Source organism: Pinus tabuliformis, chromosome 9 (genome assembly GCF_031772625.1).
Source record: "Pinus tabuliformis cultivar Carrire ecotype Pingquan chromosome 9, CPIR1, whole genome shotgun sequence".
Taxonomy (NCBI): Eukaryota; Viridiplantae; Streptophyta; class Pinopsida; order Pinales; family Pinaceae; genus Pinus; species Pinus tabuliformis.
Window position 1 is genome coordinate 1,959,107,637 of NC_142307.1, and position 72,089 is coordinate 1,959,179,725.

Sequence of the window (72,089 nt, forward strand, 5' to 3'; positions counted from 1 at the left end):
ATAATTTTGAAACCTTTTTCCAATACAGTGTTTAACTATCCAACTTATGATAAAGAGTTGTATGCTTTGATACAAAGTGTGAAGAAATTGAAGCATTATTTGATGGGTAAAGAAACTATTATTCATATTGACCATCAACCTTTGCAATATTTACAATTGCAAACCAAGCAACAACAAGATAGACATTTCAAATGGATGGGATTCCTGCAGCAATTTCATTTGGTAATCAATTATAAGAAAGGTATATAAAACAAAGTTGCATCTATGTTATCAAGGCCTATTATTAATGCATCTATCATTCTTAAGCTTAACTCAATCATGCATGAAATTTATATTGAACAGTGTGCTCAAGATGAATATTTTAAAGATGTTTATGCAACTTTGATTCAAGGAAACCATGTTGAAGAGTTGGATTATCATGCTCATAACAAGTTGTTGTATCATCTTGGAAAGTTATGTGTTCCACAGGGTGAAAGATTCAATGTCATAAGGGAAGCCCATACTTCTGTTATTGTTGATCACTTTGGTGTAGGAAAAATAGTTGTTCAATTATAGAGGTATTGTTATTGGCCTCGCATGAATGAAATTGTATCAAGATATGTAAAATGATGTTCTATGTGTGCTACTAGAAAGCCAAGCAATAGGAAACTGGGTTTGTACACTCCACTTCGTATCCATTCTCCTCCTTGGGAAAATATTTCTATGGATTTTTTTGGTTGGCTACCAATGTCTAGGAAAGGTCATGATTATTTATATATTGTAGTGGATCATTTTCAGAAAAATGTGTGTTTTGATGCCTTGTAAGAAACAAGTTACAGCTAAAAAAACCACAAAGATGTTCTTCCAAAATGTATGGGTTCATTTTGGGTTACCTACTTCGATTATTTCTGATCGAGATTCTCGATTTATCGGGAAGTTTTGGTCAAGTTTATGGGAACTCATGGACACAAAGTTGAAGAAGAGCACAAAATTTCATCCACAAAATAATGGCCAGACAAAAGTAGTGAAAAAAATAGTAGTGCATCTCCTTCGAGTATATTGTGGTAAGCATCCTAAAATTTGGGATGAGCATTTGCATTACATCCAGCATGCCTACAATTGTGTCAAGCATTCATCTACACAAGTATCTCCATTTGAAGCATGTTTGGGTTATTTTCCAAAGTCTCCTTTGGATTTCATATTTGGTAAAGATATTGCAGTAGATGGACATAGTGATGTGGACAAAGCCAAACATTTCATTGAACAAATCCAATTAGTGCATCAAAGGGTACAAGAATAGTTGGAGAAAATCCAAGCCAAGTACAAAGCAAGACATGATAAGCATCTCATTCATCATGATTTCTAAGTGGAAGATCAAGTTTGGTTGTACATCAGCAAGAAAAGATTACAAGGTGAAGGTAAAAATATCAAGCCAATCAGATATGGTCCTTTCAAAATTTTGGAGAAGATTGGTAATAATGCTTTCCGATTAGATTTACCACCTTACATTTAAATTTATTCTATTGTAAATGTGGAAAACTTGGGATTGTATGAGCCTCCTATGATCGTTGATCAAGAAGAGAATGTTCAGATTCCATATATAGAATATTTTTCTCTTGAATATTTAAATGAGTTGCAGGAAGACTCTATTCTTGACAGGAGGATAAGAACTTCACGCAGAGGCAATGTGGAGTATCTTCGTGTGGGGTTCAAAGGTACCAATCCAAGCAAAGCAAGGTGGATAGAGATCAAGAAAGTGAGGGACTTGTACCCTCACTTACTTGCTAAGTAAAAGAAAACTTTTGGTGTTCCAAAAGCTTACAGTGGGGAGGAGTGATCCAAGGGATAAAAAATATGCTTAAAAATTAAAGTGCTCAAAATTTCCTGAAACTAGTTCCAAATCATAGATCGTGTCGTTCTAATTCCAACTATGCTTGAAACACCTCAATCCGACATCGTATGAGGAAGTTATTGTGTTCTGAATTTTTTTGCAACCAGTAAAAAAGTCAACTTGCAGGGTTGACTGTGCAGGGTACGGATGCCACGCGCCAGTCTGAACATTGATGTGGTGCTGATGTTAGCAGGTTGACTAGACTGTACGACTAGTAGATAGGCTAATCCCATGAGGACATGTGGCGCGCTAGTATTGGTTTATAGGTTTGTGAGATGGGCCAATCTTGTAGGTTTTAACCCCGTACAGAAATTACCTGCATACGAATGCTTAAAAAAAACAATGGTGACAGCATAAAACATAAAATAAATATACACAGATATTTTCCCCTGGATCTCAAAACTGGGACTACCATATTGATTTTCCATTATATTCCTTTCAATGTTACAATACATATATATACATGTCGAAGCATCCATAAACCCTAATCCATTAACCCTGGATTAGAACATAACCGTATTTCCCTCGATTGGATCTACAAAATATCATGGACAGAAAACCATCATGCCCAAAACCATGTGTGAAATCCACGCACAAAACCATAGGTAGGTTTGCCCACCTAATATAGGGTCCAAAAAAAAATTCCTGGGGCGCTTCCCCAGACCCCATGCAGGGGGGCTACCCCCCCCCCCCCCCGCTCATGGGGTAGTCATGGAAAGAATATAACACAACCCAACAAATCCCGAGCCAATCAAAGGCCACCACATGGCCTCAAGAATGGCACCAATTTTGTTTTATGTTGTTAACCAACCAACAAATTGGGCTACGATACTGCTCATTATACCATGCTCTACAGTTTATATTTAAGTTGTAACATTCAAGAGGTTAGGGGGAAGGGTGGGTCGGCGGGCACGCTTGACTGGCCCGGCGGTAACACCCTCCTCCCACACTTACCCAATCTTACTAGTCCACCGAGGTAAATATGTGATGAAGAGTTACTATGACATGACTGAACCTCCTAGATCACCTTAAGGAAGTGGAATCGACAAAACCAAAACCTTACTAACCTCCCTCAGGTGCTACAGGACCCCCAAGGGTTAAACCACCCTTCTAGGTGCCCAGACCCTGAGTTAAACCTTTGTTTTTGTGTCCTTGGCTCTCATACGTGGACACAACATTATTGGAATTCGACTGTAACCCTCCAGTTGCATGCACAAGCCTGCAAGGGAGCAATTACAGTATTTTTCACCCATTTCTATGTATGCGACCACAAGATCTGAGGCACTTTTTCAAGGCTAGTCTCCAAACCACTGCCCAGAACTTAATAATACTTTTCAAAACAATAAATGACACAAAGACAAAGCCTCTAATGCAAAACTTGATCAAAAAATTGACCTAAACATGCCTAACCATGACAGACATTTCATCAAACATATGATGAACATGTAATCTACAAGTCATAAATACACATGTGAACATAGGCATCTCATACTTATCTGAGAATCGTAAGGAAGGTCTGATGTCTTCTCACAATAGTTTCATTATCATATATTAGGTCATACGTTCATTAACCATTCATTTACTAATCAAAACATGATGAGAGCCATAACTAACATTTTTCATAAAACCATGCTTATAACCAGCATATAACCATAATAATAACAATGCTAGAACAACCATTAAATCCACATCATAATAAGCACACTTACTCATAAAATACAAGAGGAAAAGAGCTCTTATTAACATATGCAAAATCCAACCAAGTCAGGGACTTCCACGTACCACCCGACCATAGATTAGGTTGAACCAAATCTTTCTTTCAGCCAATCACCCCCGTGCCATATTCAAAGCATGAATGTGGGACTCACAACAAAACGACCATGCTTCTCAGTGTTCACCGCATATCTCGTTGAAACCAGTCCAGGATTTCTAGGCCCAAAGCAAGCACCTATACAACTAGGCTTTACCGTATATCCCACCATTACCAGTCAAGGGATTCCTAGGCCCAAACAAGAAACATACACTACTAGGCTTTACTGCAATCCCACCATTACCAGTTTCGGGATCACTAGGCCCTAAGCAAGCATGGGTGCCTCTAGATCTCTCCACCTAAACCATGAGGATTTTTCTCATATCCACCCTCAAGCTTTATTGCATATCCCACCTCTACCAATCCAGGGGTTTCTAGGCCTTTAGGAATTTTCTTGAGACCACCTCACTTAGTTTCGAAACCATTCGGCAATCTAACTCAACCAAGTAAAAGAACCCCATCACATGATGGCTATTTGGAAATGGAAAGGCAAGGATGAAACCACTGTCACACCTAGAAAAACCCATGCCAATGACAGTAAGAGAACCAAATACACACATGCATATACCATGCATGCCAAAACTAGCGAGGAGATCATATATGCAACTCGATACTTGCAAGTAATCTCATTGTATTCACCTGATCCAGCTCTTCCTTTCTTGATCTTTGTTTCTCTTTGATTTCTTGTCCTTCCTTTTGTCTTCCTTTCTCCAATGCCAGAGTGCTCCAAGAATGCCCTAAGTGTACAAGAGTATGAGAGAGAAATAGCCATAAGTGAACTGACAAAATTTTGTGAACTGATCCTCATAAGTCTTCTTAGTATTGAGGCCTCTATTTTTTTCAATTTCCTCTCATATGCAACCTGTGACTTTTCACCTTCCTTTTCTCATATTTTCCATTATTTTCATAAATAAATGTCAATTAATGCATCTTTGCATTTTCAATGCCTTTGTCATTGCCTTTGCCAATTTCCCCTAGCCATAATAAACCAAATGAACACCCATTTTGATGTTTTTTCCGACATTCATCTTAGAATACATGTCCCATAGCCTTGGTATTATTTTGCCTTTATTAACTTTATTACGTGGATTTTTAACTGAGGTTGTTACATGACCCACGGTTCTCAGCACGTAATGGAACCATCGACAAGAGATATGGGGGCAAGCGCATAGCACCATGCCTGCACCCAGGGCACAACGATCAGGTCTTATGTGCGCCTATGGCCCGAGGCCATGTGGTATCGCGGGAACCCAGGGGTGTAAGGCTCGGTGGGGCCGAAGGTCCTATTAAGAAATTTGTTTTAATATTTAATATAAAAAATAAACCACCGCCAATAATGGAGGATCTAACTCGTGACCTATAGGATACTAACCAACGTGCCCACCAATTGGGCTATTACTGTTTTGTTGTCCAATTTGCAGAGCCAAACATTTTTGTAGAGAAATTTACAAGCAGTTTTGGAAAAAGCAGCCTATCTTGGTCATATATCAACATTTTTGAGCTCAAGAAGAGTCTAGATAGGGGGTTTTAGGCATTATGGGCACACATTTGAAGTGTTATTTTTGCATATTGAGACTTGTATGTTGATATATTTGAGCATTTAAGCATATAATAAAAAATCCACCTTTGGAAGCTGGACCCAAAGACGTAGCCCAAGAGGGGTGAACTCCCTTATCAATTTATTGTGTTTGATGTTGCATGCTTGTCTATTTTTAATTGTTTAAATTCTTCAAAATCTACTTAAGTTTGTATGCTTTTGCAATCACAATACATTGCCTAAAAGACATAAACTAGCTTGCAAATCATTTCAATAAGCCTTCATTTTTTATTTTTGGATCAATAATACATCTTATATTCCCCAAATTATATCAAAAAAAAAAAAAAAAACCATAAAAATTAACTAAATTATAATTTTATTTTAAATTACTATTATTATCAATTACAAAACTAATTAATATAATGAGTTAAACATATATACATTTTAAAAAACATGTAACAATATTCTTAAATATGGAAATGCACTCCCACTTTACTCTAGGAAATCTTAATTTGTAAATACATTTTGTTACAATAACATGGGTTAATATCATGGCATATCAATACCACATGTCCACTATGACATGTGTTGATATGACATTTTCTTTAATTAATCAATTTGAGACAAATTAATTAAAATGGCATAATTAACTTGAAGATGAATCTTAACCCTTGATTCATGAATATCCTGGCATATTCCATGGAGATTAAATCTCTACCATCCACCTAATAATTGTTGATAATTAAATTAAAATTGTGTAAGGCTTATTTTGAAATACAAACACACATATCATTTAGTACAATATTCAAATAATAGTTTAATATTTACATAAAAAATTATAAGTTCAACTTAAGTATTTTAGAAATTTTCAAAAGAAGAAGAAAATATATATATATATATAACTTTATCAAGATGAATTTAAAATGGAAATTGAATTTCCCAATGAGGTATTATTATGAGCAAAGCATCTCATGCACATTTGGGAAATGATATAACCATGGGAAACATTATCCATCACTCACATAATCTAGAGAGGCTTGTTGGAGAGACAAGGGAATAGAGTCTACATGGCTCAAGAAGGGCAGTGGAAGATGGTTGTTATGTGCCATAATGCTTCAACTTGGGAGAAAAATTGTCCTTGAGGGCCTAGTAACTTCAAGGTTGTTGTAGACTTCACCATTGTTATGTCGTATCAAAAAATCGCTGATAAGGGTTATGCATAATTTTGTTATGATGGAGCATCGCTTCAAATTGTACAAGGTCAATCCACAAATCCAGAGCTTTGTCATCAGGTTAAATAGAGAGTGATTTATCACCTATCGATACGTTGATTCCATGGTTCTATGTCTTTTAATCTCGATTTAAACTTCTCCTTAGTAGTTATTTATGAGGGTAGTAGGCTTGTTAATTTTTTTCATGTTTTCATTGCTCCATCCCCCATGTGGAGTCTCTTATTTACGCTTTTGCGCACCATCCTTATACTTTAGCTCATTTCCTGACCTCGTCCATTCCTTTGTCTTTTCTGTTTCTTTAATTTCTTTAATTTTTGTCACCATACCCCTTCTAGCTTTGGTCTTATCTCTCGAGGTTACTCTGCCTAGAATCCTCCACCCTGAGACTATATGGTATCTATGTAAGTTGTTTCCTCTACACAAACCTCGTAATTGCATTCTTGAATCCCCTTTTACCTAGATTGTTGTCTCCATTTTAGTCAAAGCTACACTTTCAAGTCTATATATAGTGTCGTCTAGGGGAAAGGTTATCTTTATAGGGCTTCGACTCAACATGTAAAGAGGTAGAGGAAGTCGTAGAAGGTAGAGAGGGAGAAAAGCCTACCCTTATGGCTTGAGGGTGCAAGACATTGCACATGAGGTAGCGAATGAGTATTGGGAGCAAACTACCCCTCAAACCAGAGAACGAACGTCCATTCATGAAGGGGAAATAAGACTTGACCACATTGTCATGCATGATTTTGAGTTCAATGTTGCCAATCGGTGATTAGGTGCAAGACATAGGCCATTCCAGGGCTCATGACACAAAGCACTGGAAGACAAATGAACTATATTAACATATTAAAACTTTGGTTGGCAAGATTCTTCCAGACTAAGATGAAGCCCATGAAAAAATCCTTCTCCAATTAAATGAGATTATACTTCAGTGGAAGGAGATTAAAAGCATACTTCATGCTCTCTCTCCTCACGATCCAAAACCCTTAATTACAATCAATGAATATACTAACCAAATCATGATCATAACTTTCAAGTTTCAAATTAATTGGTTTTGTTTTTCTTTAGTAGAGGATATCAAGTCATACGAGAATAAACATGGCAAATTATTCAAATTTTTATAATACTCTGTATTTATTTTCCTAACTAAATCAACTTAAATTAATATAATAAAATTATTATATTGACAATATTGTCATTAACATTTCTACATCGTTATATTATATTTTTCACACGTTGATATATTTTCTCCTGCATTATTTGTTAGGTGTAAATGACAAAACCATAGTGCCAGAGCTTTGAACTCAAACACCCCATTCTAAAGTGACTTTCTTTTGAAGAAAGAAGTTACACCCATCTAAAAAGCAAAAGGCAAGAGAAGTTACGCTCAGTCAAAAGCGAAAGGTTATACGACGAGAATTTGGTGCAGAAAAGCAAAGTAGTTTTAGTCTCCGAGGTGGACTGCACATTCCATGGTGCCCACGGGAATGGCCCTTGTCACCATTAAAGACAGAATTAACCTTGTGCTTTATTTCTTTATTATTAATTAAATAAAAATATATCTTAAATTGCTGATACTGCCCAGAATCCCCTGAATTTCTAGCCTCGATGTTGGGTGACCATATAGCTGGTTTAGCTGAAACACTGCAACAACTGGAGCTCATATACTACTCATGAATTTTTGGTTCTATGGCCATTTTCTTCAATCTTCGTTCTTTACTAGCTATCTCTAGTATTTAATTTCAGAGAAGACTCATGAGTTGCACCTGCAATTCCCGTAGCCGAAGGATTCTTCACCACCCAATTGGTTTATTTTCATAAAATTCTTCATACAGCTCGTGGGTTGATATTCAAAGACAGATCAAGGTAAGGAGCAATCAGAGAATTTCTATTGTGTTTTGCAGTTTGTTTGGTAGTAAAGTGCATAGTGTAGCAGAAAGACTTATTTAACGAAGATGGTGGCAAGGATTTGTTTGGCTCCCAACTGAATATTTTTCATTAAATCCTGCAGACAGCTCTTGGGTTGATATCCTAATCACAAAAATATCACAAAATTTGTAGAGACATGCTTAATGTATCTTTTGAGTTTGGCAGTTTGCCTGCAAGTGAAGTGCGTGGTGTGAATCAGAGAATGATTAGAGTAATGAAGATGGTATCTGATCAGCACTCAACTGGATTTTTTTCATAGATTCCTGCATACAACTGGTGGGTTGACATTCAAACACAAAGCCAGGTGCTGAGAATGGGCAAAGTCACGAAAATGGTAGTGGAAGTAGTGGACGCCCACGATTTGATGCCGAAGGATGGTCAGGGGTCCTCCAGTCCCTTTGTAGAAGTAGATTATGACAACCAGATGCGCAGAACTCTTACAAAAGAGAAGAACCTTAACCCTGTTTGGAACGAGAAGCTGGTGTTTGATGTGGCTGACCCTGCAAAACTATCCAAACAGGTCATTGATGTCTATGTGTACAGTGAGGAGAAGTCTTTACACCGTAGGACCTTCTTGGGTAAGGTCAGGATTCGTGGAAGTAATATTGTGGATAAAGGTGACGAGCTTGTGCAACCATTTCCATTGCAGAGTAAGATATTTTTTTATTTTGTTAAGGGGGAGATTAGATTGAAGACTTATACTTGTCTTGTGGATAAAGAACCTGATGTTAGTAAAGGAGGAGGAGGAGGAGGTAGTAATGGTTTAGAGGTTGGTACTGGTGGTGGCAGTGGCAGTGGTGGTGGTGCTGATGCTGCTGCTGCTGCAGGTGGTGGTGCGGCTGGTGCTGCTGCAGGTGATGGTAGTGGTGGTGCTGCTGCTTCTGGCAAGGCAGAGGCAGGTGGAAAAACCTTGGCTGTTGAGGACAAGGGGAAGGAGGAAAAAGAGACGAATGAAGAGAAGCAAGAGAAGAAGGAAAAGCCAGTGTTGGAGATGAAAAGTGAATCCAAGCAGCATATCCATAAACAACAGACCACACAACAACCAGGAAAGTTTATTGTCGAGGAGAAGAGGCCTGAACCAAGGCCAGTGATAATGCATAATGTTTCTTCCCAGCCTTTAGATTATGCATTGAAGGAAACCTCCCCACATCTGGGAGACGGGAGAGTCAGGAGTGTTGGTGGATGGGTCAGCAGTTCTGAGCGAGCCAGCACCTATGATTTGGTGGAACAGATGCAGCATCTCTATGTTAGAGTGGTGAGAGCAAAGGGTCTGCCAGCCATGGATATCACTGGAAGCTGTAACCCTTATGTGGAAGTCAGGCTTGGGAACTACAAGGGCACTACCAAACATTTTGAGAAAAATCCAAATCCAGAATGGAATCAGGTGTTTGCTTTCTCCAAGGATAGGGTGCAGTCTTCATTTGTTGAGGTAGTAGTGAAGGACAAGGAATTTGTCAAGGACGATTTCATTGGACGTGTCATTTTTGACCTCAATGACATACCTACCCGAGTGCCTCCTGATAGTCCCCTGGCACCTCAGTGGTATAAGCTGGAGGACAGGAAATCGGATTCTAAGATCAGGGGCGAACTCATGTTGGCAGTATGGATGGGTACACAGGCTGATGAGGCATTTACAGAAGCATGGCATTCGGATGCAGCTGCAATGCACAGCGATGGATTGGTAAACATTCGATCCAAGGTATATGTCTCTCCCAAGTTGTGGTATGTGAGGGTTAATGTTATTGAAGCTCAAGATTTGCTGCCAAGTGACAAGGGGCGTTTCCCTGAGTTCTGTGTCAAGGTGCAGCTTGGAAACCAGATGCTGAAGACGAGGACACTCAAAATTCAAAGCACAAACCCACTGTGGAATGAGGATCTAGTTTTTGTGGCAGCAGAGCCCTTTGAGGAGCATTTAGTCCTGACAGTGGAGGACCATATAGGTCAAAACAAAGATGAAGTTATGGGGAGGACAATTATTCCTATGACAGCAGTTGAGAAACGTTTAGACCATAGACCCATCAATTCCAGATGGTTCAACCTGGAAAAACACAATATCATAGAGGGGGAGCAGAGGAAGAAGGAATTCAGATTTGCCAGTAGAATCCACCTGAGGGTGTCTCTTGATGGTGGATATCATGTCCTTGATGAGTCTACACACTATAGCAGTGATTTGAGGCCTACTGCCAAGCAGTTGTGGAAGCCTCCTATTGGTACCTTGGAAGTTGGTATACTGAACGCAAACACCTTGCTTCCAATGAAGACAAAAGATGGACGGGGTTCTACTGATGCCTACTGTGTTGCAAAATATGGCCAGAAGTGGGTTAGAACCAGGACAATTATAGACAATTTCAACCCAAAGTGGAACGAGCAGTACACCTGGCAAGTTTATGACCCATGCACTGTCATAACAATGGGAGTTTTCGATAACTGTCATCTTCAGGGTGGAACCAATGACAAGGCATCAGGAACTAAGGATTCAAGGATCGGGAAGGTACGCATTCGTCTCTCAACGCTTGAGACTGACCGTGTCTACACGCATTCTTATCCTCTGCTGGCGCTGCATCCCTCTGGGGTTAAAAAGATGGGGGAGCTTCACTTAGCTGTTCGTTTCAGCTGCTCCTCTCTGGTGAATATGATGCATATGTATACAGTTCCTCTGCTGCCCAAGATGCATTACTTACACCCTTTCTCTGTAGGTCAGCTGGAAAGTCTTAGGTACCAAGCTATGAACATAGTGTCCATGAGGCTGAGCAGGGCTGAGCCTCCTTTAAGAAAAGAGGTAGTGGAGTATATGCTGGATCTGAACTCCCAAATGTGGAGTATGCGACGCAGTAAAGCTAACTTTTTCCGCATAATGACTGTGCTATCTGGAGTGATAGCAGTTGGAAAATGGTTTGATCAAATATGTCACTGGAAGAATCCTATGACGACCGTGTTACTGCATGTGCTATTCCTCATTCTGGTATGGTATCCGGAGCTTATACTGCCCACAGTTTTCCTGTATATGTTCTTAATTGGGATATGGTATTTCCGATTCCGGCCCAGACATCCACCTCATATGGATACTCGTCTCTCTCACGCAGAGGCAGTGTTTCCAGAAGAGCTTGATGAAGAATTTGATACTTTTCCTACTTCCAGGTCACCTGATCTTGTGAGGAGTAGATATGATAGGTTAAGAAGTGTTGCGGGGCGTATACAGACTGTAGTCGGAGACATAGCTACTCAAGGAGAAAGGTTCCAGAGTCTCTTGAGCTGGAGGGACCCCCGTGCTACTACTATATATATCATATTTTGCTTGTTTGCTGCAATAGTTCTTTATGTCACACCCTTTCGAGTGGTGGCAGTGCTTTCAGGTCTATATGTGTTGCGCCATCCGAGATTTCGGCACAAGATTCCCTCGGTGCCCATCAATTTCTTCAGACGGTTACCTGCACGAACCGATAGTCTGTTGTGAGCGGTTAGTTAAGGGCAATAACCATCGGGAGCTTGAATTCTGGTGTTACTGCTTTATCCATTTTCTCCACAAATAAGAACTAATGTTCCTTCTCTATTTAGTCAGTTATTCAAGTTGCTGCTCAATTGTGGGAATAGCAAGTTGGCTTGAGAAAATCTGTGATTGTAACATGTCTGATGGCAAAGTGGATGTTTGTAGGAATAATCTGTATTTACAGATAATGGCAGATGGAACCTGTCTCCCCAGGCTAGTGTGACTAAAATTTTAGAATACATGTAGGGTAGTCTGTGATTTGTTTGTGGGTTTTGTGTATTATGCCTTTCTGTTCTCTCCTGGAACTTTTTTAAGGATATTTTGTCCAGGGAAGCAAACCCTTTCTGGCTGCACATTGGCATTCAGTAAGATGAATTTGTTCGAGTTGTGAAAACATGATACTGAATGTAAAATTTATGTGAGCAGCTTTATTTTGCACATAGGTTCCATCATGGTATATGATGGCATTTTGCTTGCTATTGTTACTGTCTAATTTACTCCGTTGGAAAATAGAACCATTTCGTATCTGATGAGTGGTTGAAGTAATAGCGTGAGTCCTGTCAGTGTCGCATGAATAGTTGAAGCAATTTGTTTGGTAGGTTATTTCAGGGTGTTATCTGCAGTTATAGGGTGGCGTATTGAAGAATTTTCCTCTATTATCAGCTGGAAGTTGGAAGGAATAGTGTTAGTGACTTGTCATTAGTTTCGCTTCATTATGGTGCTTGGGGTTTCACAGTTGCAATCTATAAAGAGCCCAAGGAAAATTTATGTTTATTATCAATCTATGTCATATCAAACTTGAAGGGTCAGGTGGGGCCAAGTCTTCTAAAGATATCCCCCTAATTGCAGGGGAGAACATACCATAAAACACAAAATAATAGTAAAAATACATTCATAAAGTTAAGAGGTACATAACTCAGTGATTACAAAACACTTAGCATGTAATTCATGTAAGAAGTTTGGTTTACCCTTGCAAGATCATTTCTTGTTGAGCTGATTGCAGAGTTGGTTTTGCTTTGCTATTCCTGCCTATAGCTGTTTATAAAGTCTCCATGTGAGCTTTATTTTTCCTTAGGCTTCGTGCAGTGTAAGAATCAGGCTTGGGATTTGATGGTCTGCTATGACTGTCAAGCTAATTTTTGTTGGCAGACTTAGTTTTGACAATCCTCGTTAACATTTTTCTTAATAAATATGAGCTTCCATCCTAAATTTGTTTAGCATTGAAGATGGGTAGGATTTTAGTCCTCAGGGATACTGTGAGTTATGGAGGCATGCTTTGACTCTAGGTCATAGTCTGAAGGGTGACCAGCCACACTGAAATGCATCTAATTAAAGAGTTTAGAATTTCTGACCATTGCTTCCTAAGCATCCAGTAGAAACAAAAAGTTTATCGATAATTTAACAATATAAAGAAACTAATCCTTATTGCATTTACAATATCTTTATGAGCTTCAACAAACACCTTATAGAAAACTTCCTTCTCTGTATTGCATATTCTAAAGGAATAATATACATATTATTTATGGTCTGTTTTAGATGTGTCTTTCTAAGTCCTGCATCAATTTTAAATCATATTTCCTTGTTAAGTTTTCAGAACAAAGTGAATTACAAAAAGTTTCAAAGAAGAAAAATTGTTCTATGGAGGTTCAAACTTATCTTGACCCATTATCTGAAGGGAAGTTGTGCAAGGGTTATGAATCAGAAATCATGCATACACAGATTTGTTCCAATATCCTTATGGTTTCTGGGCTTTTGGCTGTGTTCATTAATGTTTGCTTCCACATTGTGCAATGGTGCATTAACATTACGAGGTTGTGATGACATCAGCAAATCAATTAGATGCAAGAGTTCAAGTTTAGATATTATATAGGCATGAATGTGTTGTAGAGGCCGCTCCTACGTTATTCATGCGGAGGCTGCTCCTACGTTATTCATGCAGAGGCTGCTCCTACATCAATGGATCAACATCTTTTAAATTCAAGTTTTCATTTTTGGAATGAAATTCTAACATGTATTGGAATATTGTTGGCATATTAATAGATGAAGTAGCAGCAATTTCTAGTATCCTTGAATAAGATTGCTTGGTGGAAGTATCAACTTTCAAAAATTTATTTGATGACCATGATGATTATGTTTATTAAAATTAATTTTGTTTTATTAGGTTTTTAAGAAAAGATGTTGAGGACATAGTTGAAGTGTTTTTGACTTTTATTTTTCTGTTTGAAAAAATTGGAGAAAAGCTTTCTCATATCTTCATGGTTTTCATTAGGAAGGTTGGTTTGTTACAAATATTTTGAAATTAAGATATAATGTGGATGTACATAAGACATTCTAAGAGAAAGCGTTTTTCATCATCAAATCTTTAGTATCACAAAGATGATAGATTCTTTCATCTCATGACATTTTATGAATGGTCCAATGTCTTGTTTCGTTATGGAGCTTGTGAGCGATGTTGATATTCTTCTTTATGCTAGAGATAGCAAAAAGATATTTTGATTTTTTTAATTAAGATTAATGACCTTTGAAGTATCTTATTTTCCTATTATCCTCTAAGTCTTTATCACACCACAATTTCTCCTCGAATTTTGCTGCAATGTTATTTTAATGATGTCAATATTAAGTAGAGTGTCATTCTTCTTTATTTCCCAATGATTTAGCCAAGACTTGGAAATTTTATGCCAAACACTTAAGGAAAGGGGACAACCTTGATTAACTCCTTTATTACAAATAATTAGCCAATAAACCTTCAATATTCTTGAACTTAGCAATAACATTCTTTTACAACCTTATTGTAGCAGCCCTCAACTCAAATGAAATATTTAACTATTGTAATCTATTCCAAAGGTTAATTATGTGCACTATGTCAAATGCTTTCCTAAATACAAGGAAACAACACAAGAGCTTGGATTTCTTATTACAACATTCCTTTATGATGATTCTAAGCATAGCCAAGCAATCCACTATTGTCTAATAAGTTCTAAAACTAGCCTAGTCTTTAGCCCTTTCATCTAGACTTTGTAACCATATGCTAATCTTGTTTCGAAAATAATTCCATATAACTTGGTTACGAGAGGGTTAATCATATTAGTACTATAATAAGAGGGGTTTTTATCCCCGCATTTAAAATAGGAACAATGAAGCTCTAAATCCATGATTAGGGGAAATCCTACTTGACCACTAGATTAAAGAGCTTGTGAATGTGAGGGATGAGGCTACATCTTCTAATTTTTAGGATTTCTATTTGATAGCCTTTGATGTTCTTAGTTTTCCCTTGGCAAGTTGTTTAACCCAAAACTATAGGCCTTCCAAAGAATAAGTAAAAGAAAATGCACTCTTGCTTTGTGATAAGAGTTTGAAAGTTGTCCATGGCATTAGGTGATTCATAGAGCTTCTTATTATAAGAATCTCAATACCTTGACAAAATCATATCATTACTTTTTTTTGTTTTATGGGTTAGGATTTTCCCCCAAAATATTTTATGATCAAATTTAGAAAGATGTAAAAGCTTCTTGTTTTATGTTTATATAATATGTTTTTCCCTCTTTTAATCAACGTTTTGTAATTATATAATGACATTGTTTGTATATCCTTAAAGTAATAGTTATATTTTTATGAGAAATCAAATCTAGTGGACATGGAAGATTCATCACTCTAACATCGAATTGAATGACACACTTGGCTCATCATTGGTGCTAATGGACTTAGATCAATGGCATGCTAAGTTGTTGTAGTTGTTATGTTGGGAATGTGTTGATTGAGCTAGGCTAAGCTTGGCATTTGTGCAAACTTTGAGCAAAAATGTGCTAGAGATATTTGTGCATGGATCATCTCCCACCCTACTCAAGAATAATGCAATTGATGAAAAGCAACTGTGTTATGATAACAAAGTGTCGTTTTAGGAAACAACTAAAGCTGATTGGATGAAACCAACAAAGCATAACTAAACAATGAACCGAGCAAAGTCTAGTCTCTGATAGCCTCGAAGTAGTGAAGGATGTAAAGGGAGGTCATGCTTAGGTGAGCAATAGCCCTGGGCCTAAGCTCTATATTTCTATTTTCAATTGTGAAATATATGGTAAAGTTATCTTAGAGCACAAAAAATTATGTTAATCGTAACCTAAGTTTGAGGCACCATATTTGAGTGAAACTAGTTACTCATATGAAACTCTAGTTTCTAGTACTCATTTTTGGTTTTTCATGAGTAAGTTATTTCCTTAGAAACACCTTTATTTCGAAAGAACCCTAGTAATTTATTCAAGAAACCATTAGCTTTTCCGGTAAGTCATGTATAAAGAAACAATGACATAAATGAAAAAATGAGAAAAACAATTAAGAAAAAATGAAGCATTATGGCAAGTTTGTTACCCTTAACTTGACTTTTGGTTGGTTGAGTATAGCTTAGCTTAATTTGGTCTATCAATGGCTATGTTTGAAAAAATGGCTAGTCATCAAGCCATTTGGTAGGAGTGAAATTCTGTGAGAATGCAATGCATAGTGATGTTGTTATGACATTGTGAACAGATTTTGGGGAAAGGATTTAAGTTGCTTGCTTTGGGACAACCCAACGTCACAATTTGAAACCTTTAGTATGAATGATTTGTTGTTCTTGTGCTAGTTTTGTCAAAGTGGTCGAATAATAATGACTATTTTTTCATTTTTACTTGCTTCATTTTTTCTCAATTGTAACCCTAAAACCTAATTGCTAAAATAATTTTATAACCTCATGAAATATCATTGTTATCACACATTTTTATGAAAGCATACAAAAGATTGTGTAATTACCACCAAAGTTTGAGAGCATTTGCAAATACTTATGTGTGACTATGTCTAAGTCATTGTTTATTATATTGTATTGTTTGAGAATTTTGAGGTTTGAGAGGTTAGAAGTGAACATTAGACTCTTGGAGTTTGGCGAGTTGAGTTTAAATGTTGGAGACTCGAGGAAAACATCAACCCAATATCACATTTCAACGATAATTTATCTAGCTTCACTTTACACTACATAATAGAGTCGCACACGGTTGATATTTATTTCCAATTTTATATGTTATTTTTTTATTTTTATTTTAAATATTTAATTTTTCTTCTATAATATTATGATTGTTTTTTATCATTATTCTTTAGTTTTCATGTCTTATTATTTTTTAAAATTTTGTTGTTGAAAAAAAATATTAAAAATTTATGTGCACTCTACTTCTACTTTCCATGATAAAAAATATAATGATTTTCTAATTATTTCTCGAGAACTTAATTGCTCCCAAAAATTAAAAAACTCTTACATCCTCGTAGACACCCTCCTCTTTATATAGTAAAGGGGATAATAGCCTTCCCAATTACTTATCGGGATATCAAGATTTTTGAGTTTAGTTACTCAAAAAATAGTATTAAAACAGTGTGGCCACTTTTCCTTTCGTCGTAAATGGAATAGACATGCATGAATTTTTAGATAACTAAGAGCATGAAAATGATTGCGTTGTTAGTTATAAATTTGGATGGAAACAAAGTTATTAATTTAATGAGAATTTTACTGGTTATTTTTATTTTTGAATTTAAAAAAATGATATTATTTTAATGATTTTTTTATCTTGAATCAAAAAATAGTATTATTGGTAACAATTTTTTTTGGGATACTTAAAATTTTGACATATAAAAGTTCAGTCTTAATAACCAATATTATTGCAAGACAAACTTTTAGATTGATTTTCAAATCCCAAAATGATATTACCAATAGCAATAATGTTTTTTTAATGTTAAAATTGCAACTTAAGTAAGTCAAAGGATCTTAGCTCAGGTTGTTCAATGAACAATTTGTTTCCATCCTATGAGGGTTCAAGTCTAGACATGTTGTCACTGGTCCATTCTCGTTTTTGAAGATTCTCTAGAAATACTTAATTAAAATAATGGTTTTGGCCACTTAACACTAATACAAATTTAAAAAATTCAAAAACAACTCCTAAATCTTTCCATGAAAATTATCATAAATTGAAAAAAAAAAAAAAAAACTGCAGATAAACTTTTTTATTTAAAAAAAAAATTCCATGTGTAATGCTAAGAGGGTGGGGGTATGATGAGATGGGGAGGGAAAGGAGACAGCATCAGTAATGAGGTGAAGACAGTTTTTAGTGGGGACGAGAGTTGGTAATGAGGGGAGTACAATTTCTAGTTTCTAGTGCGGATGGGGTGCAGTGGAAGGGGATGGGGTAGGTAACTAAGGAAGAAACAATTACTTGTCTTCTACTGAAACTGATATTTTTTAATTGGTTTTTTTTAATATTGTATTTTTTTATTTTTTTAATTATTTAAAAAAAATAAAGTTTTTTTTTGGTTTTTTTTTAAACATGGCTTTTCAGAAGAAAAAAAAATTCTAGATTTATATTTGATTTATTTATTTATTTTTAGAAATAATTAATAAATAAATTTCCAAGTCATGATTAAAGAGTTGATTTGAGTTTTTCATTAATGATTATATTAACTATTAACGCAATTAAGTTGTAATTTTAATTGAAAAAAAAAAACCATAATATCACTTTTTTATTTGAGCATCAATTTTAACTTTTTTGTTTAGAATAATAGCAATTCTCAAAATCAAAATTTTAGACAAATTAGATTGATGATAGTAATAGTAATATTATTTTCTAATTCAAACATTAGTTTTGATATGTATGTGTACTTTTTGGTTTAGAATAATATCAATTCTCAAGATCAAAATTTTAAACAAATTAGATTGTTAATAGTAATAGTAATATTATTTTCTAATTCAAACATTAATTTTGATATTTTTACTTTTATGTGTTTTCACTAGGATAGTGTTTTTCATTAGTTTAGCTAATATGATGAAATTTTTTCCCATTTCTAAAGTGTTCTCTTAGTTTTCATTTTTTCATAACGGATAACATATTCCTTGCCACATGCAACAACTTTCGAGGATGGAAGTCAGCCCAATGTAAGAGCAAGCTCCAATTTTCAAAAATGAAATGTTCATGAGAATGGAGTAGTCTTTAACGCGACTTTTTGAAAGCCTTTCCGGCGATTTTTTCCGGTGAAAATCCGGCAGTAATTTATTGGAATCCAAATTTGATAGCTAATTTTTGCACAATGAAACCGTCCCAGGGGTTTTTCAGGGTGCTGAATCCGAATATGCAGTTAAAAAACCATTTTAACTGCAACAAATCATGATTTCATCTCAATTTCTTCCCCCGGATTCCGTCATCGGAATCTCAAAAAGTCGCATTATAGACAACTCCCATGAGAATTTGGTGTATAGAGTCAAATAAAGCTAGGTCACGGGTAGCAATCCCAAAATCCAATATATTACCCCACTTATTAATAGAATTAAACATTTGTATTGTTTGTAAATGGATTTCTATCTAGGTCTTAAATAATTTATTTTATATTTTAATATATTATCAATTTTATTGACAAAATTAAAAATTTATTATTATAAAATTTATTAACAAAATTAAAAAGATATTATTTTGTTTATAAAATTTTATTTTATTTTTATAATTATAAAATTTAGTAAGCAAATTAATTTAATATTTTTAGTTATATTAAATGCCAATAAAGTTGAAGTTTTTGTTTTTTTTTTTCAAAAAAATAATTATGAATTATTAGTTTGTAGTTATGTCACAGTGCAATTTTGAATGAATTTAGTATTATTTTTGTTAATAGTGTTTTTTTAAAGCCTCATAAAAATTTTATCTTTCAAAAATTTAAATAACAATTGCATATTATTTTCCCTTCTAATCTTGAAGTACCAAAAAAAATTTGTACAAAATGAGAATTACAGTTTTGCAAGAGGCAAAAATGAAGAATTCTATGCATTTAACTCTCGTTCATGATGATGATGGTTAACGTCCGCTGAGACCAAACATTGGTCTATCGGACCTAAAGAAACAAAATATTTATTTTGATTTAAGATTTTATTCCTATGCTCAAAAAGCTTGGAGAGAAGTCTCCCAAGCTCGCTATAATTTTGACATTGTAAAAGGCTAGGAAGGTCAGTATTGTAACAAAGATTGTGAAATTGAGATCTAATGTGGTTGTACGCGGGGCACTGTAAGAGGAAGTGGTTTTCATCCTCGATGTTCCTATTCTCACATATATGGCAGATCCTTTCCATCCATGGCGTTTTAGGAACTACCCAACGACCTGTTTCACTATGGAGCTCATGAGAATTCGTTCTAATCTTTGCTATATTAATTTTCTTCCTTGAGCTAGTTAAAATAGAGAGATACTTTTGATCTTCTAGAGTGGGGTTGATGACCTTCTTATAATAACTTAATTTTCTTTTAGCCGCTAAATCTTTCTCACACCGCATTTTTCTTTGAACTTAGAAGTAACAATATCTTTAATGTTATTTATGTTTTGCAATGCATCATTCTCGTTGATCTCCCAATAGTTTAACCAAGCCCTTGTGTCTTTATGCCACCCCCATTGAGCCTTAGGTGGTTTTGGCTGGAATTTAAAGCTAGCTTAGGAAGTCTATGATCGTCTATGTTATTGAGTTTGTGTTTGTACAGCAGAAACCTAATCATAGCTAGGCTCTCAATAGGGGAAAGACTTGCTTCTATAAGGAGAATAGGATAGGGTGTATTACTTTTAATTTTCAGGTTATAAGTTATAAAAAACTTTTGGATTTGCTCAATATTTCTCCATGATTCTCTGGGGATGCTGCAACCCCAAACCTCACAGCCAAATAAGATAACAGGAGTGACTAAAGTTTCAAAGAGGAACTTCTTTTTATCCCACATTACGAGGTTTGTTGTTTTACAATTATTTTCAAGACCAAAAGAAGCTTTCCACCCCCCATTAATCCTTTTCTCAATGCTATGGTTCCAGTTGAGCTTGTGATGAATATCAATTCCTCGGTACTTGTAAGAATACACTTCCTCCAAGTTATTATTGTCATACATAAAATTAGCGTAAGTGTCCTTCTTGGATTTGATAATCATAACTTTTGTTTTCTCAGTGTTAACAGTATACCCATGGTAGAGCAGAAATCCTTAAGAAGCCTGAGTTGCTTATCAAGATCAGATGAGCACCTTGCCAAAAGAACAATATCATCAGCATAGAGAAGAAGGATGACGACTATCCCAGCTAAGATCGTGCCATCACATCCTGCTTCCTCTAAATAGCCTTCAAGCTTATCGATGTAAATGCCATGGTAATTCACAAGGCCCCCATTTTCGTACTACATGGCCATTTAAGGATCCATTGGGAAGGAACATTTGAAGTCAAATTCAAGGTTTGATTGAAGTTAGATTCAAGGCTGGAATTAAAACACTTTCATATTTAGGGTTGGAACTAAACATTTCAATGAAAATTTTCAATCAATGGACAAATTTGATCATTTTTAATGAGCAAAGTCGAATTGCAGCACTGCTTTGATCTATTAAATTATGGGTGTCTTAAACTGTTAAGTAGTGTTAATTGACACGACATTCACTTAGAAACAATGTAGCTTGCAAGTAATGTTGCAACCAACTAGTAACCTGTAAATAATGTTGCAATTCTATTACATTATAAAATAAGTCCCTCACCAGTGAAAAATGATTCCAATCCAATGAATAATGTTATGACTGACTAGTAACCTATATGTCGACATCTAATAAATCTAAATAATTTGAACTCAAATCTATTATATTGTACATTGGGTTCTCAAGCAGAGAAAAATAGCAAAGAGAGCAATAGGGTAAAGTAAGTGACATGTTTGCTTTCAGCGTTGAAGAGGAGCCTTGAACAATACACTAGGGTTTGTGTTACTTATTTAGTGTCTTATTTGTTTATCTGTACCCTTGAAAAGGAATGAAATGAATCTTTCACTAAAATTTCAAACTTATATTCCTTGACTATAAAGTACAGAACTTTCAAAAGATATAAAACGATTATATAGCCCTAAAGCTAGATTAAGCCACATAAATTCAACTCAGTAGAAGATGTAGAAGTGATATTCATTCCATGTTGTCCTTTATTTAAATTGACATTCTTTAAGGCACAAACTAAAAAAGGGAAAGTTATCGATGAAAGTGAAGTGCTTTTTCAATGGTTTTTAAATAGATATTAAATGGTCTAAAATATAAATATGTTATCTTTTTTAAGTGGATAATAATATAATTTTCAAGGTATCTTTCAAATAAAATTTGCTTACTTGAAGTTTGCATAAAAATATTTAATTAGGCCGATAAGCCTTTCTTTTGAATCAGTTCGCCTAGGATATTTGTCTACCTTTTTTGTTTAAGTGTGACATCTATTCACCATATGACCTTAGATTTTACGGCTGACATATGTGCACATATGACCCACATTTTACAGCTAGCCTCACATTTTTTCATACTCTGCCGTGGGGAAAAATATAAATTCCAATAAAGTAAAAGTGTCCTGAGATTTATTATACAAGGCCAATCATAAAATTCAAAGGCAACAATTCAACAGCTAGGGTGTATTGCCCTGATGCTCTGTAGAATGAAAAATAAATGCAGGTGGTAGCAATTCGAAGGTAAGAGACGGTGGAATTAGATTTACATTGTGAGAACAAGCGGGAATAGAACTCCTAACCTACAGATCTCACAGAATTATTCAGTTAATTAAGATCAAAATAACATGGGAATAAAAAAAAATAAGTTATTTATAAACATATACTTGCTTTCCAATAGATTCAACTCAGCCACGTTTGTCTATAAACAAAGTAGTATAATTGATTTGAATTTTTTTGGTAATATTTTCATTAACATTGACATTTGATAGCATAATATTGAATTTTGCTTTAAATATTGAATTTTGCTTTAAATGTATAAATAGACTTAGTATCTAAAAATTCTCAAAAAAAAATTAGTGGATTACATATTCAAAATTAATAATTTCAAAAAAATACCTACCAAAAAAACTTGTAACTATTAAATTATTGATTATAAAACTACTAAATTGTAAATCAAGTTTAAATGACAATAAGAAATTATTATACATTTACAAAAACATATAATAAGATTTTTAACCATGCAGATACACTCCCACTTTACTATGTTTGCAAATAGGCTTTGTTACAATACCATGGCTTATGAATACCATATGTGCCAAAAAAACCATAACACTTGTTAATGTGACATTTTCTTTGATTAATCAATTTAACTTAAATGAAAAAAGAACATATCTATTTTGGAGTTGAATCTCAACTTTTTATTTATGCATACTACTAATAATAGTGTACATTATTCTATCTCGATCGGGATGCGGGCCGACAGCTGGGAGCGCAAGGGTGTAGTAATGAAGAGTACCTGGGCACTTAATACCATTGTCCCCACGTGCTCAAGGCAGGGGGTGCGGTGACCCTTGGCATGATTGCATGCTGGGGAGGTGGGCAAGGTGGCGGGACTGGAGGCAAGGCAGGGTATAACGGACGGAGAGGCATTTCAACATGCAGTGTTAGCATGATAGATTGCAGAGAAGGGTGGTGGCTCAGAGCTGGTGGTGATCGTCAGAACGTGAAGAACCAAGGTTGTCGTCGAACAACTACGGACTTCGGGTATGTTATTCAACTCCACCTCAAACCTGTAATTATGGTCTTGCTGGGGTTTAGCTGGAATGCAAGAGGTTATGTCTAGGGGATAGGAAATTGTTGGTGGCAATGGGGCAGGTAATTGCTCGCCATGGCCTAGTTCTGCATTTTTACCTTATGTCAAATGGGTGATACCCATGATAGTTGGGGGGACAATTGCCTTCTGTTAGGATGGGAAGTTTCGCGCTCTAGCAACAAGGGGGGATAAGCTTGTCTGTCGCAGGGTAATGCAAGAGGGGAAATGTCGCAGTGATGGGGGCAGGGGAAAGCAACTGGTAGGTAGCCTAGGATGTAGTGATACCTGAGAATCACATAGTAAGCATTGGGCTACCTGGAACCCATACCGGAGTGAGGGTAAGACCAGACATTATGGGTGGAGACCCAATTGGGGGGGACAGAGAGGCAAGAGCTCTAAGGCTGAGGCAAAGGAGGAAAGGTACCTGATACATAGCTGGCATGTAATAGAACACAAGGGGGGACTGCGAGCTTGGCATGGGCATGGGAGGGTAGACCTGCATACGACCGAGCGAAATGGAGAGGGGGGAAAGGGCGCTTCAAGGGGCTGGGTTCAGGGCCTTTCCCATTGGGGGTTGCAGGCTCTGACCCACCCCAACATGACTGTGGGGAGAACTGGCAGAGAAGAGAAGCATGGCAAGAAATACCCTGCTACAAGCAATAAGGAATGGGTGAGGTGGTGTATAATTTCAATTCTGTGTTTAAAACTAACTTACTGTGGATGTCATCAGTGCTCAGGACAACAGGTGATGGCTCGTGTTGCACGAGGCCGTGGGCATGGTAGGAGAGGCCCAACACCCAAGAAAGATAAGGGGCCAAGCACATCGGAGCCACGCAAGGGCAGAAAATCAGTAGAACATCTCATAACAGAGGCGGCAGAAGCTTACCAAGAGGGGACGGATGTGGGCATCCGAAAGCTGCTGGAAGAATGGGAAGAGGAAGTGAAACAAGGCAGTGAGATAGAGGAGGAGATGGACAACTGGAGGACCTTAGTCTCGGATCCGGGAAACACCCGCAGAAGAATCACTCAGTTCAAGCAAACTCTGTACTTGTATTGGCTAATGAAGAGTTTATTAGGCAAGGCTATGGAACATATCTCAGTGGGGATGGTGGTGACACTACAAGGATTGCCGAACTACAAGAAGGATATGGAGAAAATCCTCTTTCAACTGCATAAGTAGGATATTCAGCTAGATAGAATTGACCGCCATATACCTTGCATCCTGGAGTTGTATGGTATGCCTGGAGCATCCGCCCAGGACCCAACACCTGTTGCATCTGTCTTAGAGGAAAAGAAGGACTAGAACAACATCCATGCAAAATTTTGTCTTATACTGATAGATTTTAATTTCCATGTTGCAAATATCAGTTTAAATAGTTATGTAGTGTTTGGTCATGAAGTAGAGACATATCTAGCCTGGCTGGAAAGTCTAAGACAATATTGTTTTTGAATGGCTTATACTGCGAACTGCTGGCCAACAGACTTGGTTTCCCTATGGGGCAAGTTGAGGCCACTCGGTTTATCTGTGTGGTTAAACTTGTTTTTATTTAATAGAAAATGGAATGGTCCTACCAAGCTTAACAAAAAAAAATATTCTACATTATTCTATGGAGTTTAAATCCCTACCATCCACCTAATAATTCTTGATAATTCTGAAAGCCCTATTAAAAATATAACGTCTATTAATATAATTATTAATAATTTTGAGTTTATTTAATGATTTATTTTCAAATAATTAATTGACTTAATTTGATTTACAGAGTAACAGTTCTATCTATTATATTATTGTATGGTTTTCTTGTCTAGCCATCAAAGTGATATCAAAACTCTAGATAACCACCATGATTACACCATAAATTAAAATTTGAAAAATATAAATAATATTTTTCTTTTAATATTTTCAGCAACTCTTTTTTCCTTTTTCCACAAGCCGAAAATGCTCAGACTTGCTCAAGGGCTACCAGACATATGAATAAGTATCACATTTAGAAAGTTCAATGGTTGTTGTTGTATGTACCAACAACATAGTAAGTTCATGCATTGGCATTACTGATAAAATCAATCATTTCATTCAATGTTGTTTATTTAGAAAGCTCAATGGTTGTTGTTGTATGTACCAACAACATAGCAAGCTCACACATTGGCATTATTGATAAAATCAATCATTTCATTAAATGTTGATAAAACAACGTTGTCATAACATTGACCAATGCAATTTATAATATTTAACATTGCAAAAGTAAATATTTCAATATGGATAACTGCCTCATATATTTTATGTCATTATTTCTAGATATTGTTGCTATATTCGTGCATGATTTTTAAATAGGTATAGTGATTTTTTATTCTTAAGCTCTGCAAGAAAATCATTCAAAATTAAAATCTTTAAAAATATTTGATACTTAGTAAATAATATATTTTTCATTAGTTACTTCTCATCATAATTTAAATCTTTGCATAAGGGAAAAAACAAGAATAAGAGGTAAATAAAATAATGTTGTCAGGGTCTCAATCCTGAGACCTGGGGAGAAAAGTAATAGTGTGAATCATGAACACAAGCATCATCTTCATAAAGGGAAAAAAATCAAAAGTTTTGTGTCCATGGATAATGGACATATTACCAAACCTATGAGATCTGTAGAGGGATGTCATAGTGGGGAAGCGAACGTGAAGGACAAGCCACAAGAAAACCAAGTCAACCATGGCTAACAATGTTAGAGTGGGGAAGCGAACTTGATGGAAAAGCCATCAAGGTACTGGTGTTGTTAGTTTAATGGGGGGCACTAATATTGGTGAAGGGTTTACTCACATGTTTTTATGGTAGAATATAATTGCCTAAAAATTGTAAGGAAAAATGTTTGTAATGAGATACTCTATTTTTACATTTGATTTTAATTAAATTGTAAAAATTATCATTATAATATTAATTATATTTCTAATGAATTAATGTTTTTCAAATCTCAACTCCAATAAAAAAACACTCTTTGATTTGTGGTAAGGATCTTTCAAAAGTATTTAATTTGGATTAAAAAAATGGGTTACGGGCCAAATTTTTTTGGTTGAATACTAAAAATATTTTTTTTGTTTTTTGTTTTTGGGTCATGATTTCCAAATGATACCCATCAATGTTGCCTATCCATAATTGTAAAGAATAAGGGTGTCTTTGCTTATGAATGGAAATATGTTCAACTTACCTTTGAAGTGACAAATTATTTGTTGATAGTGTAAAACATTAGGTGAATATCATACTAGAGAGTTCATGCAAAAACTTCATGCATCTACCCATCCATTAGATGATGTAGAATTATAAAAAATTATATTGTTGACAATATAAGAACCATCCTTTGAATAGTTGTTACATCTTCTATTGTAGGTGACAAGAAGATCTCATTTCTCATTGTTAAGAAAAGTGTGCATGTGGCACCACTGCCTGTTTTATATGTATAGACAAACTTTGAGACTTTCATCATCTCAATATTTCAATTATTATTTTGATTGTTTATTACCAACTTAACACAAACACACTAAACAACCTAAATCTAATACAACAATTATTATTTCAAACCAAAGTACAATTTTTTCAATTCAACATTTCCGATTTACCAATCTTTTCGGCCTCTCTTTGCACCTTTCGGGACAATTGCTAATTATAAAATTGATCATTTTCATTGGAATTATTATTATTTATGAAATTGCTTAGTCAATTTTATTTATTGACTTCTTTCAATAACAAGTTATGATATTGATATGATTAGCGATTTTATATCATTTCAACTAAACAAAAAAATACATATACAAAATTCTATAACAAAGAAAATACTAATACACTATCAAAAATACATATACAAAATTCTATAAAAAAGAAAATACTAATACACTATCAAAAATGATCAAATTCTCAGAATATGACAAACCCTTCTTAAAACACTGTGTTCCTCATAAGTGGGCTTACATGTGTTTTCAAATGGGTATCTTTTACTCCTCATTGAAGTGATTAATTGCAGATGTAAAGTGCTTAGTTGCAAGTAGTTATGTAGCTCTTACTTGAAAGAAAGGAGTAATATTTGTAATAATGAGTATATGTTAAAAGGGAGTAGTAAGAGTACAATTGTTTTAGAAATATATTTTATATAATAATGTCTGGACTAGACTAGACTACATAGCTGTGGAGACCAGACAATGTGCAGAAAACGACCCAAGTCCTATTCCTGCTAGTTTCGATGTTTGCATTCAATTCTTTCCACCTTAAAATGTCCAAAGAAAATTGACCGCGCCCCAGTAAAACAAAACAAAAAAGGAGTTTTGATCGCCCACAAAAAAAATTGTTATTATTACTTACATAGAAAGCATCACATGAAAGTCACTTTCATGGGAAAAATGTTTTGATTATTAACATAGAAAGCATTACTTACATAGAAAGCATCACATGAAAGTCACTTTCATGGGAAAAATGTTTTGATTATTAACATAGAAAGCATCACAGGTTACAGACTGGTTTAAGCTGTGGTGGTTAAGTATATTAATTTTTTAATGTTAAGTATTTTGTTTATTGGGAGGTTATTAGGTTAAATTTTTCCAATGTTTTTGGGGTTAGATCGGATAAACGTTATTTTTTGGTGGATTTGTGTAGATTATATCCGTCAAATTCTTAAGAAAAAAATAGTCTAGATTTCAAATTTGTTTAGAAAATAATGGAAATTGTAATATGATTTTGTTAAATATGACCAAAATTTTTGAAAATCTAAATTATAATTGTCAAACTTTAAAATTTTGAGGGCCTAAAAATTTTTGATAGTGATAAATCCATTTCCATTATCAAACAAAATTCAATTGCTCTATCAAATTCTAATATAAAAAAAAACAAACAAACAGACAAATTCTAGCCATAAAAAAACCAAACAAACAGACAGATTCTAGCCATTTTTTTTTCTGACAAATTTAACGGCTCGCCAAAAAAGTTGAGGAGTTTCTGTGAGGCTCGCTTCCCAGCGAGAACGTGTGCTTATTCAAAGGAGCATGAGCTGTAAAGATGGAAGCCATGAAGTGCCAAGACCAATGAGGAAAATAGGAGTTGTCTGTCGGAATCCGGCGGAAGAATTGAGGTCAAATCTTGATTTCTTGCAGTTAAAATGGTTTTTTAACTGCATATTTGGATTCAGCACCTTGAAAAACCTTGGGACGCTTTCATTGTGCAAAAACTAGCTATCAAACTTGCTATTCCAATAATTCCTGCCAGATTTCGACCGGAAAAATCCGCCAGAAAGACTTTCAAAAAATCGCGTTATAGACAACTGCGGGAAAATATCCGTCTTCCACGGCTCGCCAGAAAAGTTGAGGAGTTTCTGTGAGGCTCGCTTCCCAGCGAGAACGTGTGCTTATTCAAAGCAGCATGAGCTGTAAAGATGGAAGCCATGAAGTCCCAAGACCAATGATTTACCTGTGAATTGGGGAAAATATCCGTCTTCCAGATCCCATAAAATTCATATATAAGTTCCTGTCCGGATTCGAACGCAGGTTGGTAGGTGCATGTTGTTCTACCTGAGAATTGGGGAAAATACCCGTCGTCGCAGATTTTATACTATCCCCATAAAATTTAAATATAAAGGTCCTACCGGGAGTCGAACGCAGGTTGGTAGGTGCATGTTGTTTTCATAAACAGGTTCCGCCTGTGAACTGGGGTGGCAGTTGTACCAAATTTTATAAAACTCAAATCTGAAGGTCCTACCGGGAGTCGAACCCAGGTCGCTGGATTCAAAGTCCAGAGTGCTAACCACTACACCATAGAACCTCGACGAAATGGCCTCCTGATTTATATATGAAACTAAATGTAAAGCCTCTACCGAGAATGAATTGAAATATTGGCAACTGCAAAATGAATCATAAGACGAGATTGCAACGTCACCTTGCAAAAACAGTTGCCTCTATGGAACATATTGGAAAACAAATAATAAGTATATGGTAAACGCTCTACATTTTCCCCGTGGATCAATTTTGCTTGAGATAAATTTAATTGGTATAATTAGGGTTTTGTAAGGCATTAAATTTATTTATGTATTCAAATTTTATGGAAATGTTAGACTAGATAGCATTTAGCATTTTCATATAAATTATGAAAGCTAGAGTGACATGTGGTTGGGGATAGAATGCAATTAATAGTCAAATCCTTTTTTATTTCCAACTGTTATAATCATTTTCTAATAGTCATGTTCTTACATTATTTATTTATGGTTTGGCACTTTCCGTATCATCAATTAAGTGGTTTGTCCCTAAAGATGAGTGAAATGTTCTCCTGAAACGTCAGACATCTCATTGAGAATACAGAGTTGTCCAAAAATCTTCGACATCATCAAATTATGAATTGTGGAAATCTACATACTAGAATGCGACTATGCTAACACCCTTTGTTTTAAAGAAGAATTCAATACCAAAAATATGCGTAGGCTTTATATTGCATACAATTTTGTTTATGTTTGGAGATTTCGTCTAATAATGGGAAAAACTATTCAGGTAGTGGAACAAGTGCTTAAAACTTGAATCTTTTTTGGTGCAACAATGTTTGGATATTTTACTTTGTGAGGAAAATTGGATAGGCTTGAGGCAAGTGTTGTTGCAACTGATAGGCTTGTGTAGTTTGAATGTTTTAAAGAGTAATGACTGTGAAATATTGTTGTGATGGTCTAATTTGTAAATGTGATTGTTTTCGTGTTGGTGTAAATGGCTCTCTTGGTTTTGCCTTATTGCATTATTGGTGAAGCTTGATGCCTTGGTGGTTGTACTCTTTATATGGAACTTGAAAAATCATGGTTTGATAAAGAATTTCGGGGGTGGTGGGTTTGCCACTTAAATAATGATGTACCATTGAAACTTGACTAATCATGGTTTAATAAATTTTCTCCCAAAGAAGTGGATTTGCCACATAAATATTAGTGTACTATCGTGTCATTATTAGTGTGTTATATATTTTGTTTCCTTATGTTTATAACTCATGTTTAAGTTACATCAAAGAATGAATTAATGAATGGAAAATTGTTATGTTATGGAATGATTAATATAATATTGAATAAGTAGATCGAGTGTTTGGAAATTATTAGAGTTTCTCATTGAAGGCATGCTCTGACGGCATGAGTCACTATTGAGCCTCTTTGATAGACTCAACTAGCTAGTGTCGCATGAGATTAGACAACAATAAGAAGAAAATTATTAAGTGTTGTTTAGACACATGATAGGTGGGATTGAAGTTTATTTAAAAGTTTTGGTGATGCCCTTCACCACTATCATTTTCATGATAGGTGGAATTAGAAAATAAAAGGATTTGGATATAGTATTTTCATTATTATCACCTCAATGACAAGTGGGTTCAGAGTGTAAATGGAGATAGTTACAAGCTCTTCACAATTGTCACCGCCATAACAAGTTGATTTAAGGCATGGATTCAATTGGAGAAGGTTATCTTTGTGATATGTTAGGGTAGTGCAAACCTTTATGATGATATCTTGAGGTTGTTTTAGTGAAAATGTCGGTCATGGAAACATGCCTTGTGAGAGGTTCATGTTGGAGTAGCTTGGGCATGGAGGCCACAAAAGAAGACAAAATTGGTGGTTTGTTTCAACCTAAGTGATCTGAATTGGAGCAAATTAGTAATGTTGTGCTAATTCCCCATTCAGAAATAAACCCAAGATGCTTATCATTTGCTTTTCAATTTCTTAAGAATTCAAAAACTTTTGCAATTAACAGATTCCCATGAGAGTTTCTTATGTAAATGTTATAAACAATTTAACATAAAAACATATGCTGAACAACAACGATGAACATCAAAATATAACACACAACAAGCATATGATAAAGGAATTCACCCCTCCTGGCCTACGTCTCCTTGGTCCAGCTTCCAATGGCTTGGGCCTCTCTATTATGCTCAAATTACATCAAAAATTTGTTTACAATGCTCAGATGTCTCTGAATCCTGAGTTCAGAATACAAAAAACTGCTAGAATTGATTATTTTTGCACAAATGTTGGATAAGAACTAAAGAAGTTATGACTTCTCCCAGTTCTCCCACTATTCGTTCCACAAAATGCTCCAAAAACTAGCAGAAAACTACAAATTAGCCCCAAAATCCGCTAACCGGGCAATAATTTCACCGCATCACTGGCCATAACCTATTGGCCTTATCGCAGATCGCAATCGGCGAGTTCAGGCGAGTAGAAGGTCTTGTTTTGTGATAGAACACTATGATGCGATATAGGCGGATCTGACAAAATATTACATTGTGGCATAAAGAACCATCGCGTTTGTGGTCTTATCGCTCATAACATTCGGTAATTGGCTATGGTCCCTTTAACACAGTGAAACATTTGCGATGTGATATTACAGACCCATTGAAACATAAAATTGCAATACAATAATGTATCATGTCCGAAACTCAAACTGCACTAGTGACGATTCTTGTTGCCGCTTCTTTCCTGCGATTGCGATATGCGATCTCATTGCATCGCAACCCTGAACCTATTAGAGGTCGATCTGTAACACCGAAACACTTTCCGATGTGATATGCGGTTTGCAAGGGTCAACGGTGAGCTGCCACTTGGTGCCTCCTTATTCATTGAAGGCTTGCCACATCATCTTAATCTTGACATGTAGGGAATTCAAACCTGAACTTTGAATTGCTCTAACTTCTTCATACGAACTCAGTTTTGAGTGTCGTTTGCACTGTTGGATTCAGAATGACGAGATCTTCAATCTGAAGCTGAGTCTAACAAGATTATGACACTTTGATATTTGAGCATAATTCTGAGCACCTAATCACTCTTCCCCACTATAAGCCTTTTGGACCCCAAAAAGATCACTTTCAGTTATTGAACAAATGAGGGTATTCTTCCCTCACCTTCCCCACTTAAATCCATTTGGCCTTTGATGGATGTGTACCTTTGAGACCCACCCGAAGATAATCAGTATTTTCTCTTTTAGTTGTCCTTGTCCTTTTGTCAAGTATAGTGTCTTCTTGAAGCATATCAAGGTACTCTGGATAAAAGTCTTCAATAGATGAAATTTGAACATTCTCTCCTTGATCTTCAATCAAAGGAGGTTCATACAATCTCAAATTTTCAACATTAACAACAGAATATATTTGCATATATGAAGGCAAATCAAGCCTGAAAGCATTATTACCAATCTTTTCCAGAATTTTAAATGGACCATAACGAATTGGTTTCATATTTTTACCTTCACCTTGAAGCCTTTCCTTGCTAATGTGTATCCAAACTTCATCACCTACTTGAAATTGATGATCCACACGATGCTTATCATGCCTTGCCTTATACTTTCCTTGACTCTTTTCTAGTTGTTCTTGAATTGTTTGGTGAATCAACTGAATTTGCTCAATGAATTGCTTTGCCCTACCTATATCATTATGTTCATCTACAGCTACATCTTTCTCAAATATGAAATGCAAAGGCGATTTAGGAAAATACGCACGACATGCCTCAAAAGGTGAAGTTAGAGTAGAAGAGTGTTTTGCTCGGTTGTAAGCATGTTGAATATAATGAAATTTTTCATCCACAACTTAGAATGTTTGCTGCAATATCCTCTTAGCAAATGAATGATTGTCTTGTTAACCACTTCAATTTGACCATTTGTTTGTGGATGAAAGGTTGTACTTTTCTTCAACTTGGTTTCCATCAAGTTCCATAAACTTTACCAAAAATTCCCAACAAATCGAGAATCACAATCACTTACAATAGAAGTAGGCAATCCAAAATGAACCCATACATTTTGAAAGAAAAGTTGAGTTGTTTGTTCAGCTGTAATTTAATTTTTACAAGGAATTAACATGCACATCTTGCTGAACCTATCCACAACTACATACAAATAATCATGACCTTTCCTTGACAAAGGAAGACCTCCTACAAAATCCTTAGAAACACTTTCCCATGGTATTGAAGGCACTGGAAGTGGTGTGTACAATCCTAATTTCTCATTACTAGGCTTACTGACTACACACAATGAACAACCTCTTATAAAACATGACACACGTTCAAGCATACTAGGCCAATAAAAATACCTTTGAAGATTTGCCATTGTTTTACCTGCACCAAAATGTCGAGAAATAAGAGAAGTGTGTGATTCCCTTGTGACATTTACTCTCTCTCCCTGTGGAACCCAAAGTTTTCCCAAATGATACAATAGATTATCATGTACATGGTAGTCTAATTCCTCAACTTGGTGGCATTGACTCAAGTTTAGATATACCTCTTGAAATTTAGTATCCTGTGTGTATTGTTCAACATAACTTTTAGGAAAAACATAATTATTCTTGAGTAAAATGGCTACATTTACAATCGGTCTAGAAATAATATCAACAACTCTGTTATAAATACCATTCTTATACCTGATTACCAAGTGGAATTGCTGTAAATTCCCATCCAACGAAAGTGCCTTGACTGCTGCAATTTGGTTTGAGATTGCAGATATTGCAAAGGCTGATGATCGGTGTGAATAATGGTTTCTTTTCCCATCAAATAATGCTTCCATTTCTTCACACTTTGTACTAATGCATAAAGAGCTTTATCATACATAGGATAGTTAATAACAACACCATTAAAAACTTTAGAATGAAATGAAATGGGTTTACCATGTTGTAAAAGAACTTCACCCATGGCGTAGTCACTTGCATTTGTCTATATTTCAAAGTGTTGTTTCAAATCAGGCAATGCTAAAACTGGGGCTGAACTAATCTTTTGTTTCAGAGCATTAAATGCTTTTTTTTGTTTGCCTCCCCACTGGAAGACAACCTTCACATTGGTCAACGCATGTAGTGGATCTGCTATGGAGGAGAAATTAGAAATGAACTTCCTCCAGTACTACGCTGCTCCTAAAAAACTCCTTACTTCTGTAACTGATTTGGGTATTGGCCAATTCACAATGATCGAAACTTTAGAGGGATCAATCTTCAGCTCGCCTCCTCTAACTATGTGGCCCAAAGACACTAAGGAAGTTTTCCCGAATTCACATTTAGACATCTTTAGAAATAATTGTTCTTTTCTCATGATATCCAAAACTTTCCTAACATGTTTGACATGCTCTTCTCGTGATTTGTTGAATATCAAAATATCATCTAAATAGACAATTACAAACTCATCAATAAATGATCTTAAAACATCATTCATAACTCTCATGAATGTAGTTGGAGCATTACAAATACCGAAAGGCATAACTAGCCACTCAAAAAATCCATGTTTGGTTTTAAAAGCAGTCTTCCATATGTCCTCCTCAACTATTCTAACTTGATGATATCCACTTCTCAAGTCTAGTTTAGTAAAATACTTTGCATTGTTCAACTGATCTAGCAAATCATCTATTTTGGGTAGTGGGTATCAATTCTTTATTGCAATCTTATTCAAAGCTCAATAATCTACACACATGCACCAGGTTCCATCTTTCTTGGGTACCAATACAATTGGTGAATTACATGGCAAAGTAGAAGGACGAATTACTCCTTTATCTAATAATTCCTGACTTGCTTTTTAATTTCTTAACTTTCCAGAATTGACATTCGATACATACCAATGTTTGGGAGTGGACAGTCCTGTTGTAGCTGAATTTCATGTTGAATTCCTCTTTTTGGTGGAAATCCCTTTGGTTCTTGAAACATGTCCCCATATTGATTGACCACATCAACCAATTAAGCTTTCAGCTTCACATCATAGCCTGCAAAATATTCCTGCTCCGTGTCATTCTTCTGCTTGATCATGAGGAGCACGAGACTCTTGTTGGAATTAACCAGTTGCTTCATTTCCCCTACACTTGCTAAAGGCAGACTAAGCTTTATGCGATGAGCTCTCACAATGTACTCCACTCCGTCTTTGAACAAATGATATTTGTTCTCAAATCTATGGAAAACAGCTCTCCTGTCATACAAATACGGGCTTCCCAATATAATCCCTGAGATATCCAATGGCACAGTGTTTAATTCAACTTCATCAATGAAATTAGCGGTGATTGCAAACCTGAAAACACATTTCCATGTGACCTACAAATTAACATCCTTAGTTACCCAACCCAATGGATATGGTTTATGATGAGGCACGGTTTCCAAATTCATTTTATTAACCAAATCCGCAGAAGTTAAGTTGGCCTGAGATCCACTGTCAAACAACGTATCGATTTTTGTATGCTTGGAAATAACTCGAATATGGAACAACTCAATTCAGTTTTCCTCATTTAAAACGTTGTCAGAGTTATTTTTTGTGCTGGTAATTGCTAAAACTACCTCTCTGTTGACCTCTTTGCTTGCTTTTTCCACGCCTTTTCCTTTGGTGACTGTGGCCGCAATTTTTATTTCATCCCCTGAGTTTGAACCTAAGTCTTATTGTGCAGCAACATTGGTCTTATGTTTCCCTTTATTGTTAAATTTCTTCGGTCGTAATTATGGATGAAGCTTCCAATAATGTGCTTCATCATGTCCTTCATTGGAACAATTATTGCACACGGGTCTCTCCCCTTCTTTCTTAATAGAACCATTTTTCTTCTGCTTTCCTTTAAACTTCTTCCATTTTTCAACACTCTGAAATGGCTTCTTCTTACCTTCTTCCTGTATATTTTTCCCTCTTGCTCCGAGATGTGTAGCTTGAACACGGACCTCATCAAGATTTGTGGGACTGAACATAAGAATGGTGTTAGCGCTTGAAATTTCACCTAGGCTGAGATAGACAAATCTCAAGGCTACATCAAACCATTACACCTCGTAGCTAGCCCTACGAGGAAGGAGAAGGCTCTCTCCGGTCAGACTCAAGGTATTTTCTCAATGGGGTGAGCTGACCAATTAGGATAAAAAATATTAGGCTAGTAAACTGATGAGGAGGGTTGATTTAAAGTTTTTGGGGTTTTTGGTGGCAATTGGAGGGAGTGCAATTCAGGGTGTGGGGATTGAGCTCAGTTTTTTGCAGGTGGATCTTTGGGGCAAGGAAAGAGTTTGTGCTGATGCCTTAAGCTGAGATGGATGATCAAGGAAGAAAGAGAGGGAGCTAAAGAGGGCAAACAATGACTTTGAATCCTCTTTAGACAGTGGAAAACATAAATATTAAACAAAATTGAAAGCTGAGCATGGCATGCATGAATTCAAACTTTATCACTTCTTTTGTTTAATTGGCAGCAATAGAATAAGAGATGGAACACATAAACACACTTACAATGACAAGTAGGAAACACACCATCAACACAATAATCCACAAGAATCCACAATGATGTCTGCAAAACCCTGGCCTTCCTTTTCCTCAAATTGCAGAGATACAAGTAAAATATACAATAGAGCTTCTCCCTCAAGAGTCCAACCATCAAAATGAGGATGAGAAGGCATCATATAGCTGATCTAACTCCTTTCCCCACCTCTAGGGGTCGAGCTCAGCTTCCTAGGAGCAGTTTGAACTAATTCTAAACTAAGAACTAGATAATAGGCAGTCAAAACAACTTGCCTCTAAAACTTAGGAAACTAATCCATGCATTAAATTTTCACTATTTACATCAAAGAAAGTTCTAGAACTGTCAAAGGAGAGTAAATGCATCCATGTGCCATGAAAATTACACCAAATTTTCTTATTTACATGCCCAAAAGTCATCCAAGAGTAAAAACAGTGTTTTGCTGGCCGAAATGGTCAAATCTGGCAATTTTCCCTGAGTGGTCGCGCCCCTTTGCAGCTCTGGTTGAAACCTTCCCGGTGTCCAAATCAGGTGCAAGATAGCTCGTTGGAAAGGTCTGGGAGTCTACTTTCCAACCCAAGTGGAATTTCTGAATTTGGAGTTGATTTGACCCCTCAAAAGTCATTTCTCCCAAGGCAGCTTTCTGCAACTCTAAATAGGGGCAGAAAGTCAAAAATTGCATGTATTTTGAGCTTTTGGAGGCCCAAATCTCCATAAAAACTTGACCCCATGCATAGGCAAGTGTATTTTTGCATGAAAATTCCAAAAATGCAAAGTTTTTCTCATTCTGAGCTGTCCCCACGAGTGGTCGCGCGCGGGGTGAGACCACTCCAACGGCCAAAACCTGTAAATTGCACAAAAAATTCACAAATGACAAAATTTTCTCCAAATTTCTTGAAATTTGGGCTGGGAGTCCCCAATCAAGTACCATGCTCAGTCAAAGAGGCTTTGGCCAAAATTTGGAGTGGATCGGGCGTTTTCCTTCGTTTTTGTGCTTTGGCCAACCGTCCTTGGAGCACCTTCGTTCTCGCCGGTATTTTTGACATTTCTCTCAAACCATGACACCTGTGTAAAAAGTGAAAGAGGTTTTTCTTCCTTGTCATGTTGTGGACAAAAACCTCTCTCAGTTTTGCAAAATTCATCTTTGATTGCCCTGGAACATCACTTGAGTGCAACTTGTCCCGATGTGTGAAACAAGGGATTTTGTCGAAATGGAGCGAAATGAAGGGGATAGAGGGCTTCTAAATTCTTGGGGAAATTTTTGGGAGTGGGGAGGGATGTTAGGAAGTAGGGGAAAGTGGAATCTCAGAGATTGAGTGAGGGGAAGGGGTCGAAAAGGACAAAACACAGGCCAAACCTAGAAAATTGCCAGGTTGTAGCTAGAAACTAGGGTTTGTGCAAAAATGAGGAATTTGGCGGATCTAAGGGATGGGAAGTGTTTGATAAGGTACTTTAAGGATAGGGGAAGGTGTATGAACATCAGGAAACAAGTTTTGCCGGTGATTTGACCATCCAAGAGAAATTGCCTTCAAAACCCTAGGAGAGGGAAATGACCTTGCCTGGGCGCAACATGAAGCATGAACAAGGTGTAAAATGACTCATTAGACACTGACATGATAATGACAACCCTACGAATGATGATAAACTCAGCTAAATGGTGACATGGACTGACATTTGGGCAAACCCTAGACCTAATGCCTAGTGACCAAATTTTGCTTGAAGACTCACTTAAATGACAAAATTTGACCTTGACACTTCAAAATCACTTTGTAAGAGCACATTTGATCACTGTAGGAAGGCTGGAAAGACTGACACTAACATTGGCTCCAATGGGGATGGTAGCTCCTTGGAGGTGCCAAGAACCTTAGACCTCTGGGAGAGTAGACCAGTGCCTTATTCATTGGGAAATGGAGTCATTATTTACACCTTTGACACAAAACTTTGACACATTTATTGAATGAAAACTGACTGAAACTTAACTGAAGCTTGACTCAAACCGACTCGATGGCAAACTGAAATAACTTGAAAAAACTCACTCAATAGACCAAACACAAATGACTCATGACTGACTTAACTAAACAAGAGAAGGACAGCAGTCCATCAAGATGTGAAATCATGATGACAACCACCTGTGTTTTCTTACAAGACAATATACATCAAACTATATCATAATGCCAATGTAACCAATCAAGCAAATGCCTTATTGACTGATTCTCCCAATCAGATCTCATGATCAACAATAGATACTGGTAACCGGTCATCCAAAAACATAGCTGACCATGATCTCCTTCATCACTGAACACTGCCATAAACACTATCACTGCTGGCTGCAACAAATCTGCCATTGGATCCTGGAAAACATGAAGTCTTGACATTGCCACCTCCTGCTGAAAGAACAAGGTATTTTTTGTTTCAAATTCTAATCTGCCTTCCTCATGTGCTTCGGTGAAAGTATGCTCATGGGATTCAAAAAACTCCGAACAAATGGATGAGCAGATCTCTTCTTGGAAAAACATTTCAGCACATGAAACATATGAAGAATCTGAAAGGTAATCCTGTATGCTATGATCTTCGGTAGTCAGATAATATGGTAGGTGATGTTCAAATGATATGACAGCCGGATTATCATCTTTGTGAAGGACAACATTATCGGTTTGTTGATCTACAAGACACTCATCTTCTTCAACAAAGGAAGAATTTTCCCCAACACTTTCCTGACTATGTGTGCATTGCAAATCTGCTGTAGCTTGGGCTGTAACAAGACTTTTCAAAAGCCGATCTATCTCCTCTTCAGACAAAGGAAACAATGCCTTTTGTTTTCTTCTGCTTAAACAGTAATTATGTTCATATGATAGGGCACTCAAACTATCATTTATTACTGAGCGATTGAAAGGAGATTCATCACTTACTTGCACAAAGATCTCACCTTGCTGTTCATGAACATCTGAATCCAAAACTCCGTCTATGATCTCAACAGTAGAGCTCTCTTTGATGGGTTGCATGCTGCTGTCTTCTTCTGTGGGTAAATCTGAAACAACATTTGCTCTTTCCTCATTTTCAACCATATGGAAATCTTCAGCTTGCTGATCTTGACAAGTATCCTCTAAGATTTCTGTGTGCTGCTGAAATGAATTTTCATACAATGCTTCCATGATCTCTTCATCCATGAAATTATCATCTTCATAAAACTTCTCAAGGCTTTCAATAAAACTATAGGCATGCTTGCAACAGTCTTGAACTAAATTCAATGATGGATAAGAGTCCTTATATCTTTCAATGAACACAGCATGAAAATCCTTTAAACAGTAAATACAAGCAGGTGGCAAACTTTCATACCATGATTGGGCTTTACCTTCCAGAGTGGCCAAGAATATCTTCATCAAGCAATCTTCAGGAAAATCTACCTTGAATTTGCGAATATGCATGTGAAATCTAACTAGATGTAAAGCAGCATCCTTCTTACCATCATCATTAAATATAGGCAAATTCCTTGACCAATCTACATTTGGAATTTTATTTGGAAAACCTGGGATGTGATCTCGGCTCAAGGGAGCATATCTTCTTTCGATCCGATCCATCTTACAGCTACTGATCTCTCTGCAGTGAAGTCACCATGAAGCATAGGTTGCTGGATTCTTCAGTGAAAGGAGTCGCCAAGTGAATGATTCAGCCTTTCAAGTGTCTGATCGTTGTTCACCATCAACAATCAGATCTGAACTTGATACATGTACTGGGGTAAAGTGCAATTCAGGGTGTGGGGATTGAGCTCAGTTTTTTGCAGGTGGATCTTTGGGGCAAGGAAAGAGTTTGTGCTGATGCCTTAAGCTGAGATGGATGATCAAGGAAGAAAGAGAGGGAGCTAAAGAGGGCAAACAATGACTTTGAATCCTCTTTAGACAGTGGAAAACATAAATATTAAACAAAATTGAAAGCTGAGCATGGCATGCATGAATTCAAACTTTATCACTTCTTTTTTTTAATTGGCAGCAATAGAATAAGAGATGGAACACATAAACACACTTACAATGACAAGTAGGAAACACACCATCAACACAATAATCCACAAGAATCCACAATGATGTCTGCAAAACCCTGGCCTTCCTTTTCCTCAAATTGCAGAGATACAAGTAAAATATACAATAGAGCTTCTCCCTCAAGAGTCCAACCATCAAAATGAGGATGAGAAGGAATCATATAGCTGATCTAACTCCTTTCCCCACCTCTAGGGGTCGAGCTCAGCTTCCTAGGAGCAGTTTGAACTAATTCTAAACTAAGAACTAGATAATAGGCAGTCAAAACAACTTGCCTCTAAAACTTAGGAAACTAATCCATGCATTAAATTTTCACTATTTACATCAAAGAAAGTTCTAGAAGTGTCAAAGGAGAGTAAATGCATCCATGTGCCATGAAAATTACACCAAAGTTTCTTATTTACATGCCCAAAAGTCATCCAAGAGTAAAAACAGTGTTTTGCTGGCCGAAATGGTCAAATCTGGCAATTTTCCCTGAGTGGTCGCGCCCCTTTGCAGCTCTGGTTGAAGGCCTTCACGGTGTCCAAATCAGGTGCAAGATAGCTCGTTGGAAAGGTCTGGGAGTCTACTTTCCAAACCAAGTGGAATTTCTGAATTTGGAGTTGATTTGACCCCTCAAAAGTCATTTCTCCCAAGGCAGCTTTCTGCAACTCTAAATAGGGGCAGAAAGTCAAAAATTGCATGTATTTTGAGCTTTTAGAGGCCCAAATCTCCATAAAAACTTGACCCCATGCATAGACAAGTGTATTTTTGCATGAAAATTCCAAAAATGCAAAGTTTTTCTCATTCTGAGCTGTCCCCACGAGTGGTCGCGCGCGGGGTGAGACCACTCCAACGGCCAAAACCTGTAAATTTCACAAAAAATTCACAAATGACAAAATTTTCTCCAAATTTCTTGAAATTTGGGCTGGGAGTCCCCAATCAAGTACATGCTCAGTCAAAGAGGCTTTGGCCAAAATTTGGAGTGGATCGGGCGTTTTCCTTCGTTTTTGTGCTTTGGCCAACCGTCCTTGGAGCACCTTCGTTCTCGCCGGTATTTTTGGCATTTCTCTCAAACCATGACACCTGTGTAAAAAGTGAAAGAGGTTTTTCTTCCTTGTCATGTTGTGGACAAAAACCTCTCTCAGTTTTGCAAAATTCATCTTTTATTGCCCTGGAACATCACTTGAGTGCAACTTGTCCCGATGTGTGAAACAAGGGATTTTGTCGAAATGGAGCGAAATGAAGGGGATAGAGGGCTTCTAAATTCTTGGGGAAATTTTTGGGAGTGGGGGAGGGATGTTAGGAAGTAGGGGAAAGTGGAATCTCAGAGATTGAGTGAGGGGAAGGGGTTGAAAAGGACAAAACACAGGCCAAACCTAGAAAATTGCCAGGTTGTAGCTAGAAACTAGGGTTTGTGCAAAAATGAGGAATTTGGCGGATCTAAGGGATGGGAAGTGTTTGATAAGGTACTTTAAGGATAGGGGAAGGTGTATGAACATCAGGAAACAAGTTTTTCCGGTGATTTGACCATCCAAGAGAAATTGCCTTCAAAACCCTAGGAGAGGGAAATGACCTTGCCTGGACGCAACATGAAGCATGAACAAGGTGTAAAATGACTCATTAGACACTGACATGATAATGACAACCCTACGAATGATGATAAACTCAGCTGAATGGTGACATGGACTGACATTTGGGCAAACCCTAGACCTAATGCCTAGTGACCAAATTTTGCTTGAAGACTCACTGAAATGACAAAATTTGACCTTGACACTTCAAAATCACTTTGTAAGAGCACATTTGATCACTGTAGGAAGGATGGAAAGACTGACACTAACATTGGCTCCAATGGGGATGGTAGCTCCTTGGAGGTGCCAAGAACCTTAGACCTCTGGGAGAGCAGACCAGTGCCTTATTCATTGGGCAATGGAGTCATTATTTACACCTTTGACACAAAACTTTGACACATTTATTGAATGAAAACTTGACTGAAAACTGACTGAAACTTAACTGAAGCTTGACTCAAACCGACTCGATGGCAAACTGAAATAACTTGAAAAAACTCACTCAATAGACCAAACACAAATGACTCATGACTGACTTAACTAAACAAGAGAAGGGCAGCAGTCCATCAAGATGTGAAATCATGATGACAACCACCTGTGTTTTCTTACAAGACAATATACATCAAACTATATCATAATGCCAATGTAACCAATCAAGCAAATGCCTTCTTGACTGATTCTCCCAATCAGATCTCATGATCAACAATAGATACTGGTAACCGGGCATCCAAAAACATAGCTGACCATGATCTCCTTCATCACTGAACACTGCCATAAACACTATCACTGCTGGCTGCAACAAATCTGCCATTGGATCCTGGAAAACATGAAGTCTTGACATTGCCACCTCCTGCTGAAAGAACAAGGTATTTTTTGTTTCAAATTCTAATCTGCCTTCCTCATGTGCTTCGGTGAAAGTATGCTCATGGGATTCAAAAAACTCCGAATAAATGGATGAGCATATCTCTTCTTGGAAAAACATTTCAGCACATGAAACATATGAAGAATCTGAAAGGTAATCCTGTATGCTATGATCTTCGGTAGTCAAATAATATGGTAGGTGATGTTCAAATGATATGACAGCCGGATTATCATCTTTGTGAAGGACAACATTATCGGTTTGTTGATCTACAAGACACTCATCTTCTTCAACAAAGGAAGAATTTTCCCCAACACTTTCCTGACTATGTGTGCATTGCAAATCTGCTGTAGCTTGGGCTGTAACAAGACTTTTCAAAAGCCGATCTATCTCCTCTTCAGACAAAGGAGACAATGCCTTTTGTTTTCTTCTGCTTAAACAGTAATTATGTTCATATGATAGGGCACTCAAACTATCATTTATTACTGAGCGATTGAAAGGAGATTCATCACTTACTTGCACAAAGATCTCACCTTGCTGTTCATGAACATCTGAATCCAAAACTCCGTCTATGATCTCAACAGTAGAGCTCTCTTTGATGGGTTGCATGCTGTTGTCTTCTTCTGTGGGTAAATCTGAAACAACATTTGCTCTTTCCTCATTTTCAACCATATGGAAATCTTCAGCTTGCTGATCTTGACAAGTATCCTCTAAGATTTCTGTGTGCTGCTGAAATGAATTTTCATACAATGCTTCCATGATCTCTTCATCCATGAAATTATCATCTTCATAAAACTTCTCAAGGCTTTCAATAAAACTATAGGCATGCTTGCAACAGTCTTGAACTAAATTCAATGATGGATAAGAGTCCTTATATCTTTCAATGAACACAGCATGAAAATCCTTTAAACAGTAAATACAAGCAGGTGGCAAACTTTCATACCATGATTGGGCTTTACCTTCTAGAGTGGCCAAGAATATCTTCATCAAGCAATCTTCAGGAAAATCTACCTTGAATTTGCGAATATGCATGTGAAATCTAACTAGATGTAAAGCAGCATCTTTCTTACCATCATCATTAAATATAGGCAAATTCCTTGACCAATCTACCTTTGGAATTTTATTTGGAAAACCTGGGATGTGATCTCGGCTCAAGGGAGCATATCTTCTTGCGATCCGATCCATCTTACAGCTACTGATCTCTCTTGCAGTGAAGTCACCATGAAGCATAGGTTGCTGGATTCTTCAGTGAAAGGAGTCGCCAAGTGAATGATTCAGCCTTTCAAGTGTCTGATCGTTGTTCACCATCAACAATCAGATCTGAACTTGATACATGTACTGGGGTAAAGTGCAATTCAGGGTGTGGGGATTGAGCTCAGTTTTTTGCAGGTGGATCTTTGGGGCAAGGAAAGAGTTTGTGCTGATGCCTTAAGATGAGATGGATGATCAAGGAAGAAAGAGAGGGAGCTAAAGAGGGCAAACAATGACTTTGAATCCTCTTTAGACAGTGGAAAACATAAATATTAAACAAAATTGAAAGCTGAGCATGGCATGCATGAATTCAAACTTTATCACTTCTTTTTTTTAATTGGCAGCAATAGAATAAGAGATGGAACACATAAACACACTTACAATGACAAGTAGGAAACACACCATCAACACAATAATCCACAAGAATCCACAATGATGTCTGCAAAACCCTGGCCTTCCTTTTCCTCAAATTGCAGAGATACAAGTAAAATATACAATAGAGCTTCTCCCTCAAGAGTCCAACCATCAAAATGAGGATGAGAAGGCATCATATAGCTGATCTAACTCCTTTCCCCACCTCTAGGGGTCGAGCTCAGCTTCCTAGGAGCAGTTTGAACTAATTCTAAACTAAGAACTAGATAATAGGCAGTCAAAACAACTTGCCTCTAAAACTTAGGAAACTAATCCATGCATTAAATTTTCACTATTTACATCAAAGAAAGTTCTAGAAGTGTCAAAGGAGAGTAAATGCATCCATGTGCCATGAAAATTACACCAAAGTTTCTTATTTACATGCCCAAAAGTCATCCAAGAGTAAAAACAGTGTTTTGCTGGCCGAAATGGTCAAATCTGGCAATTTTCCCTGAGTGGTCGCGCCCCTGATCCTGAGTGGTCGCGCCCCTTTGCAGCTCTGGTTGAAGGCCTTTCCGGTGTCCAAATCAGGTGCAAGATAGCTCGTTGGAAAGGTCTAGGAGTCTACTTTCCAACCCAAGTGGAATTTCTGAATTTGGAGTTGATTTGACCCCTCAAAATTCATTTCTCCCAAGGCAGCTTTCTGCAACTCTAAATAGGGGCAGAAAGTAAAAAATTGCATGTATTTTGAGCTTTTGGAGGCCCAAATCTCCATAAAAACTTGACCCCATGCATAGGCAAGTGTATTTTTGCATGAAGATTCCAAAAATGCAAATTTTTTCTCATTCTGAGCTGTCCCCACGAGTGGTCGCGCGCGGGGTGAGACCACTCCAACGGCCAAAACCTGTAAATTGCACAAAAAATTCACAAATGACAAAATTTTCTCCAAATTTCTTGAAATTTGGGCTGGGAGTCCCCAATCAGGTACCATGCTCAGTCAAAGAGGCTTTGGCCAAAATTTGTAGTGGATCGGGCGTTTTCCTTCGTTTTTGTGCTTTGGCCAACCGTCCTTGGAGCACCTTCGTTCTCGCCGGTATTTTTGACATTTCTCTCAAACCATGACACCTGTGTAAAAAGTGAAAGAGGTTTTTCTTCCTTGTCATGTTGTGGACAAAAACCTCTCTCAGTTTTGCAAAATTCATCTTTGATTGCCCTGGAACATCACTTGAGTGCAACTTGTCCCGATGTGTGAAACAAGGGATTTTGTCGAAATGGAGCGAAATGAAGGGGATAGAGGGCTTCTAAATTCTTGGGGAAATTTTTTGGAGTGGGGAGGGATGTTAGGAAGCAGGGGAAAGTGGAATCTCAGAGATTGAGTGAGGGGAAGGGGTCGAAAAGGACAAAACACAGGCCAAACCTAGAAAATTGCCAGGTTGTAGCTAGAAACTAGGGTTTGTGCAAAAATGAGGAATTTGGCGGATCTAAGGGATGGGAAGTGTTTGATAAGGTACTTTAAGGATAGGGGAAGGTGTATGAACATCAGGAAACAAGTTTTGCCGGTGATTTGACCATCCAAGAGAAATTGCCTTCAAAACCCTAGGAGAGGGAAATGACCTTGCCTGGACGCAACATGAAGCATGAACAAGGTGTAAATGACTCATTAGACACTGACATGATAATGAAAACCCTACGAATGATGATAAACTCAGCTGAATGGTGACATGGACTGACATTTGGGCAAACCCTAGACCTAATGCCTAGTGACCAAATTTTGCTTGAAGACTCACTGAAATGACAAAATTTGACCTTGACACTTCAAAATCACTTTGTAAGAGCACATTTGATCACTGTAGGAAGGATGGAAAGACTGACACTAACATTGGCTCCAATGGGGATGGTAGCTCCTTGGAGGTGCCAAGAACCTTAGACCTCTGGGAGAGCAGACCAGTGCCTTATTCATTGGGCAATGGAGTCATTATTTACACCTTTGACACAAAACTTTGACACATTTATTGAATGAAAACTTGACTGAAAACTGACTGAAACTTAACTGAAGCTTGACTCAAACCGACTCGATGGCAAACTGAAATAACTTGAAAAAACTCACTCAATAGACCAAACACAAATGACTCATGACTGACTTAACTAAACAAGAGAAGGGCAGCAGTCCATCAAGATGTGAAATCATGATGACAACCACCTGTGTTTTCTTACAAGACAATATACATCAAACTATATCATAATGCCAATGTAACCAATCAAGCAAATGCCTTCTTGACTGATTCTCCCAATCAGATCTCATGATCAACAATAGATACTGGTAACCGGGCATCCAAAAACATAGCTGACCATGATCTCCTTCATCACTGAACACTGCCATAAACACTATCACTGCTGGCTGCAACAAATTTGCCATTGGATCCTGGAAAACATGAAGTCTTGACATTGCCACCTCCTGCTGAAAGAACAAGGTATTTTTTGTTTCAAATTCTAATCTGCCTTCCTCATGTGCTTCGGTGAAAGTATGCTCATGGGATTCAAAAAACTCCGAACAAATGGATGAGCAGATCTCTTCTTGGAAAAACATTTCAGCACATGAAACATATGAAGAATCTGAAAGGTAATCCTGTATGCTATGATCTTCGGTAGTCAGATAATATGGTAGGTGATGTTCAAATGATATGACAGCCGGATTATCATCTTTGTGAAGGACAACATTATCGGTTTGTTGATCTACAAGACACTCATCTTCTTCAACAAAGGAAGAATTTTCCCCAACACTTTCCTGACTATGTGTGCATTGCAAATCTGCTGTAGCTTGGGTTGTAACAAGACTTTTCAAAAGCCGATCTATCTCCTCTTCAGACAAAGGAGACAATGCCTTTTGTTTTCTTCTGCTTAAACAGTAATTATGTTCATATGATAGGGCACTCAAACTATCATTTATTACTGAGCGATTGAAAGGAGATTCATCACTTACTTGCACAAAGATCTCACCTTGTTGTTCATGAACATCTGAATCCAAAACTCCGTCTATGATCTCAACAGTAGAGCTCTCTTTGATGGGTTGCATGCTGCTGTCTTCTTCTGTGGGTAAATCTGAAACAACATTTGCTCTTTCCTCATTTTCAACCATATGGAAATTTTCAGCTTGCTGATCTTGACAAGTATCCTCTAAGATTTCTGTGTGCTGCTGAAATGAATTTTCATACAATGCTTCCATGATCTCTTCATCCATGAAATTATCATCTTCATAAAACTTCTCAAGGCTTTCAATAAAACTATAGGCATGCTTGCAACAGTCTTGAACTAAATTCAATGATGGATAAGAGTCCTTATATCTTTCAATGAACACAGCATGAAAATCCTTTAAACAGTAAATACAAGCAGGTGGCAAACTTTCATACCATGATTGGGCTTTACCTTCCAGAGTGGCCAAGAATATCTTCATCAAGCAATCTTCAGGAAAATCTACCTTGAATTTGCGAATATGCATGTGAAATCTAACTAGATGTAAAGCAGCATCCTTCTTACCATCATCATTAAATATAGGCAAATTCCTTGACCAATCTACCTTTGGAATTTTATTTGGAAAACCTGGGATGTGATCTCGGCTCAAGGGAGCATATCTTCTTGCGATCCGATCCATCTTACAGCTACTGATCTCTCTGCAGTGAAGTCACCATGAAGCATAGGTTGCTGGATTCTTCAGTGAAAGGAGTCGCCAAGTGAATGATTCAGCCTTTCAAGTATCTGATCGTTGTTCACCATCAACAATCAGATCTGAACTTGATACATGTACTGGGGTAAAGTGCAATTCAGGGTGTGGGGATTGAGCTCAGTTTTTTGCAAGTGGATCTTTGGGGCAAGGAAAGAGTTTGTGCTGATGCCTTAAGCTGAGATGGATGATCAAGGAAGAAAGAGAGGGAGCTAAAGAGGGCAAACAATGACTTTGAATCCTCTTTAGACAGTGGAAAACATAAATATTAAACAAAATTGAAAGCTGAGCATGGCATGCATGAATTCAAACTTTATCACTTCTTTTTTTTAATTGGCAGCAATAGAATAAGAGATGGAACACATAAACACACTTACAATGACAAGTAGGAAACACACCATCAACACAATAATCCACAAGAATCCACAATGATGTCTGCAAAACCCTGGCCTTCCTTTTCCTCAAATTGCAGAGATACAAGTAAAATATACAATAGAGCTTCTCCCTCAAGAGTCCAACCATCAAAATGAGGATGAGAAGGCATCATATAGCTGATCTAACTCCTTTCCCCACCTCTAGGGGTCGAGCTCAGCTTCCTAGGAGCAGTTTGAACTAATTCTAAACTAAGAACTAGATAATAGGCAGTCAAAACAACTTGCCTCTAAAACTTAGGAAACTAATCCATGCATTAAATTTTCACTATTTACATCAAAGAAAGTTCTAGAAGTGTCAAAGGAGAGTAAATGCATCCATGTGCCATGAAAATTACATCAAAGTTTCTTATTTACATGCCCAAAAGTCATCCAAGAGTAAAAACAGTGTTTTGCTGGCCGAAATGGTCAAATCTGGCAATTTTCCCTGAGTGGTCGCGCCCCTGATCCTGAGTGGTCGCGCCCCTTTGCAGCTCTGGTTGAAGGCCTTGCCGGTGTCAAAATCAGGTGCAAGATAGCTCGTTGGAAAGGTCTGGAGTCTACTTTCCAACCCAAGTGGAATTTCTGAATTTGGAGTTGATTTGACCCCTCAAAATTCATTTCTCCCAAGGCAGCTTTCTGCAACTCTAAATAAGGGCAGAAAGTCAAAAATTGCATGTATTTTGAGCTTTTGGAGGCCCAAATCTCCATAAAAACTTGACCCCATGCATAGGCAAGTGTATTTTTGCATGAAAATTCCAAAAATGCAAAGTTTTTCTCATTCTGAGCTGTCCCCACGAGTGGTCGCGCGCGGGGTGAGACCACTCCAACGGCCAAAACCTGTAAATTGCACAAAAAATTCACAAATGACAAAATTTTCTCCAAATTTCTTGAAATTTGGGCTGGGAGTCCCCAATCAGGTACCATGCTCAGTCAAAGAGGCTTTGGCCAAAATTTGGAGTGGATCGGGCGTTTTCCTTCGTTTTTGTGCTTTGGCCAACCGTCCTTGGAGCACCTTCATTCTCGCCGGTATTTTTGACATTTCTCTCAAACCATGACACCTGTGTAAAAAGTGAAAGAGGTTTTTCTTCCTTGTCATGTTGTGGACAAAAACCTCTCTCAGTTTTGCAAAATTCATCTTTGATTGCCCTGGAACATCATTTGAGTGCAACTTGTCCCGATGTGTGAAACAAGGGATTTTGTCGAAATGGAGCGAAATGAAGGGGATAGAGGGTTTCTAAATTCTTGGGGAAATTTTTGGGAGTGGGGAGGGATGTTAGGAAGCAGGGGAAAGTGGAATCTCAGAGATTGAGTGAGGGGAAGGGGTCGAAAAGGACAAAACACAGGCCAAACCTAAAAAATTGCCAGGTTGTAGCTAGAAACTAGGGTTTGTGCAAAAATGAGGAATTTGGCGGATCTAAGGGATGGGAAGTGTTTGATAAGGTACTTTAAGGATAGGGGAAGGTGTATGAACATCAGGAAACAAGTTTTGCCGGTGATTTGACCATCCAAGAGAAATTGCTTTCAAAACCCTAGGAGAGGGAAATGACCTTGCCTGGGCGCAACATGAAGCATGAACAAGGTGTAAAATGACTCATTAGACACTGACATGATAATGACAACCCTACGAATGATGATAAACTCAGCTGAATGGTGACATGGACTGACATTTGGGCAAACCCTAGACCTAATGCCTAGTGACCAAATTTTGCTTGAAGACTCACTGAAATGACAAAGTTTGACCTTGACACTTCAAAATCACTTTGTAAGAGCACATTTGATCACTGTAGGAAGGCTGGAAAGACTGACACTAACAAATGGTATGTCGAAGATAGTTATGCAACCCTCCCATGTATTTCAACAAGGTATCTTGTGATGGTAAGTCTACTCCTAGCATAAGAGATATTTTCCTAAACCCTTGAGTATACTCTTGCACATTTTGACCATTCAACTGTTTGAAATTTTGCCAATTCATAATGTCTTTTTTCATATGAGCTAAAGGGTAGAACTGTCTTTTTATAGTAGCAATGAAATCAGTCCAAGTAATAGAGGTCTCACCATGTTTTTTGATCTCGTCTTGAGTCCTTGCTTCCCACCATACAAGTGTTGCACCCTCCATTCTCAATGAAGCCAAATGAATCTTGATATCATCCTCTTGAAGGTTCTGAATTCTACAAAACACCTCCAACTGACAAATCCAGTTATCCAGCTTCTCTACATTAACTTCTCCATTGTACATAGGCAACTCGAATTTAACATGAAGCTTCAAAAAAGGCGATTTACCAATTCCTTTCGAAGAATGATGATGAGTATGAGTAACGGTGGTATTGGTGGAAGAGTTTGAATATTCTTTTGAAGAAGAAGATGAGGAAGATGGTGAGATGGTGGAGGTTTGTCTCCATTCCCATTATTTCCTTTTCCTTTATCTTCTTTTCCATTACCTCCTCCTGAAGAACCTTCTCCATTAGGAGGCTTGGAACTTTCTCCTTGTACTGTGCTATTCCTCTCTTCATAGAGGACCTTAACCATCTTTGTCAAATCAAAGAAATCCTTTCTAAAGGTCTTCTCATCTTTTGTCATGATAGGTTCTCCTTCATGAGACATAGTCTCTAAAGACTCAACTACAACTTGAGGTTATATTGGTGTTGGAATCTCAATTGCAACTACTGAAACTTGAGGCTGAACTTGTGTAGAAGACTTTGGCAACCTTGCTCTTCCTCCTTTTGACCCAATTATAGTGCTTTCAACCAACTTTCCTTCACCTCTTTTGAGCTTTAACCTTGTGAGCATGACATAAACTTGCAAACAATTAAATCCTTCTTTCACAAAGCAAATCTAGTAAGCAAAACCAGTGCTCTGATACCAACTTGATCTTAATTGGAGTAGATTAGTAATGTTGTGCTAATTCCCCATTCAGAAATAAATCCAAGATGCTTATCATTTTCTCTTCAAGTGCTTAAGAATTTAAAAAAATTTGCAATTAACAAATTCCCATGAGAGTTTCTTATGTAAAAGTTACAAACAATTTAACATAAAACCATATGTTGAACAAGAGTAATATAACAACAATGAACATCAAAATATAACACAAAACAAGCATATAATAAAGGAGTTCGCCCCTCCTAGGCTATGTCTCTTTGGTTCAACTTTCAATGGCTTGAGCCTCTCTATTATGCTAAGATTACATCAAAAATGTGTTTACAATGCTCAGATGCCTTTGAAACTTGTCTCAATGAGTTCAAAATACCAAAAAATGCTATAATTGACTAGTTTTGCTTCAAATTTGGATAAGAACTGAAGGAGTTGTGACTTCTCCAAGTTCTCCCACTATTTGTTCCACAAAATGCTCCAAAAACTAGCAGAAAACTACAAATTAGCCCCAAAATCCACTAAGCGGGCAATAATTTTGCCGCACCACGGGCCATATCCTGTCGGCCTTATCGCAGATCGCAATCTGCGAGTTCAGGTGGGTGGAAGGTCTTGTTTTAGTAGCGGAACACTGCGATGAGATATAGGCGAACCCAACGGAATATTAAACTATGGCATAACGAACCATCACATCCAGGGTCTTATCGCTCGTCACATTTGGTAATTGGCTATGGGCTCTTTAACACAGTGAAATTTTGCGATGCAATATCACTGACCCGCCAAAACATAAAAATACAACACAATAACGTATCACGTTCGGAACTCAAATTGTCGCTGTGTCGATTCCTATTGCTGCTTCTTTCCTGCGATTGCGATATGTGATCTCATTACATCGCAACCCTGAACTTGTCGGGGGCCGATTTGTAACATCGAAACACTTTCCGCTACGATATGCGATTTGCGAGGGCTAATGGCGGGCTGCCACTTGGTGCCTCCTTATTCGCTGAAGACTTGCCACATCATCTTAATCTTGCCATGTAGACAGGTCAAACCTGAACTTTGACTTGCTCTAACTTCTTCATATGAACTTGGTTTTGAGTGTCGTTCACACCGTTGGATTCAGAATGACTGTTAAGCTAATGTATTCACACAAATTAGCACAGATATTCTTTATCAATCCGGGTTGGTAATACTTGAAGGCAAGTCCACTGTACATGAATATCAGATGTAATCAAACTTGAAAGACAAGTTTTTCAAAAACTAAAGAAGTGCATATTACAAATATAACCTATATTGACAATTCCAATTCACTTTGTAAAGAGGGAAAGCTGAAATGGCTCTTAACTTAAGAGGTCAATTCTTCCTCAATTATTACTTGATGAACAAAAATCAGAAACTAATAGCTTAAGATGGACAAATCATAAATGAAGGGAGGCTCCTAACTTAAGAGACCTTTGGTATTTTCTATCATAATTCATTCACCATAATGCTATCAATTGAAAACCAAAAATACATAAGAAAATTGATTGCATGTAATCAAGGAAATACTAGTTACAATTCACCAAATTAACAGAAGGAGTGCTCAACTTGAACACTTTGTTTTTCCGTCTTACTAAAGTGATGAATAAACTAAGATTTAATGAAATAAATCATCACACATTAACCATAAACCAATCTGAAACAAAGCATGTAAACAAGTTCTAAAATAACCAGATTATGGAAAATTAAACTAGTCTAAACGAAGAAGTGTACTTAGCTTGGAATGGGGGCCCTCCACCCTTGCTCTGCACACTTGAAGATTGATATCAGAAGCTTAAACTTCAGTCACAAATCCACATTATTGAATAGAAAAATAGTATTAGAACAGGTTCTTCAAATTAGCTTTTAACTCCAAAATGTCTCATCATGAAACTATACAAAAGTCACTCTTTAAGCCATCAAAGTCTTGGCTTTAAATAGAAGTTTTGTGAAACAAACTGATCTATAATCTTTATAACAAACATATCTACTCATATTCACCTATCTAAGTCGAATTCATCAATCTCATCCCAAGAAATATGGTCAATCCCATAAAATCTCAAAGCTGCTCTATTTCTATGGATTTTCTAAGTGACTAGTCATGGGTGACCAGCACTAAATGGGCCTAATAAAGCTTGTTCTGATCGAACCAGGTAGAGTTGACTCAGTCCTAGTTCTCAAGCTGTTCATCCATGCATCAAACTCATGCCCAAGTGTCTTGCAAACATGTCATCCATATAGCTATTACGGGAATTTCTGAATCTGTCAATATTTGCACTTGCAATCAAATTTTCTTAAAAACTTTAGAATTTGAAAAATTAAAATTAAATACCTGAATAGACATGAAATACATCAAAATGGGATGGATATAGTGGAAAATGGATGGAAAATATATGGATTAAATAAGTTTCCTTTAGCAAAAATAAGACCAAAATCGAGGGCCAACAATGACGAGCTCTTCAATCTGAAGCTGAGTTTGACAAGATTTTGACACTTTGATTTTTGAGCATAATTCTAAGCACCTGATCACTAAGGAGGAGTTAGTTGACATTTTCTATGATGAGGTCACAACTACAAGTCAAAGGATTCCTTATGTAGTGGATGTAACTTATTGAAGTTGAAGGAAACAAAAGACATGTGAAATAGAGGTGACTGTAAGTGGAATAAAGGCTATGGCTTAGTAGTGGACGAAGTGCATCTTTAGGGTGAATTTAAATGTAGGTTTAGTGACTATGTGAGGATTTACAAATGTGGCAGATAGTTTCACCTTGTTAATTGTTCAAATTTGGGAATAAGAGGTTCCCTATTTGGGCCTAAGGATATAACAATTTTTTTGTAGTATAATTTGAAGAATAATGAAGGTGTTGTTTGACTTGAGTTTGATAGTTTAGTGGGTTTGCAAAAAATGGGAAAAGCATCATAGGTGGACCAAGTGAGCAATGGGTAGGTTCAAGGGGAATGAAGTTGATAAAAGTTTTGGTAAAGCTTAGATGAATTGAGAGTATATTCATCCAAGTTGAGGATTGGGTAAGCTAAAGTTGGTGATTGAATTGGATCGCATGCATAGATGAGTTGATGATTTGATCATGGGTAGGTGACTTAAATGGTTATAAAATGGGTTACAATAGAAATTTTTTTATCATATGTTGTCTTAATGTATTAAAGGTATCCAAGATGAATTCCTTTGGAGTGGGGCAGAACATGATTGTCAATTGGACAACCTGATAGAGGTATATGGAAACGGACATCATGCACCATTGAAATTGGTATGGGATAGGTTGGTAAAGTCCAATTGCTACTTTGTTACTCTTCAATGCATTGGTATGGTCGATAGATTGTTTGAGTGGCTTAGATAGTTAGATTACATTTCTTCGTTTCTGGATGAGTTGTTAGCAATATGGAAAGGTATGAATTGATGAGTAAGTCTATTCTTATAGTGTGAATATAAGACATGCAAGCAATTCTAGTCTAACTTGTGATGGATATATGGGTGAGTAGGTATATTCCAACTCATGAGAATATTGGGTAGGTGAGTATGTCCAGCCCAACTCATGGAGACTTGGATTTGCAAGGAGGTATATTCAAGATTGCATGTGGAGATGTGTTGTTGCAAAGGCATATTGAAGACTTGGATGGACTAAATGGAATAGTTGGACTTGGGTTGATGGAAATTTGGTTGTGCATCATCATGGCTCCAATTCAAGGGTTGAACTGATCACGCAGCTTATTTTAGGCATGAGGGAAATTTGTGCTTGAATTTTAAAGGGCCCAACTAAGTGTTCAAATGACTTTGGTGGAGTTGTAATGTGGAGACTTGTATTGGAACATAATAATGGGACTAAGTAGAAAATTTAGTCTTGTTCACTAAAAGTAGTGAATGAATCGCTAAGGAAAGCCTATAAGGGTCTCTTACTTGTTGAAGGAAATAAGCCAATTGAATTAAATGTTGAATAGGCTAGTTGATGGATTAGTTCAACTTGATGAGTAGTGTTAGCAACTTAATGGAACTTTATCCATGCATAGATTAATTGAGTGGCATGAATTTATGTAGATGGAACTTGGGATCATATAGGATGGCTAGTTGTAGGGAATTGCAAAAGATTCTCAACCTAGACATGTATTTGGTTAAGGCTTGACTAAACAACTTGCTAGTGCATGGTGCCTTTGCTTGGACAATGGATAGGAAACTTGCATTTGCCTCTTATCTTGGGCACTCTTGTGAACAAGAGTGGGGCGTGCTTGCCTAATGTGATGGACAAGGAACCTTCTTGAGTGGGAACTCCTTTTCCATCGAAAAATGAGGGCATGTTCTACATAGGGTTTGTTGAGAAATCAATAGGGCGACAATTACGGTGATTTCTCTTTTACTTGATAATTGCTTGTGAAGGTATGTTGGCTTCTTATTACTTTTATTATGTTTTTTTCATCAAACAATTACCAAAACCATGAATATCACAAAAAGAAAATGAACACAAGATGCAGGCTCCAAGCCAGGGGAAAACCTAGTAAATTCTTCTTTCCTTATAGAATCATATCAAAGTAAGAAATCCAAGACCCAAAATCCAATACCAAGACCTCCCACAAGAGCCAAGTCAACCCTCCTTCCAAGATCTTCCAACAAGTCAAAGTCAACTCAAGTCAACACTAGTTAAGGCTCTCTAAATTTGCTTAAACTTCATATTTTCGACCCCTGCAACATATTTTTGGCCCCTACAACTTCCCTGCAACTTTGCACGTGTGAGAGATTTAGGGCAAAAAAATAATCCTTAGAGCTTCACTCTCTCTCTTTTGACTTTCTTAGACCTTCGTTCTTCTTTCTAGACTTCTTCATTGGTATTTCTCTCTCTTCTTAACACAAGAATCAAACTTGATTGAGATGCTCCAAATGAGGACAAGTTGCATTGTATTTATACACATCCAAGAGGTCGAATGGGTCCCTTCTAGGGTTGATTTGTCCATGCAGGGCCGACTTGGGCTTGTGGGGACAAAATTGACCTTTTTTACTCAAAAAAAAATATTTTTCCACTTTCTTTTCAAAGTCCAAATGGGACTTGACTCTAGTACAATAATTTGACTCATGACAAATATTCTTTTGACTCATAAAAACCTAAAAGCATGAAGAACATGCTTGACCTAATTAACAAATTGACTCGAGCATGAAATCCATGCTTGAAAAATAATAATTATTTTTTTCTTTTGTTTTTACATGAAATATACAATAACATGAGTATAATGATCATTATGAAGTCCGAACATAGTTACATTTTCCAACAGGGTTGATTGACTCCAAAGGAACTTAGTTCGTGGAAATGGGAAATGGAATAATTTTTTAGGCAAACTTTAGAACTCTAGCAACAAGATTGTTAGGTCACTTGAGGTGTGTCAAGGGGTATCCTTGATAGTAATAATTTAGGGGCAAATGGGTTAGGACCACCTAAGTAGTTTGAGAGGCAACTGAGTTAAACATGTTATAAGGAAAACGTGTCGATTGACCTTTCTATAGAAAAACAAATGAGAGGGAAATTTGTTATATTAAGGCATTGAAGAGTTCATTTTGGGATGTTGAACCCTAATCAACTCCCCTTGCTAACAAAAATAAAGAGCTGCCCCCATAAATTTTGAAATTATTATCTTTTTCGTATCACATGATCTCACTGCCCATGCTTTGAAGAGGTGGTTCTATAGTTAGAAGATTGATTGATTTTCTTTTCTGGTTATTTTGCTTTTATAGGCCTAATTTATTACCCCGGTTATTTAATGACTCCCATTCAACTTTCTACTCAAATAAGCGTATTTTCAACTCATTATTATAAATAATTGCTTGAGTTTTCTTTAATCATACTTTCACGATTGTCCTTTCAACCCTAATCTTGTGAATGGTCTCCTCTTCGTTTGGTTTTCTTATCTTTGTGAACTTCACTTTCGGCATTTTCATCACAGGATAAGTTTTCAATACCTAACTAAACAGTTGAGCTTTTTGGTGTATCTTGTTAAATTACAATTCAATTTGCTTATTTAAAATATAAGCATAAGAGATTAAAAAGGGAGTTAAACAATTTTTATTTTAAACGTTATGAATTTATTTTTTTTAAATGACTTTTACACTTTTCTTTTTCGATAAACCTTGTTTTCTCTCTTCAAATAAATATAATAAATAATTTAAGGGATAATTTTTTTTTTTATTTTCTTATTTTATAAATTAATATAAATAATAAAACATAAAATTAATCTCTTATAAAAATATAATCGTATTAATTTGTATCATCCACATTCATAAAAGTCTTAAATCTTGACTTTATAAAGGTAAGTTGATTCGTCAGTATTCATAAAAGTCTTCTAGTCTTAAAGGTATCTTGATTTACTCAAGGTTAGAAAGAAAGAAAGAAATTATTTTAACATCCACGAGGCTAAAGATAGCCTATGGGACCGAGTGCTTCTTCCTCTGCTTGATGTATTCAATCCTTATCTGTGAAGCTTCAAAATAAATGCTCCCAGCTTCTCGACAAACCCCTCGCTAAATAGATTATCCCAAGAACTAGCTACCAGCATATCTGCATAACTTTCCCTGTTGTCTTTGAAGGCCTCAAATTCTAAAATGAAATGTTTTTATGTTTCCACTTTTCCATAAGAACAAAAAATGCATACTCTTTCCTCCCACACTTCTTTTGGCCTTTTCCAACGCCCTGTTTCACAACGAGTTGATGAGAATTAGTTCTTAACTGAGCAATAAGAATTTTGACTCTCCAAGAGATATTGGCCTCTATGTATGCTTTTGGTTGATGACTATGAGTGAGATTAAACACTTCAATATAGTACTTTTTCTTTCTTCCTAGCTCCTTATCCCAAGTACGCTTGTGGAACTTTTCCATAACAAAGCTTTTATCTCTTTGTTGTTTATGGGACATGTGTTCAAGAAAATATTCCATTTACTAAACCATTTGTTATTTTGTTGCATCCAAGCTTTTTTGTTCTTGCACTATCTATCATTAAAGACAAGCTTAGGCCATCTACCTTCTTGCATTTGCTTAAATTTTTTTAAATACCTTATGACTCTCACCATAGCAATTGCTTTAATAAGAGCAGTCCATGTTTCACTTAACACGATATCATAAGGAACTGCGCTTTTAAGCTTAAATGTGTTTGTAATCAAACGCTTCTGAATTTTCTCAATTTGTCTCCACTACATGTCGGATGTATTGTTGGCTCATAGTTCACAACCATAGAGAATCACTAGAAGCCCAAAAAGAGTTTGAGTGGTTTTCCAGTACCATAACTCTGCCTCTCTACACCTATTTTGAAAAGCATGAAATGTTTTCCAACCCCCCAAAGTTCTTTTCTTTCTACAACCATTCCAGCTTAGATTTTTGTTGAAGTCAATTTCCAGGTATTTGTAATTCGCACCTTCTTTCAGAATGTTGTCTTCAAAGTAGAACTTATGTTAGTTACGTTTTCTTTTCTTAGAGAAAACCACTACTTTTGTTTTGCTGATATTGACTTGCATCCCCACAATTCTACAAAAAAGATCAAGGGATAGTAAGTGCACTTGCAAAGCAACAGTTGATTTAGCGATCAAAATAAGGTCATCTGCATACAAAAGAAGCCTTATAAAAAACCTGCCCAAATAGATACCATCACCCCCTTGTGAATTTAACCACTCCTCAAGCTTGTCGATATATAAACCAAAAAGGGTAGGAGACAATGGGCAACCTTTCTTGACCCCGATATCGCTTTTAAAACTTTCAGAAATGTTTGTTGAAGTTCTAATTTTGACTTTCACCTCTTCATACAATCTATGTACAGCTGCTTTCAAATGTTTAGGAACCCCAAGTTCATCCATTAAAATCAACAAAGCAACAAAAGACTTCTTCCTTTTTCTCCCAAACTTTTTCAATGATATGCCTTAAAATTATACAATGATCAACTGTGAAAAGTTTAGATCTAAAACATATTTACTCTTTAGCAAGCTTAATTTTGTTTTCTAGTATGCTTCCAAATAACTTTACAAACAAAAAATTTATCTTGATTTAACTCAATATTATATTTAATAATTTAAAAATATATATTCTTAATTTTGTTTTGTATTAATGAATTAAAAACTTTTGAAAGTATGTTTACATTTATCAAATAACTTTGTGTTTGGGCTACCTATATATTTTAGAATATCCCTCACTTCTTTATTGAATGACATGTATATGTATTTATATTTATGTTATAATTTGCCGGCCTTAAAGGTGGTTTCCCGGGATATTCACAAAACCACAAAACAGGAAAACCATATCCCAAAAGAGATCTTGTAGATTTCATAGGTGATTGAGCGCATTAAAATTGCAGCATTATGCTATGAGTTGGCGGAAAAAGACGGTACGAAATAATTGTAACCGTTAGAGGAGATCGCTGAATTCGGTACTGCAGACCTTTCCCCTTTTCATTATTTGGTAGCAAGGAATCATTTGCATAAGGACGTGGACGCCAGCCCTTATAGAGTCCTGCCACGAGAGTGACAAGGTTGGAATCTCACAAGATAGTTGAAGCAGACACCAATGTTACTTCTGATTTAAAAAGTTAGTTTTAATGTTATTAAAAAAATATTAATTAGTATTTAGTAAGTTAATGATTGGTTTATTGTATTTATTTTTTGTTTATTGGATAAGAATAATTTTAGTGTTATTAGGAAAATATTAATCAGCATCTAGTAAGTGAATGATTGGTTATTGTATTTGTTTTTTTGTTTATTGGATGAGAATAAAGTGGAAAATATTAATCAGCATCTAGTAAGTCCATGATTGGTTTATTGTATTTATTTTTTGTTTATTATGTCAATGATAGGTTTATTGTTTTTATATTTTGTTTATTGGATGAGAATAAAGTGATATGAAATAGATAACATGTAAATTCGATGAGTCCATCATTGGATTATCGCATAGTGTTTAAATTGGCTTATTGTCTAGTATTTAATATTTGACTCATTACATGGCTCTGAAAAAGTTTTCTTTTCCAACAGATTTTTAGTTAAAACTGGTAGGAATTTACAAAAAACCAGGTTCTAAGTTGTAGAATTTGAGGTGCCCTAGGGGTTTTTGATGATATTAAATCTATTATAAGAAATTTTTTTGGAAATAATCACATCAAGAAAACCTCTACCAAACCAACCAGTGTGGTTCATCATGATGTTAAATCTATTTATAGTGTTGAAATAGTAATGAAACACTAAAAATTTAAGATTTTGCAATCCAAAAATTACTGGATTCTGTAAAATATATATATATATATATATATATATATATATATTGATCGAAATTGTATATTTGTCATGTCATTGGACCATATGGTTAACATTACCACATAATAGTTAAATTTAATTGGATTGCAAATTTCAATTGGGATTTGACAACATATTTGATCTTGCTTCTATTAATTGGGATTTGACAACATATTTGATCTTGCTTCTATTAATTGGGATTTGACAACATATTTGACCTTGCTTCTATCCATCACATTTTGAAACAATCCTGGAATCTGCAATCTTGATAAAAATGGTCCTATGTCACCATTACATTGAATCACTGTGTCATTAGGCCATCAGACCAACCACTAAAGAAGAATGTTACAACATTGATCAATGCATGAGCCAAGAAATCAGGTCATCATTATCTCACTGTTGCAGATTTCTGGAAATTCTAGAATCTGATCAACAGAAACTAGGTGAAACAATTAACTTAACTCATTCTGGAATGTTCTCAATTCTACAATCAAGTTAAGTTAAACTAATAAATCATGGGAAATAATACCAAATTCTGTAGATGATTGCCACAATGATTTTGTTCCAGTAAATAATGCTGCACCAATTCACCTGATGGTGGAGAAAAAGTTCACCTTACCAAAACTCGCTGTGGAGTTAGGGTTTGTGCCAAGGGATTAGGGTTTCAATTACATTATTGAGAATGGCTAACAGAAGTCCGTAGTAAATGGCCACAATATGACAATGGTAAAAGTGCTCGGAAGATAGAATAATAAGGACAGATCATGGGGTTTTGATGTAGATCAAATTTGTCGACGATCATGGCAATTCAATATATGTAAATGTTGCTGCAACTAATACTCCAGGGCTTATTTTGCAAAGTGATTTTACATTTACCGCTGTAGACACTCGAGAACAACATTGATCTGTCAGATTTTTTCCCATGCAATATTACTGTGATGAATTAACTTATAGAACTGTCACCATTGTAAGATAGATACATTTGTTAAAAGCTCATTATCAGTTGTGAATGGAGGATATTCCGAGACATACTTTAGTTTCCACAAACATACACCAGTTCATTTATAAAAGAGCATGGTTTCCATAAACATACACCAGGCCTAGACCAAGGAAAGAAAAGCCCACTTTATCGTGGTGTTTTCTTTTGAAATTACATTCACATGCACAAGGAGGAGGTTGGAAATTCAAGAAAGAAAGCTTGTGCATTTCTGTCAATAATACATGAAGAATTGAACGCTTAAGAGAGATCAGTTGATCATGGAGGGTTTGGAAATTCAAGAAAGAAAGCTTGTGCATTTCTGTCAATAATACATGAAGGATTGAACGCTTAAGAGAGATCAGTTGATCATGAAGGGTTTGGAAATTCAAGAAAGAATGCTTGTGCATTCTGTGAATAACACATGAAGGATTGAAGGCTTGAGAGAGGTCAATTGATGATGAAGGGTTTATATATTCTATGAAGTTTTATTTAAATGTTGCGAGCTTTGAGGTGGAAAAACATTTTACACTAAATTGTTAGTAATTTTTGAAAAATATGATTGAAAACCTTAAAATTATTTGGTAAATTTTTATTTAAATGAATGGAACTGTTGTATGTAATCCTTTCTATTTAATTTTATATGAAATTCTTTCCTTCAATATGTTTAAACTCGTGAATAATTTTGTTTTAACAATATGTTAATTATCTATGCATATTTTTTTATTTGAAATGAGAGCCATATCTAATTTTAGTTTTATAATTAATTGAGTTAAGAATTCTTTCTAAAAAGTTGAAATGATTATTGTTTTGTTTAATCCTCAAAATAATTATTTATATGCTCTTGAGATAGGTTAGATAAATTAGTTAATTTTATTTCTATTTATTAAATTAAGATTTATAAAATTTTTAATGAAAGTCTTTTTTGGAAGATCAATTTATTCAATAGCAATTGGTCCAAGTACTAATGGACATCACCACAAAAAACAACCATAGACCTAATTCGGGCCTTGATCAAACAATGATCTCATGTTGTAGGAAGAATTTTTCCACCTATAAACAAGGGACAAGCAAGAGAGGAAAAAAGGGTTTAAAATTGTTCGCATTATGTTTATGCATGGGACTTTGTTGGCTAAGGATGCGATGAATTTGTCTATGTAGTGGAAGAAGTGGTCAAGACTCGAGTCTTCTTTGATACAACAATCTCAACGTATTTTACCTTATGATGTAAAATAGACATGTTTGAGGTAAATATTGTTGCAAATTACAGTCGTGTTATAATGGATTGTTTTAAAAAATAATGGCTATGTGCAAGATTGGTTAATGGTCATTTATGACAGTTCAATTTGTAAAGGTGAATATTTCCTTCTTGTTGTATCGCAATTGACTCTCTTAGTTTTTCCTTCGCAAATTGTCGACAAAGCTCAACACCTCTATGGTTGTATTATTTCTATGGAACTTGATTAATGATGGTTTAGTGGTTTTTTCCCCTGAAGAAGCGGGTTTCTGTTGACGGTGCTGGACCTGCCAACATGTCAGGGGATCTCCCCTGTAAGAAGTCCCAACTAGACCTTAGATTGTTTGGTGTGGCAGTCCCAGTAGTGGGTTGTATGACATCGCCTTGACCGTGTTGTGCCCAGAGGTAAGTAAGATGTCCTTGTTGGTAGCAAGGGTGTGACATGCGCAGCAAGCCAAGGAAGGTGCATGAATGGTTCTCACACACGGAAGGTGGAGTGAGTGTGCCCCTTGGAAACCTGTGGGAACATGCAACTTGGAAGGGAACACACAAGCAAAGATGCATCACGAACTGGAAGGCAGGTGAACCAACAATCTGAAGTGATGGTTAAACCAACAACACATCTCAGTAAGATTTTACATACATATACAGAAAGAGTCTATACATACATGCATAAGAAAACAGATACATATATCATTAGACCAACCAAGTTAACTGAAATACAATAACAACATATTCATGAAACGTGTTGGCTCTGTTATATTAAGAAGTGAAAGTTCTAATCATACAGTACAATCATGACCAACCATTAGTCTCAATAATGGAACGTTACAATCATTTTTGCCTGCTCCTCTAAAGAGATGTACTAGCTCTACACAGTGGAGAAGCCAAGGCTCGTTACATTACTCTCCAAATTTTCTCCTATTGGAAGCTTGGCTGCCCAAAAGTCTCTACAATGATTATGAGGTTCTATAAATAGCAAAGGGTGGGGTGACCCTTGGCATTCCCCTTTGTGATTGTTCACCTACCCTCATGACTCTTCAACTACTCTATGGCTGTTAAATTCCACTATCGACACTTGGAATTTCACTTTACAAGATGTTACATACAATCTGCACATGTACCCATGTGTACACATGTATCCGTGCACTCTATGGTGACATCTTTCTAGAAATGAACTCTTGCCTCTGTTGCATCTGGGTACACTGATTTGGCTCTTTTGTCCAAATCGTCTGATAACATGCGCATCAATGTCTCAAGTGCGGCCAGACCAGCGACATTCTAATGCATAGTGTTTGCCTTGATTGCCAAGTCCGCATTGGTGGCTATGCGCATCAACTCATCAAATTACGTGTATAGATCTAGTCAGACTTGATTCTTTGTCTTTGCCTCGGTGAGTGTCCCAATAGATGTGATCGCATGCGTGCGCACAACAACATCTATGCTTCCGAACACCCATGTATGGGAATCCTACAAACTGGTGATGAGTTGCGGGAGCTCCTCATAGTTCCGCATTTGATTCCGGATTTGTGCCTTCAACTCAATCGCCTTGGGCTTCATCAACTTGGGAAAGTGTAACGGGGCTCCCTTGTATCTCATTGTCCATGTTTGCATGTGGTCGACAGCAGTATGCATATTTGAAAATATACATGCTCTCCTAGCATAGTGTTGCTGCCAACTGTTGAGATGGACAACTGCCTTATGCACGGTACCAAATCTGGAATACAACATCTGCTTGATTGTCTCAAGGGACGATACTTCATCCTGTATCGCCTTCTTCAACTTTGCTTTGGCGGATGTTGTAACATGTTCTCCTCCTTGCTTGTCCATCTATAACTCCTTAGCCATTCGCTCATTCTCTTCTATCAAGAAGCGAACATTCAAGTTGGTGGCTTCGACATATACTCTGGTAGCATCGGCCAATGTTGCTGGATGCTTGTGCACATCGGATATGATCACTCATTCTTCAAACTGCGCTGGAGATGCATGGACATCCAGAGTAGTCACTCTGTGATTTCACAACTCTATGTTGCAACTCATCGAATGATATGTTGTGCATATATGCTTCAGGATTGTCTTCAAGGATCTTAATATCTCCTTGATCGCACAGAACTTGCTCTGCTTCGGGATCTGGTGAAGCCAGTGGGTCAACCTCTTGGTTGTAAGGCATGAGGTCAATGTCTTGTTCCAACTTTGGCTGATCCATCTCTATATCCATCTGCTCAAGTATTTGTTCAATCTCTTGAGAGAAGTCATGATCATGCGACTGCTCAGCCTGTCTGCTTTGTGCCAGTTGCTCGGATGAGTCTACCAACTGTATGGGCGTAGTTTCATCGATTTGTGCATGTTGCACCTCCTGCTATGTCTGTCCTTGTTGCGCTTCCTTCTCCTGTCTACACAGATCTTGTTCTTCTCGGAGTTACTGCTTCAACTTTTGCAACTCCTTCACTATTTCCTCCATCATCTATTTATCTCTCTGCTTTTTTGCATTCCTCTTGTCGAGTTGTCACCTCTTTGCCTCTATCTACAAAGATGCTTTCTCCATAAGTGGTTCTTATTTGAACTTTCATCTGTGTTCTGCCTCTGCGCTGTCAACAATCTTTCTCTTGCCTTTGTCACAAGTAGGTATGTTACCCCCTGTTGTTGCTAATGTTGGTGCTCTCCTAGATGTTGCTTCGCTAACCATTCCACAACTATGTCGAGCGGTTCATTGAGCCTGGAGAAGATGTGACAATATCTTCGTGGGTCTTCCTCAGCCCAATGACACGCCTCGTGGATCCAAGTAAATTGCACTCTTGCACAGTGATCCTTTGAAAAGTGATGCGGGTCGTACAAATTTAAGCTTATGGTGCCGAAACTAAATCTTTTGAACTCTTCTGTCTCGGCATCAACATGCTTGAGATTTTGTATCTCATACACCCCAATCCGCAATGGAAGAGTGGGCCAAGGTGCCTTCTTCTTCCAATGCACTTTAACTGACAGTCCTGCTAAGATGTGGTACAACACTTCTTGCATGACAAGCTTTTCCATGGCAAACTGCAATGAAACAAGCGAAGACTTCTTCGCATTGTACATCCATATGAAGGTGCCAAAAGGTGATGCATACCAATCCGCTATGTCGATCAATGCCTCCATTGTTGCATTCGACATGCAAGGTGGATCCTGCTCAAATATCATCTTGTACACTGGGGTGACAAAATGGTCTGATAATTGTGTGATGACTCCGCGGAAGTTGCATTCAGAAAATAGTTTGCAGTAAGTGTGCACAGAGCTTTCTGTTGATGTCCATGCCCACTTTGAGCCTGGGAACTGCTGATGGGCACAGATTGCATCCAGAATTTATGTGGACATGTATATTTCTGTTTGCTAACCTTTGGGCAGCTTCTGGACTCTTATCACCTGTTCCTTCAGCCTGTGAGCCAACATGTCAGACCAATTGCACGATTTGCCTTCACTGACTAGTTGGTCCAACGCGATCACCCAACTCTGCGGGAAGGCTCTGTGATCTCTTGGCTATATAAGTGGCATGCAAAGATGACCAAGTACGGATATGCCTTCCGCAGTATCTTCGTCTTGTAAACCTAGTTGGGTGTCATCCTGAACTTGGTTGGATCCTTCACCCAGCTCTTTAAGATATCCCTGGAGTTTGCACTGTTGTTGGGTTTGCTGAAGGGTGTCTCCATTATGATCACTAGTTATGGCAAGTGGTACATCTGTTGATAGTCCTCTACCCTGAAGGTAGCAATATCTGTTTCGCTGACACTTCTTAAAACCATCGTCTCAGGATCGGTGTGCGAGACGATCCAATGTATCATGTTTGTGCATGGAAACGCGGGATACCTGCATGCAATCCGGTACAAGCCGAACTTATGGATATTCACATAGACCCTGTGGTCTTCCAGGTCCTCCCCAAATGTGCCTGAGAACATGTCATTGATGCCCTGCCATTTCAGCTTGATGTCTTTGTCTACGAGTAGCTTGGTGTCTTCGTAAATTGGAAAACTCGTAGACAATTGCTCAACTGCATCTCCAGTTGTGCTTATGCCGATATCCTTTGACCCTGCTCTCTTAGAGGCCAACGAATCTGAACTGCTGAGATACGAGCAAACACCTACTATACCTGGAGACGTGACGACGTGCATGGAAAGCTATTTATCAGTTGAAAAGCAAAGAAAACTTAAGGACTGACCTACAACATACCCGTGAGACTGATGGCAAGGATTGTGTAATTTTCACTGGGAGGCCAGGAGACTGACTGCTGGAACTATGCAAAAGGCAGTTCGGACTATCAAGAGGCTGGTTGATTTCCAGAATTGTGCAATACACAATCCAAGCTGACCTGTTGGGTGTTGATATTGCGCAATGCACAATTTCAGTTAGCAAGGCATGCAGACTCAGGGACTGCACTGCGCAATTTTCTAGGCCAGCAGAGCACTGCCTCTCAGAATTGTGCAAGCAATCCTGGAGGATAGTGTTTGGAAATTTTTGCGCATTTTCTAGGAGGAAGGTAGAGCCTTCCCTCTCAGAAATGTGCAATGTTTTCCGGGCAAGGCAAGGCCCGGGCCAAGGTTGCCCAGATCTGCCGACGAGCTGCTGAAAACATATGAAGATCTAAATGCACGGTGAAACTAAGTGTAAGTGAGAGTGAATGATCATGCATGCAAACAGCGAACGCAAGATTCAGAAAACGAGAAAAAATGCATGTGTATGAAATGGGTCGCCGCATCGGCGACCATAAGTGCAAAAACAATGTCATGCATGCGACAACAATGAGATGCAAACGAAAACTGAAGCGGTGCTTGTATAGGCTAAGATGCATGCAAACGACAACAAGAATTCATAGAAATCAAGCAGACATCACTCACACAAACCAAAACACAAAAAGCGACAAAAATGTTGTAAAAGACATGTAAAGCAGACTTACCCGGAAATAGTTGAGTTGAATGTGTTGAAGACTCCTAAATGTGTTGTGGGATGTCAGAGCTCCAAGATCAATGTGAAGAATGAGCTCTATAGCATCGAAAAAATAAGTTTGAGGCTTATGACACACATGCCACAAATCTAGGAAAAAGCGACACTTGGAGGGTAGTTTCTAAAATGATCTTTGCATGTAACCTCTAACTACTAAAATAGATCCCTAAAATCTAGGGATGCTTTTTGAATGTTGCTTTTTGCTATTTTGGGAAAAGCAGCCCATGCATGCAAACCAATTTCGGTGGGTCTTGGAGGGAACCGGTTAACCTGAAGGCACATGCAATAGCCTGCAAGACTGAAAGAGGGATTTGTGTCGTTTCTAGGCTGAGTTGGGCTAGATGTCCTTGAGAGATTGCGCAATTTTTGGGGTCAGCAGGTGACTGCTTCCTAGAATTGTGCAATTTCTAGTGTAAGTTGCAGTGCCAGGCCAGATTGCGCAGTTTTCTCTGGGAAGCTTGTCTGACTATTCTGCACAATTTTGGAGCCTAGCAGGATGCCTAGTAGATTTGCGCAATTTCTGGAGGGAAGGTTGGTTCCCCTCCAGAATTGCGCAATTTTCTGAGGGAGATGCTCAGCGAGAAAACAGCTTAAGTCTGGAATCACAGCTTGTGAAGGGAGTGAAGCAAACTGACATGCACAAGCTGGCAAGCCACTGAAAATCAAATGAAGCCTATGTACTTGACAATGCAAGACATGCTGCTAAGGATGGTTGGTAGGGAGGCTCCAAAATGAAGCTAAGGAAAATTTTTGGAGGGTGGTTGTAGCTTCTACAACAATTTCCTAATTAAATATTAGTGAATTATCATGTGTTTGTTGGTGTCTTATATGTTTCATTGCCTTATAATGTTTATGGTTCATGGTTAAGTTATAATAAAGAATGACTTGTTGGATGGATATTGGTTAAGTTGTGGAATTGATAATGATAATGTTGAATGAGTAGGTTAAGTGTTTTGAAATGACTAATATTTCTTTTTGTGAAGGTGTAGTTTGGTGGTTTCAACCATCTTTAAGCCACTTCAACAAATTCACCCAACTAATGGTGTGCATAAGAAGAAGTAGAAAATATTAAGTATTGTCTAGCCACATGATAGGGATAATGTGACCAACTTAAGCCTCTTAGTTGTGTCAAAGTTTGATCTATAAATGAGGGGATTATAACCCACTTGTTTCACCAACACAGATACTATGTTGAATTATCTTGTTATATGTTTTATATAGGGACCTATATCCTTATGATGGTTGCAAGGCTTCTTATCACACTACATGCCAAGTGCAATTCTTTTTTGACCCATGTTCTTCTATAAGCATGTAAAGTTGCAATATGCTAATCAATTACCTACTATTATTTAGTGTGATTTGCACATGAAACAACTAGCTAACAAGCAATACTCATTATGACTCTTAGCTTCTCGATTGTTAATCACCAAGTATGCATATGATAACTAGTTATGTTTCTTTGCTTGAATTCGTGAGTTCTTTTGTATGTGCAATGCTTTATTTCAAAACCAGTGATAATATGAGAGGAAACTATCATACATGGTTCTTCACTAAATTTTATGTGTCTTATGTTTTCATAAGGTTTGTTGGTGGATTGTTTAAAAAATAATGGTTATGTGCAATATTCTTGTAGTGCTGGTTTGTGGTAGTTCAATTTGTAAAGGTGAACGATTCCTTGTTATTGTATTGCAATTGACTCTCTTGGTTTTTCCTTAGTGATTATTAAAAAATCTAAACAACTTTATGGTTGCACTCTTTATATGGACCTTGACTAATCATGTTTCAATGATTTTTTCTCCTAAAGGTGTGGGTTTTCCCCTTGAATATTAGTGTATTGTTGCGTTCCTATTGGTGTGTTATATGTTGCATTGTCTTATGTCTATAGTTTTGTTGACGGTGTTGGACCTGCCAACATTCAAGGGGTCTCCCCGATAAGTGGACCCAATTAGACCTCACAGCATTTAAGATAGGAGCCCCATCCATAATAGGGCCTAGTTGTTGGTTCCTTAAATATTTGTGTTAGCTCTAACTATCAGCAAGAGAGAGGAATTCAAATGTGCCTTCAAAAAGCAAGTGAGTGTGCCTAGTGAGTGTTCAATTAAAGTGTTTCAAGGTTCTTCTACTGCGGAGAGAGAAACGAAAGTGGGCCTCTAAAAGAGAGGTAATAGTATGACCCTAGTAGAGACACGTGTAACCAAGAAGGATTTTTCTAAGATATAACAGAATAGTCCACAAAGTTGTGAGGGTCATTACAACCAATTAACAAGAAATATTTGTTTACTATCCAACGGAATAGTCCACAAGGATGTGACAACAATGTGAAAATTCCTACACCAGAATCCCTACTGCATCAAATTGATGTTACTTCTCCTACTTGTTAATCCATACAAGTTAGTTATTGTGTTCTACGACAAATATCGAAGTAAATACTATTGTATCCTTCAATTAATTAATTATTATATAGAAAAAAGATACTGAGCAAGAATGAAAATAAAACACATGACACCGTTCTTTTTAGACAAAAGTCCCCAGAAAAACCCATTGCAGGAAAACCGGTGAAGCAACTCCGAGGGTTTATTATTATTAAGCAGTAGCAAATTCTGAATACATCTATGAATACCTCATAGGTTTATTCAGTTATAGAGAGAAATACTAGAATAAAGAATTGTGAGGTTACCTCACACTATCATTGGAAATCCTGACTGATCCAGCCCTTGACTGTTTGTCCTCAGCTTTTCTGGTTGCCTCTATGTAGTATCTATGTCAGCCTAGTGTTAAGCTCTCTGGGGACTGCATCAATCCTCTTGTTGGTCGATTTGCTACCCAGGAGATCCGATTTCTGCCTCTCGGTCTCACAACCCGGCTCCCGACTTCTGAAACTCGAAATCCCTTTGCAAATTTGGACTCCTCGCTCGCTTTTGCGTTTCTTCTGCGTGGCTCTGTGTCATCCCCTCTAGCTCAGCGCTTCCACTGCTATATTACTCTCCTCCTCACTCTACTAATGATTCTCTGGCGGAGAAAATAACTCTCTCCATGGAAGCTATCCCTATCCCTCTACTACAAGAAATCTCCTCAAATTTTTCTCCTGAGAACTTCTCACTTCATAAAATCAATTTCTTGATCTCTCTTGGTGTGTTTTCCAAATGACCCTTAATCCCCTTCTTATATCTTCCTGTTGGACAACCAACGACCTATATTAACTCCTAATCAAAGGCTTGGATCGTTTTGATTTAATCTCTGTCTTTTTCTAGAAGTTACACCCACAGTTAGATTAATGCCAATTAATATTTAAATTTTCCAAAGTTTAGACTTAGGAACTCCATTGAAATTATTAATTATTTTAATAAAATCATCCTTGGGTGGAATTTCCCAAAACAGTTTCTGGGTTCTTTGGAATGCATGTGCCCAAGCCTCCTTGCAAAATTTGAGGCCTATAGCACATCCAATGCTACCTGAAATCAACACTCCCTCTTAGCGAGGAATGTACTCTATCAATACATTGTTTTTGCATACTGCTCTGACTCTAAAGCATCACCCTCTATGTTTTTGATGTTTGACTTGCTTTCCACCAACTACTATGTTGTTGTTGCAACTGTATTGTTGCATTTGACACTGCCACTGCCAATGCTACATTTGTGCTATAGATCCCTCTCAAATGTTGCATATTTTATGATGCTAACACTGCCACTACTAACACTTTATTTGTACTGCAACTCAGTTGCTGAGAGAAGCAACTGAAAAACATCCAAAATTATTGAACTAACTATATTCAATATGATACCATGTGAATGCTAGAATTGACTGCTCCTAGTATTTACGTTGACTCTCTGAATCTATTGTGTTGTTGCTAACCTCTTCTCTGTGTCATCTACACCGATGCCAACTCTGCCCTATGTTGTTCAGTCTCTGGTGCTCCTAGCCACTAAAGCTATCTCCCTGACACTCCTCGACACCATCTGACACTAGTCCATCC

General features: G+C 37.1%; 1 protein-coding gene and 1 non-coding gene across 2 annotated transcripts; one reads left to right on the top strand and one right to left on the bottom strand.

Annotated features, from left to right (window-relative positions):
• The first annotated feature begins 7,840 nt into the window (after positions 1-7,840).
• Positions 7,841-12,418, top strand: LOC149156830 (FT-interacting protein 3-like). Its single transcript, XM_089438650.1, has 2 exons — positions 7,841-8,309; positions 8,455-12,418. Exon 2 carries the CDS (start codon positions 8,686-8,688, stop codon positions 11,824-11,826), a length of 3,141 nt encoding a protein of 1,046 aa, XP_089294776.1. The 5' UTR covers positions 7,841-8,309; positions 8,455-8,685; the 3' UTR covers positions 11,827-12,418.
• A 16,727-nt stretch (positions 12,419-29,145) lies between these two features.
• TRNAQ-UUG (transfer RNA glutamine (anticodon UUG)) lies at positions 29,146-29,217 on the bottom strand. Its single transcript has one exon. It is a non-coding gene; the product is annotated as a tRNA-Gln (tRNA).
• Between the last annotated feature and the right edge of the window lie 42,872 nt (positions 29,218-72,089).

Bases quoted from the DNA above. Each gene is read 5' to 3' on its own strand.
- LOC149156830 (XM_089438650.1), top strand. From the start codon at position 8,686: ATGGGCAAAGTCACGAAAATGGTAGTGGAAGTAGTGGACGCCCACGAT.